Genomic DNA, 65921 nt, shown 5'->3' with positions numbered 1-65921 from the left:
ATTTCCATTATGTCTCAGTTTTTCCTTTTCTAAAAATTCAGACGACCAAACACACAGTCTTAAGGTTTTAAAAAAGCTACAATCAAGTCCCGAGCTCGCCATTAGTGTCTATCAAGCGTCATACATAACGCGTGAAAATGACCAAATAGTAGACGTGGGAGCCACGTAGGATTTCTGAAACCTCACTACCACCAACGGCGGGCTCGTGGCATTTTCCTAAACCTTAAGTCCTTAATTGATCAAAACAAAAGCAAGTTCTCGATTAACCAACGGCCAAAACATTAAGTGCAATGTTTCCTTTACCATACAAAGTCATCATAAGAAAGTTCATTTCTATTATGTCTCAAATTTTTCGTTTTCTTTTCTTTTTCTGGACGAGCAACTTCATCCTTCATCAGTAATTTGGTTTTCCATGGCTACCCAAGCAAAAAGCAGCCATAAAAACAAACGAATTGTTCTAACATTTAAAGTTAGAGGAAGAGGACATTATTGAGCATTAACAACATGGATTCTCAGCCAACATGCTTCTTCCATTTGCAGCTAAATCTCCTATTGATCTAACAATCTGTCACCTCTTCTTAATAATGAGAAACAATTTGAAACAAGCGAGCCAACCCACGTCGGAGACACTAGTCTCATGACCATTAGCTTATAAATGAAGTGCTGGTCACTTTACTCCTCGATGGAATCATGACAGTAGGTGCCGTTTTCAATTGCAAAGAGCAAAGGAAGCTTTTGAGCAAGAAAGCAAGATCGATGGTTCAAAAGAAAAGACCCATTTGGTCAATCGTCTTGGCAACAGAATGATAACAATCCCTCGTCAAAACCACCTTTTCACACTGCAAAAATCTCAATAAAAGAGTGCTTGTCCGAATTAAAGCTACATTACATAAATGCTAGGGTTAGGGTTAGGGTTCTACCTTTATGACTCTGAAGGAAGATCTTTTCTGTCAGTTGAGCCATTACTTTTTTTCACAGATTTTTTGCTGAGAAAAAGATGCTAAGCCTAATTTTTGTAGGTGGCTGCTTTTTGGGCAGTAAATGAGAATCTACTTTGAGTTTTAGACCAAATCCAATAAATTTAAAGAATCAAGTAGAAAAGAAAAAAAGAGGAAATATTTGAATCTTTTTTTTTTGCTAGAAATATTTGAATCTATTAGTAACCCATCTGCTCAAGATTTGGCTATAGGTTTTCTCTACAAGAGCTTTCCTTTCCAAAAGCATTCTAATTTTTTTTTCTCACTAATTTTTTTCAGAAAATGCATAAAAATTGAAAATTTCCAGAAAAATTCATAAAAATTTCTAGAAAATAAAAAAATCAAATTTCGAGAAAATAGGAAATTTGCAGCTTTTAAAATTAGAAAATCTGTTCGATATTTATTGTCTTTTTCATTCACAAAAACCGCTGAATGTGAGAAAATCTTGAATCACTCCAAGCTCAAAACCCGATTGGAGCATTTTTAAAATCTTAAATCCTTGATCGACCAAACTAAAACCTTAAATCGTCGGTCGACCAACGATGAAAACCTCAAGTCTTGTTTCTGCAACGTGTCCCGATTAAAGCCGACACAGTATATAGTTAAATCTGTTTGATATTTATTATCTTTGTCTTTCACAAAAACCGATGAATATGAGAAAATCTTGAATCACTCCAAAGCTCAAAACCCGATTGGAGCATTTTTAAAATCTTAAATCCTTGATCGACCAAACTAAAACCTTAAATCGTCGGTCGACCAACGAAGAAAACCTCAAGTCTTGTTTCTGCAACGTGTCCCGATTAAAGCCGACACAGTAGCATTCATAACTATTTGGCATACGAATATGTTGCACAGACATCATGACCAAATACACATTATATATAATGTCAAATATTTCATGATAAATCTGTTTCTATACTTCCTGTACAGGTACTGTGGAAATGATTAAACTGTGTATATGCATTTTGCATGAAGAGTTTTTTCTTCCCTTGTACCGCCCCTCCCCTAGCCAAATGTCATGCGAAAATTTCTTCTCATTAGAAAAAAAAATCATTTTTCAAGACATGAAATAAACAAAAGAAGCGAGGTTAATACCACGACAAACCCTAAACCAGTACACTTATGAAAAATTTACCATAAATTAATTTTTTGATCACAAAAAATTCCTAACTAGTACATTTGTGATAAATTTATCCTCCGTTAATTTCCTTTAATTGAATTAATACCACAAAAAATTACAAACCAATACATCAGCGACAAACAAAGAGTAAAATGCCAAATTGATATACCTTCCGACTAACTCAACAATTTGACGATAAAATTTAACGAAATTTAAAAATTTTCATGGTACTAACCCTAAAATGTACATACTCATTTCACAAATAACTACGCCATTTCCCTAATTGATTGCTTAACAAAATGTACATTTGACGTGTGTTCGATACCTAGCTAAATCCCTGCCCGTAATAAAGATATAAGCCATGAAAACATTGGAAATGACAAAAAGAAAAAGACCTGTCCAACAGCACATAACAGATGCTTCACACTCCCAACAAAGCCATCATTCCATTTTTCCATGCCGGGCAAAGCAGGAACAAAAGCTGAGCCATTTTTTTTTTATATCATCGCGCGGACAAGTCTCTGCTAGAAAATAGACAAAAAGGTTCAGCAGTGAAGCAAATCAGTGCACACTTCTAAAGAGAACAAAGGTGAACTTTGACTCGATCCATCTTTATCCACAGTCAAGTTGGCCTCATTGCCAATCCTCCAGAAACAGATGATAGCGCACACATCAACACCTCCATGCGCGAGTAAGCTTCGTATTGTTGCACGCGTCTCCATATCGCCCGATACAAGCAATTTTCTCCACACACAACTCGTGAAATACAAGGATAATAATAATAATAACATGATCTGGTGTCATGAGTACATTCAAATGTAAGGTCATAAAGTTCTAGCAGTCGATACTCGAAACATGTTCTATATAATTTAAAGCGTGCATATAAAAAGCCAAAGATGAGACCGGTGAATATACTTTGTTCATTCTACACAAAAGACCAGTTCATGAACATGAAGGCCAGACAGTGGTGGGAATCATCGTCGTTGAGAACTTTCCATGCGACGGCTTGCTCATAAGCCACCGGCCTTCCCATGCTAGAAATGCACACTCCGGCAGGCAGATAGGCGATACCCTGGCAAACAACGAATTAATGTCAGCCTAACTGACTTGTACCACAGCTCTGCAAAAGTCGATCGATTTACACTTTCTTTCCCGCATTCTAATAAGCGAATGATCAAGTCTATTCAAGTCAGGGAGATGATTCATTTTGGAGAAATCACTTTTTCCAGATGAAACCTGCCTATCTGCTTTAATTTTTTCCCAGGTGTCATATTATAAAGTCAAGTCTGAGCCTGCAGCTTGATTACAGTTTGGAGCTTCTCAAATTAGGATGAAGGGTTAAACTAATTGTACCTGCTGCATGATCTTCGAGAACTCCGAGGAAAGAACTTTCCTGCCACCTTCATCAAGAACCTTTTCCAGCATAATATCCTGGAGGGCCACCAGAGTAGTTTCGAGCATGTCAAGTCCAGCTTGGTTGGCAAAGGTGAAGACGGGAGAGGCCTGTGATCCATTTTCTTTAGGTCAGTAAAAAAAGCAATAAGGCAATAAAAATACTCAGAAGTCAGATATAGCTTTAATTGGAAAGGCATGAATAAGTTGATAAATGTACATAATTAAAGAGGAAAAAATGGTGGCGTACCACATTTGTATTCACAGAGCAGCACATAATTGCATCAGAATGGTGCCAAAATTGCTTCAAAACAGCATCACCAGCTTGGGAGTCCCCTCTTAACAGTTCAGCTCCGGTACAAATTCTATAAACAAAAAAAATTGGTTGGTGGCTACTAGCAGGGCGGAGAAAAGAGTTCAAGGATACAATTGACGCAAAATTATGCCTATAAAAGTGAAAACATCAATGCGTATTCTCAAGCAGCAGCACAATGTAAAAAACATCATCAGACATATCAAGTATACCTAAGCTGATAATAGCTTACACAAAGTGCAATATCAACACATTTACAGCTAAGCCACTTTAGAATAAACCCCATGAAAATCAGAGGAAAATTTTTCAAATTCTAAGGTAATATTGTCCACACTACCAAATTCTTACAGGGATATATATATCTTAAAGTATATTATTCAACCCCCTAAAATCCAATAATACGTCTACCAATGCCTTTTCTCCAAAGCTCCCAGTTATTTAGCAACACGCTATGGATAATTTAGCTCTCTTTTTTGGCCAGAGCTGGAATAACTAAGCTTGGTGAACGTATTACCTGGAAAAAGTGGAATGTTAATTTTCAGGAAAGTGTAATATTACTCCTCTCTAACTCAGCTCTCACTGGTACAGCAACTAGAGAGCCCAGAATTCCAGTCACATTTAACAAAAACATTGCTAAGAGTCAAACCTGTAGCTTCGGCAGATCCACTGTGCCAGCGTAAGAGCTTCAGGAGAACCAGATAGAGATTTTGGCCCCAGATGGCCACTTAGCCTGGAAGGTGCAATTGCCATGGCAACCCTTTGGACAGATCCCACAACACTACGCACATATTGACGGGCCATGATGGCAACAGTGTCCCGTAAATGGTTCTCAAACACAAATTGGAATGCGATGGTCAGGACGGATCGCAGGTTGTAGTTGCTAGCATCAGCTTCACAAGTAGGACGAGCACCACCAGATCCCACCTCCAGTGTAGAGGCCAGGTCCAACGTCCGAGTAGGGGCAGGTCCATCCTGAATGAGGAAAGCACAGACAATAAAAGATCAGATAAATGGCATGCTCGGAGTTTCAAGTAATTTTAGTAAACTGCTCAAACAGGCTTCTTGGCAGCCATTCATTCTTCGGAGCCTATCTATTTCACAATATTTTAAGTCTCTGAAAGATGCATGAGTACTTCATATAAACCGATACCCAGTGAGATAAAATAGTTTGTGCAGTAAAGGTTGCTTTCTAGCTTGTATCGTATAGCAAGTGGTATAAAAGAGCAAACAAGAAGTAGATTGGAAGCATCATCAGGCAAGGTCGCAGCCAAACATACCCCAACAGTAGGACTTTATGAAAGAAGGCAGTATCTAGGATGCTTAACTGTTTTAGGATCCAATTGTATGACACGAAACCCGGAAGGCAACAAAGGAGCATCATCTGCGAAAGATTCATCAATAGGAGCAAAGACAAGCTGCGCACAGGCACCAACTGCATTTTCATCTACCCCACTGCACAACTGCACCGATGATTTCAGAAAGCAACATCAGTGGCAAAGAGCTTCCTAACATGTAAGGTAGAAAAATGACAAGCACTTCCATGTAAAAAGCCAATAGAATGTGCAAACCTGAAGTAAATACATGTCATGCGCCAAAGGTATATCTTCAGGTGAGAATGCATGACCCTCTAGCCGAACCACCTCCAAGAACTATATATGAGACATTGTGAGCAGTGACGTAAAATAACAGAGAATTCATTGAAAGCAATTAAAGAAAGATCAGATTGCATAGACAGAGCTATCACCTCCTCCTGCTCTACAGTATGGGCAAGAGGCAAAATGACGTGGCTACTAGGGAAGCCACCAGGTCTCACACATGGAATGGCGTAAGGACTAGTTTTCAGAGATGCAGCTGAGTATGCATCAATTCCATGGTCAGCCCACTCAGAGCGGTGCTCCCTCAGAAAGCGTACAAGCACAGCAGGCGGAACATTCTGTAAAGTGCATTAAGAGAGGCACAGACGAAGTTAATCAGGAAAGTAAGTTCAGAGCAACAACCAAGAAACTATAAAGCAACAGCTGGTGGAAGAAAAAGGGCCTTCAGCCACCGTTACTGCAAACAGGCAACTCTTGTCATGCCATTGTGAACACACCTGAAGAAGCATGGATGCCTTGGCACAGAGCACCCCTCTTCCGAAATTTGGAAACATGGATGCATTGTATTGGGAACCAAGAAATTTATTTGGAGATGAGTTGACAGCGATGGTGACATCTTCTACCCCATCGCTACTTAGAACAGACCAACCGTCATCCACAAATCCATTCACAGCATCATTGAACCCCCTAGAATACATGTTTCCAAGCTGTAAGACACCATTTCAAATTCATGAAGAACCTAGCTTTTGCATCTTCGAAGGAGCAAAAGACCTAACGGAGGAGGCAGGCTGATAATACATTTCAACGTCAATGAGCACTGCTCATGTTAAATACCTGCACAGTTTCTGACTAAACGTCCTCAAGACTGCAGGTTGTCGGCTACCTCCATACTGAATCTCGCCACTAGTTTCTTGGGCTAATTGTCTAATATGGCGCAAAGCCTGCATATCACAATTTAAATGGTTAAGCATAAGATAAATAAATACTCAATGAGAAAGGATACATGGAACCATTTTTACAGCAACAGTCATCTTCTGTGCAAGAATTTTGGATGATTCATAGAGTGGTCTGAGAACTTCAGGAACACTCCAAGCCTAACAAGAGCATGAACATGAAAGAAATCCACATAAATATCATAATACAGTTAATAGAACCATAAGTAGCATATGAATAGCTAAAATGAATTACGCACTCACATCTAGATCAACATGATCCACAATATGAATGATTGCACCACCTCCCTCACAAGGTCGGATGAGATAACCACTTGGAAGAACTTCAGCTCTCACAAAATTTGAAGACGACGGCCCTGCTGGGCCGCTGGTACTCGTAGTCAATGACCTCTCACATATCTGCAAAAAGAATTTTCAGACAACAAACAAAATCACAAGCACACTAAATGATTTTTAAACGCCGAATATTTCACATATTACCACCTCTAAATCAAGTCTCATTAGAAACAAAAGCATACCACATGTACAGTTAGGCCCCTCAAGAAAATTAAATGGGGAAAGGAAACTAGTTACAATCTGATTACAGTTCATCGGAAATGAGGAAAACTTATAGTAGCATAATGAAAGAACACACTTATTCAAAATTAGTTTGTAATAATTTTACCATGAGTTCACACGATTCTAAATAAGAACAAGGTCAAGACAAAGATTAAAGGGGTTAGTTACCACAAGACTGCCATCTTCCAGAGTAGAGGTATATCGAAGTGTCCAAAAATCACGTGCTGCTGCCAGAGTTGTGGGTGCATAGGTCTAACCAGTAGCATATAAATAGTCAGGAACAGAAAAAACAAGTATTCTTCTAGGCACCACTGCCAAAATTCTGAGGCTGCTACCAACCTGCATGTATACAAGCTCTATCGTCCCTCCATTCCCTGTAGGAATCACATTAAGAACCTCAAGGCATCGACAGTCGCGAAACCAAGATGGACGATCTTTGAGAATTTCGGCGACCTGTGAGTGGTTCATCACAAATATTAATTGCCATAATCAGGTTAATTGAAGCCAATTAGGATACACATACCTTCATGGGCTCTAGACTCACAAGACCGCAGACTCGCGCTGCTACCCCATTACAATTGCGGGATACAGCAACGATTCCAATAGAATCCGGACCAGGCTACAAATCACCGTGTGAATTATGAGTATAATGCATGTCTCTGAAACCAAGGTCTCTAAAAGAGTCGACCAGCTATACCTTCATCCCAATCATCTGTACCCAGTCAACAGCAGTTCCAGTAGCCTTGGCGAGGAACTGTGTGAGGGTCTCCGCAGCAATCGCAAGAAGACTAAGAGAGCAATACATTGAAATAAAGTGCATTAGACCAGCAAAATCATTTGCCGCATGAAACATTCACATGCACAGAATATTTTTCCAAGTAAAGCAATTGCTTACCCAGCTGGGCTGCTGGCATCCTTCTCCGGATGCTGAGGTGTTGGGTTATGCTGCTGTTGGTGCTGACCGCTCATGACCACAGACTCACAGCTATTGTCTGTGGTCGCCGTTGACGCCTGCTAAGAATGAATGAAATGAGCCATCCCCAAAGATAGCTAAATATACAAAATTTGAAATGAGAGTGAAACCAAGATCCGTGACAAATAACGGCCCAATCATATTGACAAGCAGAGCATTAGAATTAACAGGAACCTGATTCACTAGTCTATTTTCAGTGACTAGATTACAACTTGTGAGTTTTCCACCTCACATATTTACTCAAGAGGTAAAATTATAAGGAAATAAAATATGCTTATATTATGGACAAAATTTGAAATTCTGACCGAGTTCCAGGTATGCATAATCTATAGCATAGGAAGATTAAGGAAAAAGCAATCATCAATGGACAAATTGTGTGTCATGCCATTTGCACCAAAGATCTATGTAGAAGACTCAACAGCCTCTATAATCAGACACATTGTGGTTATAAATGGGAAGCGCTTACACTATGCAGCTGCTGCCGCATGTAGCCGTTCTCATAAACCAACTGTGAAACTTGTTTCTGGAGGCGATCATTCTCTTCCATTAACAGTTTGTTCATGGCTGACAGCTTTCTGTTAACTGTTGTGAGTCGGAATGATTCCTTCCTCTGCTTTTCCCGACATCTGCATGGAAAGGTTAATTCATCAGTGAGGGATGGACAGACACGGTATAAAATTTACATATACACTCAAACTTATCACTTAAAACAAACCACCAGAGCAAAATATACAGCACAATAGAAGAATACCTAAGAGCACCCCTATAGATTGTACTTAATCTGACGTGCTAACAGAAAAAAGTAGTTTTTATATTAGAGTAGATAATGTGTTTGCATAAGGATAGCACAGCCAATTTTCGGTATGTGTGAACTCCAACGCAAAGAGAGGAAAGATGGGCAAAGGTGGCATCTCTAGTAATTTGAGTCACAAGTGAAACAAAATATATACATTAGCAACCTAACTTTTCTATGAAACATCACAAGCAAACAACATTAGACAATCAGCGAGTCTCTAGGTAATCCTAGTCCTAACAAGCTTTATGAAAAAAATAGCTTTGTTCTACATTATTACATCAAAAACCTTACGGACTAGACCAAAAGAATCTCACTTGCTCACTCAGGAAACAGAAATCAAAACATGATCTGACAACTTCCCTCCGCAAATTGTCTATAATCATTAAATTGATCAGACAAAAATAAAAACCCAATTCTGCTACAACAGTAGATACGTGTTTGGTTAGAGATGCCCAAAATAGAGTTTTCATAACATTGCATTGCCCAGCGGACAAAATCACAGCCTGGAAGACATCAAATTGATCCCATTCTAGTGCCACAAAACGAAAGATGCTAATGAGAAGATTTCAACCACTTCCAGATGAAGAACAGCTTTTCAATGAACAATGTAACATGTCTTTTACTTGGGTAATTAACCAAGGCAACAATAGAGCAAGAAATTATCTGGTTTTTGTCTCTTTCCTTCAATGGCAAAACATCCCAAAGAAGGGAAAAAGAGATCCAGAGCAACAGAGTGATGATATGGCCGTGAAGGAAAGCACAAATAAACGAGGATTTACCAAAAGCTCCAACGGAAACCATCAATGTACAGAAAGAATTGCAACGAGGGCCACCCAGAGAATATTTAGGATTTTCAAAGCCGTCGTTATCTTCTTTTTTACAGTTTTCACAACATATGGAACCAGAGAAAAAGCAAGAACCAACTTGAACATGAACATTGCCCGACCAAAAAACACCACGTTTCTGGACAAACTTTCAACTTCACCAAAAAAATTTCAAATTTTTATCTTATCGCGACAAGGAGAATGAAACCCCAGAAAAGTTTCGAAAGAAACACACTTCCCTACTCGTGCAAATATTATCTTTCGTGACGAAAGATAAGAGGAAACGAAAACACGCGCTCTGAATCATCGGAAGCTTCCCAAATGACGAAATGTATCGAGATTAACGAAGAAAGAAGAAGAAAAGGAAGGAGAGAAAACAATGTGTAAGCATTTTTGGTTTTAACACCTGCGATTCTGGAACCAGACTTTGATCTGCTTGGGCTCGATGTTGGAGAGGATGGGGCACTCTCTGATCAGCTGTTGCCGCCTCAGCGAGCTGGGCTTGGGGCACTCGTTGTAGACCCTCTCCAGCGCCTCCACCTGCTCGGGCGTGTACCGCACGTACTTGCTCGCGTCCATCTGCTTGCTCGAGCACTCCTTGTGCATCACCAACGCCATCGCAGTCCCCGTTCGCTCTGCTTTTCTCTCTAAAGGGTTCTTCCGAGCGGCAGAAGAAGATGACGGGTCCGGCTGAATTCACGAAATGCGAACGTCCGGGTCAGTCGGGCAGGCTCTCTCCGGTGGCAGGCTCTCTCGGCCGAAGAGAGCCTCCTATCTCCTTCATGACAATAATGTCCAGAGCTCCCTCTCTCCCCCACGCACTTCCTCCGCGACCAAAACAGAGCTCTCTTGTTCTTGTTGGGAACAGAGAGAGAAAGAGAATGAGGGATGAAGAAGATGGTCCCTGTGCTGTTGGTCTTTATCTCGAGACGCCAATCTCGAGAATTTCTCTCTCTGCTTTCTGTAGAGAGCGAGAGAGAGAGAGAGAGAGACTGTTCAAAGGAAGGACCCCCTATAAACCACAGCCAAACCCACAGACTTTCAGAGAGAGAGAGAGCAGAGGAAGAATACAAAAGGAAGAGCCAATGGCAGGAGGGAGAAAGAGACGGCCAGATGTGAGGTGTCCCCCCTCTCTCTCTCTCTCTCTCTTCTGGGTCTTCCTGCAAATCTTCACCCCCCCTTCTCTCTCTCTCTCTAGCTTTCTCTCTCTACTGCAACAGTTCTCTGCGGGGTGATGACATGAAATGGCAACTCTGTGGAAGGAAAAAAAAGGCGCATTTACTCTTCCTTTCCTCGTTTCTGTTCTCACATTCGAGCAAAAAACACAGAGAAACGGTACACAAAACATGGGCATGAGCGAGGATGCCATGCGGATGCGCATGCGAATGCGCATGGTGATGATGCATGCATAATTATGCATGATGCATGCATACATGGTGCATGCGCATGTCATGTATGTGAGAGTGCAAGCACGCATGTATGGGGCGGGAGGAGAGAGAGAGAGAGAGAGAGAGAGGCCAAGACAACATCATCGGGTGACGGCATTCTAGAATGTCTTGTCTGATTGATTTCCTTCGGTATTTTTTTTTTCTAATTTGGTCCGTTAAGTCTTTTTTAATTTAATCTCGATTTTGGTCAAATTTGGAGCCGTGAAAACTTGCTGATGATGGAATTTTGAAGATTGATAAGTCTGCCCCCAACCGATCTTGCAAACTAAGTCAAGATTGCTTTTTTTTTGGACTGAAATTGATACTTAGTCAAGACCCACATGACATGACGAAAATTAATATCAATGACTCGAACGGCGGATATGTTATCGCACTTATCCGGGCGATAATTAGTAATTCGTAGCGCGATCTGCCTTTGTTTACTCGACGCATACCCCATTTGACACGGGTACTCAAAATAAATGTGGTTAAAGAGCTAACTTGGAAATTGGCTAAGTTCGTACATGACTAGAATTCCCATGTAGGAAATAGATATGATTTTAAATTAAACATTTCATAATTCCCATGGGAAATAGATATGATTTTAAATTAAACATTTCATAACGAGCGGAAGACCTTATGGTAGCACTCAAAGGAGGTAGCTACTCCAGCCCTGTCCTTCTTATCCTTAAAAGAAAAAAATTGCAAGAGAAAGCAGGAGTAATATCCACAAATTGTGCTAGTACCTTTACTAAATCCAAAGAAAGAAGCCTTAGCAGACGAAAGAAAATTTCAAGATATTCAGCCTTTTTAGTTCTCATTACTAAATAAAAAAGAAAATAACTATCGATAGCCCTCTTTTGGCGAAAGTATTTGCCGGTTAAACGGATGACGTGATACGACCGACAAATCACATTATCCATGTCATATGTTTATTATTCTACGTTATATATAAATTTTGAAATTACTCATCTTTACTGGCTAATTACACCATAATACTGACATTTACTATAATCGTTACGGGAAATATCCTCTCATTCTTTTGAATGTGCTCGCAGGAGCCATTCAGAACCACTTTTACGAAAACATCATTTTATACCATATTGAATTCACACGCTCCCAACAACATTCTTAAGAAGCCTCCACGTGATTATAGAGAAAATTGGATTAGGATTAATTTATTTTATTGATAATTTCTTTTTTGTTTCAAATATGTATACAAAATACAATCTTACTTCTTACAAGAATTACACAAATTTAGAATGCCAATTTAAAGAGGCTTGGACTTTAGAGTAATCTATTCAAAGAAGTGGGCGATAGTGGAATTATTAGAAGTCGGGGGGCAGGTACCGGGTTTTTTTTTGGTCAAAAATACCTTCTCATTCCATAAACCAAGACTTTTAGAATAAAGTTGATAAGCTCCTTACCATAAAATCCCATAGGGGTAGAGGGGTTTAAACAACCAATTAGAAGGAAGGACCTGTTTACAACGGGTTTTGATAAGCTAGTCCGCCAGTCGATTGGCTTTGTGGGGACAACGGGCCATACGATTTTTACGGTCATCAATCAAGATCTGCAAATCTCAGGGGATTTGGTCAGCACTCGAGACATAAAGAAGCAAAGATAAGTTATCAGTTTTAATTACTGTGACATCCATGGATTAACTCACTCAAAGTATTGTCCTCTTTGGCTCGTCCTATATCGAACTTCACAGTTTTATCCTTTGACGTACATATAGACACTTTTTCAGGAGATCACTCATCCTAATGGTGCTCTAACCTGAGCACGCTTAACTTTGGAGTTCCAAAGAAAATCTTAATATTATGTCAAAAAGCGCTTCCATGAGTTAATTTCAATTTTCACATAAATATCTCAGGCACACTCTCCCGTTGTTTGGTGTGTAATTCGGGTCATGTATGCCCCCTTTGCCATCCTAGAAACCTATCAGGAGCAGCTCCTTGTCAAGCTCTTTAGCCTCAGCAACCACTCTCAGCCCTTGTTGGATCGGGTTGTTACAGGCCCACCAGCTTCCGTGTGGTTCATTCGATTTCACTCGTCTTATACCGAGCCTCACAATTTTGTCATTTGGCATATAGGTATACACTTTCCCCTAAGGCCACTCATCTTGGCGATGTTGTAGCCTAAGCATGATTAACTTTGGAGCTCTAAAGAAAAAACTTGATGTTATGTCAAAAGGCTCATCTGTGAGTTCATTCTAATTTTCACATATATATCTTAGGTACGCTCTCCCTATATTCGGTGTGTAATTCGGCTCATTCATACCCCATTCGCCATTCTAGAAGCTTGCCATGAGTCGCTTCTTGTCTGAGCCCTCTAGCCTCGACGGCCACTCCTCGCCCTCATCGGACCGAGTCATTTGCAAATTAGTTCTACTTCTCGTAGCACTTCTTTCCTCCAAGTACAAAAGTGTTGCCTTTAGAGTTAGGGCATGGAAACAAATTGTTGAAGAAGCTCCATCCGATTTTGCAAACCCATCAACGAGAACTCCATTTGAATCTTGACATGCACATGCAATCATACCTTCGGAAGATCCTTCCAACAGAGATCCATCGATGTTGAACTTCTAAGAGCCCTTCACTGGGGGATTCCAATGTAGAGGCTGGTTTACTTGCCTTCTATCTTGCTTCGTAGTTCTTGGATTCCATATTGTAAAGATCTTATTAACTGCAAGAGCTGCATCAACAATTGAGCTTAGATGTGGTAGGCAGGATTGAAAGATGAAAGCATCTCGTGCTTTCCCAAGATGCCACAAAACTCCGGCGATCGCCACCCAGGTGGTAAGTTAGGGCACGTATGATAACCATTTTGTTTCTCTATTTTTTTATTTTTCTGTTCCTGGGAATAGCTTTGGAACAAAAATCCATTTGGTAACGTAATTTCATATATTTTTTTTTATTTTTGGAACAAATTTTTAGTCTAGAAATAGGTTTGGAACAGAAATGAAAAATAAAATTTGTTTACTTTTCTAATTTTGGAACAAAAAAAGAAATAAAAACTCTTCTCATCGCTCGCTCTCGCCTCTTGCCGCCCCCCATCAGCCACTGCCGCCAACTGCCGCTTCCCGCTCGCCGCCGTCCGTTGATGAGTGGAAAAGAGCGTAAGAGGAAGAAATTTTGTGTCACTATCAAACGAATTTATGTTACAAGAAGAGAAGTTTTGTATTATAAGAAAACACGTATCTCTGTTCAGAAACTCGTCCAAGGACTATTTCTGGCAAAAAAATATATTCCCGGAACAGAATGTATCATTCGCACACTTAGTATTAGAGTCAAAAGATTGCAACACACACTTGGCCATTCTCCTCATATGCAGGTGCAAGAATTTGATATTCAGTCTTGGGTCAGACAAATTGCTTTTGTCCTATGGCATTAGAAGGAAGAGGTGCTCTGTTGTTTCCGGAAATTGTTGACACAAAGGACAAAGCCAGTCAAGTGAGGCTTTTCTTTTGAATAAATTCTCTTGCTAGGTAGTGTATTCTAACACGCTCCACTTAAAGAGTCGGATTTTTTGGTAAGAGTTCAACTGTAGATCTTCATCCATAGAGCCCTGGTGTCTGAACCACATCATTTTCATAGACAAATTCCACAAAATTCCAATTTGGTGTGCAAATGTGTCATCATGGAGTGATCTAAACCTTCTCATGATTTGTTTCCTCATCTACGATCCAAATGGCACAACCAAGATTCATGAATGTCGATGCGTCTTTCCCTTAAAGCACACCCTTCTTGGTCACCACGGCTAATTACGGTATGTGTCCACTAAACTAAGATCCTATTTTTACTTTAATTAGGGCTAAAGTTTGGCATGGGAATCGATTTTTCTCGTGTCTTTTTAATACATTGATCATTGAATTCTTTGTTGAAAGGATTTGAATTAAATTACACGCTTAAAGTACCACGAGTCGTGTTCTTTTTCACTCATGAAAAGTCCAAAAGAAGAGAGAGTGCGACCCAACACGAATTTAGAACATCCTCGCAGTCTTCTCTTTTCTCTGTAGCAAATGCCTTGGATGCTTTCGACGCTGCTTTCCTCTTCAAAAAGGGGGAAAAAAGTCAAACCTTGTGCGTCCAAAAAAGTCAATCTCTCTCTCTCTCTCTCATGCATATGTTTGTAATCAATTAGGTTTTCATGATGGAGCACAAGGGCAAGTCAATGCCCACACAGACTCACTTGGTGGTTCCTCCTGTCTGCCTTGGCTATGTTATTATCATGACTCTCTCTCTCTCTCTCTCTCTCTCTCTCTCAAAAGGTGCTATCACTAGCATGCACAGGAAATTCTTATCGACAATCAACAATCAAGTTTTGATAAATTTGACAGTCACAATGAGCACGGAGTCTTTGGAAATACTAAAGTATTGTACTCGGAAAGAAGCTCCCGAGCGACCACCACGTAGCGCCGTGCGTTGAGTAGAGATTGATAATCCAGCCCACTAATTTATACTAATTGGCCTAATTCTCTAAAAAAAGCCTTAAATTTAGGTCCGATCCCAGTTTTGCCCCCAACTTTCTTCTGTCAAAAAAAAAAAAATCACAAACTTTCACTTTAGTCCCAAATCTCCCGTGCATTCAAAAACCGCTATTGGTTTCTTGAAAGTTATCAGCACCAGGAGGTTACTGTTGTTCCATACGAAGATGAGAGTGTTAATAAAGACATTGGTTCTGATAATGATAGTGTTTTTAGACAAAATACGTTCATGATGAAATTGGGATTGGGCCTAAAGTTGAAATTTTTTTTAGGGAATTAAATCAATTTTCTATATGTCAGGTTGATGGCTTGACTCCAAACTCTAGCGCCTCCACTGTTTCTTTCTTATTTTTCGTTGGTCATTTTTTAATTTAATTCTGTCCTTCATTTTATTCCCAAACAAACATAAGATTTTATATAGCTTAATTTTTTTTCCCTTTTTTCCTCTTTATTTCTTTGTTCTTAATCTAATTATGAATTTCTTTTTCATTTTCAACTCATATTTTAAGCATAGAAGTGTCCTTCAAATTTATTTTTTTCTTCAAATCAATCAACTAACGTACCATTGGAATACTATTATTTCATCGTCAAATGGTATGATTGATTCTAACTTTATAAATGTAAGATTAAATTTTAATGAAAATATTCTTTTTTAGAAGAAATATAATGATGTTCAAATAATCTGTTAGCTGGAAAATGTATTATATACAATTTTTTTTCCGCAGCATTGCTGGGGCTACGTTGTAGTTAAACTATGTCATAGAGTAAGAAATTTTTTGCAAAAAATAAAAAACAAAGTGAATGAAAATTTTCTTAACACGGGTAACATCTTGATAGTTAAAGCATACCTTGTGTCATTTCTCCACGAATAAAAAAGCATAACCAAGTGGAACTAGGTTTCGATATTACAATGGAAAGTCTAGCAAAAAAAGTTTTTAGACTACATATGTATACATGGTCGATTTCATATCGTGTATTAGTGATTTAACACTTACCATGGCACATGCATCTTACCAAGTTAGAGAAGTACTTATATTCACCCTTGCCTTGATCAACAAGTCATAAAGAGAAGTACTTATGATTGGAAAGTCACAATAATCGATCTTGAATTACATAGCCTGCGGACTATATCCTACAACTAGTACATGAACCTCGAATGTGTCCGATATTGTCATTTATTATGTCTATCATATAGCCAATATCCTATTACATTAGGGTCTTTTTTTATGATTGGGAGCATCTAAGTTTAAGGAGGTAAGTCCACGTCGTTGGTTTACTTTCTTAAATAATCGCCACGTCAGCACACTCTAGATTGCTAAAATGCGTGGCCTCCAGCCTATGTATAAAACCCCAAGTTCAATATCGGATGGATGAGACCTTATGATGTTATTCGTAAGTAAGATTCATTCTCAAATTGTCATCAACTATGTGGTTTTTTCGGGTGCGTTTGGTAACCATTCTATTCCTGAAAATAATTTCTGCTCGGAAATAATTTTTTTTATTCCATTCCTGGAAACAATTTCTAAGCATTTTGAAAGTGTTTAGTAACTGCCAAAAATTTCTATTCTAGGAAAAGAATAGAAATGCATTTGGTAACTGCATAAAATTTCTTTTTATTAATAATATTTTAATAATATTTTGAATTTTTTAATAGTTTTTTCTTTTTTTTCCTTTTTTTTTTGTTCTTCTCCTCCTTCCTTGGCCCATGGTCGGCAACTGGCCACAAGCCAGGGTCGGCGAGGGCCACCCTAGCCTAGGCCGTGAGGGTCCAGCCCTCGCTAGATTCGGGAAGGGTGGCCCTTGCCCATGCCATAAGGGTCTAGCCCTCGCCCTCGCCAGCTGCCGGCCACAAGCTAGGAAAGAAGAAGAAGAAAAAAAAATTCTTTTGCATTTATGATTCTTGTTCCTAGAATCAAGAATCAACTTTTTTTATTCTTGATGTTCCAAAATTGATTCTAGGAACAAATTTGTACCCGGGAACAAAAAATTTATCAAACGGATTTATATTTTTTTTTTGTTCCCAAGAACAAAAGAATAAAATTAGGCACTGCTTGACCGGTTACCAAACATGCCTTCAAGTACTCCTTTTGGAGACTTAACCTATGTGAAACGAGCTGGACTACATAATGTTATCAGAACAAGCTCCCTTTAGTAGGTGTATGGTTCGTGGAAAGACCTAGGTCCTTACCCAATTTGATGAGGGTAAGGAGTAATTATTGAGGCGTGAGAGCTTGGACAAACTGCAGCTCTAAGATGACGAGGTGACGGGAGGGCAGGAATGGATTGGACCATACATTGAATAGGGCGAGTATTGTTGAGCGGTATGACCACGTTGGAGAGAGTAAATAGTAGAAGGGCAGCGGCCATGAGTGGCAAATGTGATGGATTGGGGCATGCGAGTGCACCAATACACGGAGAGAGGGAGAGAGAATTTAGAAAATATATATACCCTTCTAAATTTAGAGGACACATGCCCTACGTAAGTCCACGAGGAATGATGCTAAGAGTCTTACATCTTTCTCACACATCTATCTATGCTTTGACTCTATTTAATAGTTGAAACACCTTTTCCTAGTAGAGTTCCCCACCATGCATAGGCACAGGCCAAACTTAATAAGTGTGCAATGTGCATGCTCCCTTCCAATATCACATTGCGTGATCTTGCGAAAATAAAACAGAAAATGTGGGAGTCCTTTTCAAAGAGAAGGGACCCAAACAGGCCCCTTTGGGTGGAGAATTGAGATCGAGACCCCATTGTTTTTTTTCCTTCTTGTCATGCACCAAAAGATGAACTCCCACATCTCTCCCAATTCAAAAAATTAAGTGAACCCCACCCTCCACTTTTGTCACCCTTGATTACGTTGCCTTTGCTTCCATTTTACATCTCTCTCTCTCTCTCTCTCTCATGCATGATAGGAGGTGTAAAGGTGGCCATTAATAAGGAAAAGAACAAAAACCCTAGCCTTCTAAACACTATTGACACTCAAGCAAAGGGAGAGACACTAGCTATTGATGCCCTTTCATGGGATGCTCATTCATGCCCAAGGCAAATCTTGGTCTCTTTTGGCACCAATGATGGCACTCTATATCATATATCCTACCTACAACATTGAGGAGTCGCACTAAAGTATGCGAATTCCATTGGTCTAAGCCTTAGGGAAAAAAAAGCAAAAGGGGAGAAAAGAAAAGAAGGGGAGATTTTATTGGTGAGTGAGACTTTTTTGAGACTAATGTCGTCGAGTCAACGTCAACTTGACAACATCAACCATTGCATGCATATTCCTAGTGATTAGTCGGTCAACATGCATGTGTAATGTATGTGTGGAAACGATGTTCATGCTAATTGGAATCATGAACATGTTTAGCATGAACATGTTTATGTTCATGCTAATTGGAATCATGAACATGTTTATAGTGGTGTGTGTGTGTGTGTGTGTGTGTGTGTGTGGGTGTGTGTGTGTCCACATCATGAAGCAGCTTTCTGAAGTTAAATTAAGCTTTTTGGAGTAATTAACGTCCAAAAGCTTCAAAGCTCTCTTGTTTATTCTTCTGCTTGCGGCTGCTAATTATCATCCTCTGGCTCCCCGATTAGAAGAATGGGGATCCAAACCAATGATCCGTATGAAGTGATGAAATTTATGATGGACGTAACAACGGTTGAGATTTTGTTGATGTACGAATAGAGGCACCGGACGGAATAAATGATCCTTTACTTATGAGGATCTCGTACCAAAAGCTATAACTGATAGTAGAGGAGAGTCTCGTAGCTAATATTCAAGCCTAGAATGCCTTGATCTGGTGATGTAGGACTCTTGCTCCACCACGATCCACTAGCATGATTGATGCCCGGTACTCCACACCGGGGTCCTTGGGGATTGCCTAGCCACCGGGGGGCAAAGGGTGGAGAGAGTGACCCCGACAATGTCGACCGAACGCCGGACTCTGATACCAACTTACAAGAGTCTCGTACCAAAAGCTTTGATATGGTTTTTACTGACCTCTCGTTTTTCACGTGTAAGCCAACGTTTTTTAAGTGAAGACAAGTGGGACGAATAACGTTATGTATAAATCTGAAGTCCAGAAGATCTAACTTGGGAGCTCTTATAAAACCAGAATTTGTAAGCTGATTGAATGAAGTAATCAACTTTACTATAAATTCGTCGGTGCATCAATAGTGGCCCACCATTTGATTGCAATTAATTAGGATCGAGATCCTCTAAAGTTAGCACTCTTTTACTAGCTAAATGTACCCCCTTAAGATCTAGACACATCAGCAACAAGCAAGTTGGACGGTTCAAATCAGTTACATTTTTTTTCCTTTTCCTTTCTCTTTTCCCTTTCCTCTTCCCATTTTCCCATTCTTTCTTCTTTGCCATTTTTGCTCCTGGGACCATCTCCACAAGTGCACAATTACTCCAACCATTTGTTGTGCGCTAGGTAAATATCACCACCGACCACGATCGAGACTCCCGTGCCTTTGCCGTCCGCCACCCCGCCGTCGCTGCACAATGACGCCTCCCTCTCTATTGCTGGTCCCCGAGCTCCCTTAACCGCTATCTCTCGCTTTGCATGGTCTCTTTGTTGCCGGATCACGACCTTGGTTGTCGCGAGGTTGGGACCACCGAGCCCCGATAGTGGATGGGAGCGAGAGGGGACGGGGGATCACGAGCTAGATGGCGATGGCGGGAAGTTCGGGCTGCAAGAGGCGCGGGGCTGGAGGCGCCGGTGCGTCAATGGCGGCTGAGTGTGCATCAGGGACTGGCGAGGCTCGTCAATGCAACTAACGTTATGACCATCGCTTCTTCTGCGGTTTACGACCTAAAAGCACGAGAATATTTTTAGTGTAAGAGGTAATGTTGTCAAGTAAAGTTACCCACTAGCTTTAGAGGATCCTATCCAATTAATTATAGCAAAAATAGTTGCATTTGACGATTAAGGTTTCATAATTTCGTAAAAAAATTGATATTTTTAGAAATTATCTTTTAAGAAATTATTTTTCAAAAAAATAATTATATTTTTTAGTGCTTGATTGAAATATGAAAAATGAATTGGAAATTATTTCTGTTATTTGGAAAGGAAAACTTAATTATATTTTCTTAAAGAGACATGCGCCATTCATGTGATATACAGGATACTCAGCTGTCGGGATTTCTTGGACCCAGGCACCAGGAACCCGGCCATGGGTGACAGGGACCTGAGCCTGGCTTTGATGGACTCGGGCCCGGTTGCCAGTGACTTAGGCATAGGAGCCGGGTACCCGGACACAGGCACAGAGGTCTTGGGGCCTCGAGGGACCTGGGCTCATCCTTCGTGGACTTGGGCGCGATAGTTAGTGACATGAGCGTGAGAGCTGGTTACCCGAGCACGGCCGCCGAGAACAGAGGCACAGGCATTGGAATCTCGGACATGACCACCGAGGAATTTGGCATGGGCATTGAGGTCTCCCAACCTTTGTGGACCCAGCCTTCGGTAGTGGAGACTTAGGCGCAGGAGGTGGGTACCCGGACACAGGTGTTACGGACCTGAGCACGGGGCACCTAGGCTTGGGTCTAGCCATAAGGGAGGGACCCGAGCCCAACCTCAACGGATTTGGGCCCGAGCATAAGTGACTCGGGCACGGGAGTCGAGTATCCAGGTATTGGCTGGCAAGGACCCGGGCACGGGAGCCGGGTATCCGCACTACTATCACAAGAGAGTTCGACTTTGTCACCTCGGGTTTTTGGAATGACAGCCCGTTAACACTAAACCACCACCACCGATGATTTCGAGTCTTATGTTTTACAATGAAAAAGAGAGCATAATGTGTGATTGACTAACTGATCACAACCGCCATTTTGCATAGCCCCTATGCTTCCGTAAAATGAAGCCGAGGCAAATTGCATACTCATTGCTTGAAACTCGAGTCAAACTTAATTTAGAAATGGAAAAATGATACAAACAGTCCCTGAACTTTGATCTAATATACAATTTGGTCCCTGAACTTTAGCTTAACGTTCAATGTGGTTCCTAAACTTTTAATTTGTTCAATGTAGTCCTTGGACTTTCGGTACGTGTTCAATTTAGTCCTTGAACTATATGAAAATATTCAGTGCAGCCTATAAACTCAACTCGACTATAATTAAACTAAAATAAACTCAAGGTCGAGTTTAATGAGCTCAATTATGTAATTCTAAGGATTTTTATGTATTTTTTTAATTATTAAATAATTTCGTAAAAATAATAGAAACTTAATCAAACTCGTGAGCTTGTCGAGCTTCGAATTGACAAGCTCCAGCTCAATTATACACTTTATTCAAGTATCTTAAGCTCAAGTTCAACTTGACAAGATACTTGAGTAGCTCGACGTTGAACTTGACTTGAAATTATGCGAATCGATCTTGATTAATCACCCGAGTAATCACCCGATCAAGCCCCAGCTACTCGCAAGTAACTTGACTTTATCGTGCCCCAGAAAAACACCCATTTATTTATTTGGCTCCTCATCTAAAGTGCTTACTCACATTTCTTTTGTCTCTTAATGCAATTTCTGTCGAGATATATCCAACCAATTGAGTTACATGATGCTTATGATTAGGCAACTGGACTTAACCAACAAACCGGATAAAAATATTTACAAGTTGTGAAGGAAAAAAATGTCTAGGTTCGAAGTGAATTTATTTCGTTTATTTCTTTTTTCGTACATTAGTCTTTTCACTTTAAAGAAATCCTAATCACTAACAAGCAAATTTTGTCTAGGTTACAAGTGAATTTAGTTTATTGAACTAACTACAAGTCCTTGTGCCTAATGTCAAGTTATATAATCCTGGTTCATGTTGAATTTAACTATGTTGATAGTAATTCGAGCACTTTTAATGTCAATCAACATCGTCGAATGTTTAACATAATTATCTCATGAAGCAGCCTCTTAGGGTGTCACGTCAAATTTTTTTTCGAAAAGGTTGGATAGAAATTTTCTAATAATAATTCAAGGTACGAGGGCAAAAACCCCGGCCATCTTCAATACAGGTGTAATTATATCCACGATAAGTTAATTATGAATTATTTCCCAAACATTTATTAAAGAACAATATATTGAATCATCAATCTCATAAATTTTAATCTTAATATTTTCAAGATCTATTTAAATCTACGCATGATTTTTTTTTGACTTTGATGAACCCTTTTCCGGTTTCGACTGTTTTACTTCTCATACTAAACCATGCATCTCATAAGACCCAACATGAAAAACCCTTTTGACTTTCTCTTATCCTAATCCCTTTAGGAAGATTTCAATCTATTATTTCTAAAGAGAACCGAGCGATCTTGTGTGGTCAAATACCTATCGGTACTTAAGAGCGACATAAGGAGAAAATGAAAATCTCTTAAAATTGCACCAACTGTACGAACGACCCAAATTCTCATGTTGTAGAGGATTAAATAACATCTTGCAAAGTCCTTAGAAAGACAAATGTTTAAGTTTTTGGCAGAAGAAACAAGAGTCCTGAAAACAGACAAATTTATAGTGTCAACAAATGATTAAGCGGTTGAAATTGGAGAGCGAAAGGATAAAAACAAAAGAGAGCAACAGCAATTCCGTTGAAATTTCTTAAATTGCTTAGACGGACATTCTTGATCTCTGAGGCAATGTTTTTTGTCATCTCTTGCATGTCTTGTTCTTTGAACCAGTGTCTTTTCCTCTGAATAATTCAAAGTAGTCAACGAAATAAGTGCACCCTTTTGACCTTTTTTTCTCTTATTCCTTTCATTTTCCTCCATCCACTGATAAGACGATGAGTCTCTCTTTTTTTTGGATTCCTTGACGAATTTGATGACCAGATGATGTTCTTCTGGTAGAAGATGACAAGATGATCAGATATGTGGAAAACGTGAGTCAAATAAGTCATGGAAATACAAGTGTGGGATTGACTGTTGGCTAGTCTTTGGCCCCTATGATTACTACTTAGAAAATTTGAGTCATGAGACTATTGCCCCAATGACATTGAAGTTTATTTGTTGGGCTTGGGACCTATGAAAAGTCAACAATAATTCCCTTTTTATTTCAAATTTAAAGAGATTGGAAAACTTTCCCAGAGATCTATCTGTCGGTATTTTTAGGGTTAATATCACTAAAAATTTCAAACAAGTACATCCATGCCTCATATATCCCAAACTAATTCTCGTGTTTAGAAAAACCCCAAGCCAATATACATATATCTCATTTATCCCAAATTAATTTTTGATTGACAAAGAACTTCAAAGTGGGATATCCGTGCCATATTTATCTCAAATTAATTTTCACGTCACAAAATATCCAAAATCCCTAATTTTCGTGATTTGAGATTCTTTGTGACATGACAATTAGCCTAGGGCAAGCGTAGCTCAAATGTACTAATCTAGGATTTTTTTATGACACGAAAATTAGTTGGAACAAAATGTGGCATGAACGTATTAGTTTGAGATCTTTTGTGATGCAAAAATTAGATTGGGATAAACGTGGCACGGATGTACCAGTTTGAAATTTTTTTGTAGCATTCACGATTTTTATGTTGAGAAAATTTTACACATTGAAGATTAAAGAAATGGCTATAGTGCCTCTGCGACATGTTCAAAAAAAGAAACAAAAAGTTAAAAGTAAAAGTCTCTCTAGACATGATGATACATGTGATGGTTTTATTAATGCGTATATTTGTCCTTCATTTTCACGAAACATAAATATATTATTTCATTAACAATTTCCTGAATTTACTTATAAATGCCATTGATTGATTTACTTATAAAAGTTATTTTATTTATTTGGGATAATGACACAAATAGTCCCTTGACTTTGGCTTAATGTACAATGTGGTTTATGAACTTTAAATTTATTTAATGTAGTCCATGAACTTTAGCCTAATGTTCAATATAGTCCTTGCATTTTTAACTTGTTCAATGTGGTCTCTAAACTTTTTGTAGATGTTTAATGTAGTCTTCGAACTATATTGAACTATATGAAAATGTTCAATATATTCCCTGAATTTGAATTAATAGAAGGACTTATATTGAACAAATTTAATATAGTTTAAGGACTAAATTAAACATGTACTAAAAGATCAGGAACGAAATTGAACAAATTAAAAGTTTTTTGCATATCGGGTTAAAGCTCATGGATCACATTAAACAAATTAAAAGTTTATGGACCACATTACATATTAGATCAAAGTTCATGGACTGTTTATGTCATTTTCCCTATTTATTTCTCGATGCATTCTTGTCGATGAATTGTCTTCTATATGTATACCTCAAAGAATTGTCGTGTAGGGGGCAAAGTGTTGAAGTGTAAATTTGTCATTTCATATTTATGAACATTAAATATACGTTTTTTTTCTTTATATCATTTCCTGAGTTTACTAAGAAATGCCATTTTAAGGGATTTATTGTCGATTTACTTCATGTGTGCATTGTTAGCATGCAAGAATTACGGGGATTGAGAGCAAGATTCTTGGTTATTATGTCCGTTTGGAATGTTTTAAAGAGAGTTTTGAGTTAGCGAACTCGGCGCGGGGCTCGTTACAACCTGACCTAGTCCCTATCCCTTTCTAGTGGCCTTAATATGGATTAGTGTCCTCCTGTACACGTGGCAGCTCGTGATTGACTTGTTTTCACTACGACGAACCGAGGCAAAACCCTCCGCGACAAATGACTCGGCACTCCTCGCCTGTCACTTGGCATTCAGCACTAGAATCCCTCGCCCTTCCTCTCGTGTCGGGAAAAGTGCCAAAAAAGTCCTAAACCTTTTTTTAGTGCCAATTTAGTCCTAAACCTTTTGCATTGGTGCCAATTTAGTCCTAAACATTTTTTTGGTGCCAATTCAGTCCTAAACCTTTTTAATTGGTGCCAATTCAGTCCTAAACCTTTAGGACTGAATTGACACCAATTTAAAAGGTTTAGGACTGAATTGGCACTAATGTAAAAAGGTTTATGACTTTTTTGGCACTTTTCCCCTCTCGCGTCCTCTACTTAATTCCATTTTTTGTGTTATTGCTGCACGATGCTAAACCTTTTTCAAGGCTCGGAGACCTCAAGCGAAGACCTTTTCGATATAGTGATTGGACTACGAAAATTTCTTTGGTGATGCTAACAATATGCGATATCTCGACATATGCTACCGTCTTTTGGTCAAACATTTGACTATTTCTTTTATTTTCGGTGGTTGCTTTGGTTGATGATTTGCTGTACTACAAGGAAATATTTGCTCTCAATTTTAATGTTGGCAAGTGATCCGAAGAGGCACGCCCATTCTCGAAGGGAATTCTGCAATTTTTGTTCTCCATTGGCCCGGTCCGACTTTGCCTGAAAATCCAAAGCGCAATGTTTTCGGCCGATGCGTACTAAGGTGAACTGCACTTACGATTATGACGCGCAATGTGTATATTGGAAGAATAACGACACAAATGATCCATGAATTTTGGTCAAATATGCAATGTGATCATTGAACTCTAACCCAATATGTAATGTCATCCCTAAACTTTTAATTTGTTCGACACGGTCTTTAGATTTTTGGTACATGTTCAATTTCGTCTTCGAATTGTACCAAAATGTTCAATGCTATCCTTCATTTAATTTGAGTTTAGGAGCAACATCGAACATTTTCATACCGTCCGAAGAACTAAATTGAACATGTACCAAAACTCCATGGACCACTTTGAATAAATTAAATGTTGAGGAATAATATTATATATTGGGTTAAAGTTTAGGGGATAATTGAAGAATCATATTATATATCGGGCCAAAGTTTAGGGATCAATTTACGTTCCTTATCCTATTTTGAAAACGCCTTTTAAAGTCACGGGCTGGTTTGGGCTCCGACCCGGAGCAATCCATCTGGGCCTTAAAAGGAAAAGCTCTCGCTTCTCCATGTTTCACTTGGGGGGCAACTAGCAGAAGAAGAAGAAGAAGAAGAAAAGCTTCGTCGATGGCGCTGCACAGGGCGGTTCAGAGGGTCGCCGCCGGCCGCGGCGCCGCCGCGTCGATGCCGGGGCTCCGCCGCGGGTTCCAGGCGGTGGCCCGGCCCGCGCCCTTGGATGACCTCGTCGCCGCCGCCCCCCCCGCCGTCGCGTCTCCGCCGTTGGTCTTGCCCGAGCACGAGGACGGCCGCGCCGGAATCGATTTCCCGAGCTTCGGCGGGGTAGGAGGGCCCATGGAGCTCATGGCCGTTCCGAAGAAGAAGGTATCACCATTTTCTGGTGACGAAGTTTTGTTGGGTCGATGCCGTCGTGGGTTTTGAGGGGGCGTTTTGTGTATTGGTAGTGTTTCTTGATTCTTGACTCTAATTTTGCTGTCTGCGTATTTCGCTCTCTTTCAATGTGAAAAAAGATTTCTTGGTTACTAAAGTTTGGCGGGTCGCTTGAATTTGGGGACCTTTTGTTCGAATCGAGGTTCTTTACTTATGCATTTCGACATTGTTATGTTGCTTAAGCTTGTGAAAATTGTTCTTCATGAAGTAGAGATTTTTATGATCCATAGATACATGTGTCTCACAGATATATGCAGTCATTTTTCCGATAAGTAGAGGTGTGTAGTCATGATGATTAAAAGCTTGAGCTCCTTAGGGAATAATTGTTCTCGAGCCCTCGGGGCTATTGTCATCGGTTTTGCGTGTACAGTAGTTATCAGATTTGTTTTGGCCTTTGAGATGGGAACTTCGATAAATTCGCATTAGTAATGTTAGATCGGCGATAGGAAAAGCGGATGTGACATGGGCTGATTGATAAGTAGGCACATAAACCGATGAAGTTTGCAAGAATGCTTTTTGGATCAAAAACATTCTCTCATAGGCATTTTCTTTTGCTTTTTGGTGGATGTTTCATGACCATTTGGCTTTTCTTGCCAGAGATAAGTTGTCAATAGACAGCGGAAAAGGAGACATGGGAATTTTCTTTTTAGTACTAGGTGCGGCAAGATTACATTGGATGCCAAGAAAGATGTAGACGGATAATGGTTGTCTTTGATGGCTTGAGGTTTAATTGATAGTTGTTTTCTTGTCATTGATTATTCTTACTATAGATGGTCAATTTGTTTATATTGTAATCACAAGATGGACAATGGACCTTCATTGTGTTCCCATTATCCACAATGTTACTTTGATTGTGGGCACCATCTATGTCCCACGATGTTTTGGAAGTGATCCCAATCCGACTTCTCAAAGGGGCTTTCATATTGGAGGTAAACAACCTATTGTGAGGATCCACTATGCGGACCATCAAGAATAGAAAAAGAAAGGTAGCTTAGAGATTGCATTGTCTTCATATGGTACTTATCATTGCCAGTACAAAGCCAATGGCTTGGATTGAGTTCGATTAAATTGGTTAAAGTTTGTTGATATTGTATACTGTGTCACTTGTTAACCCTTTGGAATCTTTTCCACGCATTCTCCTTATTTTGAAGGTGTGGCTTGAACTTTAATATAGTCTGTGTAGGGAAAGTTCTGTTGGATATAATCTCCAGTTGTGATCAACTGAAAATATAACTTTCTGTGGTTCAGTTTATCTCCTATACTGCTTAGATTAATTTGATGTCCTACACCTCATTGTGCCTTAGGATAAATATTTTTAGCCCACATACAAGCTCCTTTGGTTTACATTAGGTTCATTCTTGTCCATAATGCAAATCCGTGCATGATTGTCTTACCAAAGATCATAGATTTGGAGATACTAGTTCTGACAGTGTCTGGGTTATCACTGGCTTCTATCCATTAATGCAGGTTTCCCGCCACAAGAAAGGTATTAGGAATGGGCCCAAGGCTCTGAAACCCGTTCCAGTGATAGTTCGGTGCACGTAAGTATCTTCACATTATTATTTATATCTCATTTTGATAAAGACCTATATCTAATTAAGTGTGACAATTTGAGCTAAGTCATTAAATGAAGGAATGATGGGAAAATATTCAAGAAAAACAGTGGCATTTTCCTTTGTCAATGTCATTTTTGTGACTTTGATGCGTTTTCTGTATCACATTCATAAAGACTGAACTGCTGAAACAGGGTCTTATGGATATAATATCTGAGCTTTTTAATTCTCTAGCACTCTATGTCTTCAACATTGTTCCAGAATTGTTTTGCTGTCTCGTATGGTTTATTAAGTTTCACGCCCTTAGATTACTTCGATGTTCTTAGAACCGCACCGACTGGTTCCACCGGTTGAATCAGTAACCTGCTTCAGACAAGTCTTTATTTCTTCCTTGACCTATTGTTGTGTAAGAGTGGTAAGGATTGAGTTCAACCTGGTTCAATCGGTAAAACCAGTTTGGTCGGATCTGAACCTTTATAAGATTGTCTGTTGGGAGCTGTAGGGAGTTGAACTCTTGGCCTTGGAAAACATCCGGCTGTCTCATTGCCTGAGCCAAATATCTTTTCAGTTTAGTTTATTAGATACAAAACAATTTGTTTCGAGTTTGCTTTTATTTTTAGCTGTGATAGACTGCTGGTGAGGGAGACTTTGAACACTAATCATGACCTCACAGAGCATATCCCATGCCTTCATTGTATTTTTGACTTCTTATTTACCAAACTCTTTACTTGTTCTATTTGTAATACAATTCGCGCTGGGGTAAAAGTCAAACGTGCAAGTCCATATATTACTAAACTTGGGATATACCTTGATATTTATCTTCAATTGCATAATCTACTTCTTTTTGTTCTAGGGTATGTGGTCGTGTCAAGCTGCCCCATTTTTATTGCTGCAGTGGGGTTAGAGGAGGGACAGATGAGCAAAACTCGTGAACCATCTCGCCAGGTGTACTATGTTAATTATCGTCAGTGGTATACTCGCAAAGCAATATGTTGCCCCATTTTCTTTCCTGATGTTTTTTCAATTTGATTTTAAAAGAGCCTGTAGTACAAGTGTTCTTTTTTGTGCGTAGTACAAGTTGTAGTTGGCTTGATGCTTTTTGATTCTTAATACAGAATCATAAGGCAACATCACTGGTGAATGGGGTTTTTCTTTGGCCAAATGCGTTGAATGCGTTGGATCAGCCATCTGCAAACTGATAACCTAGTTGCCATGGATAAATAATTGCATGCACTCAGATATCTGTGGGTAATTCAGGGCAAAAATTGGCATGCCAACCCAGCTCTTGTTAAAACCTCTTTCATGTTTAAAGTAAGTGAATGGGTCAGAGGCGCAAGTAGTACCGGTAAAGGCTGATGCCGTGAAGGATGATGCATAAAGTCCTTGGTTGATATCTTTCTTTTAATATGGCATAAACATGCCCTCCATTCTTGGGTTGGTTGCAATGTGTATTCTGGATCAGAGACTGTTACACTTCCTTCTTAAGCTTTCTGATATGTTTAAGATACTATCATCGTATGGAATTAAGTTTTAATAGTCAAGTAGGAGTTCGGCAGGTTGGGGACCATCGAGACAATGTACATGTCTTTTAAGCATGACTTTACCCATCACAGTGTACTGGACGAATGCATATGTTAAAGTATATGGGAAGGTTAAACTTAAGTTTTTGAGTTGAGGACAAGATGATTCTTGAGCCAGCACTTGGAGAAGCACTCCAACTTCTAAAGCCTCAAGTTATATGAAGATTCTATGTTTGGACATGGCTTCAATGTTGTTGTCTCATACCATTTCCTGCTTCAGCTCAATGTACTTGTGAAGATACCTGTGAGTCAGTGATCAAAATTCAGAAGAAAATCGTCATCTTAATTGTGTGCTGAATGATCACATGTCCTGGTCTTTCTGTGGCTTTCGGACCGGATACAGCGACAGCCAGTGAGTTGGTTCGACTAGTCAGCACAAATCAGTCTGAGTTTGGCATAATTTATCAGCTACTGTCATCACCTATTGCCGAGACCTGTTTTTTCAGAAGATAAATTCAAGCATCTGGTAACTCCATGCTGCTTTGTGTACATCGAGACCCCTATCTGGTGAAAACGATGCCCCGTTCATCTTTTTCTTGATTCTTGAGTAAAAGACGTGAGGTTACTCCTGGATTAAAACTTTGTGGTGCCAGACTCTTGAAACGAGCAAATGGTGGGAAGTTCATTTCTGGGTTAAAAGCTCCGGTGAGATTACTCGCGGACGAGATCCTCCTTCCCTATTCGTAGTCCCTATTCGTATTTCGATCATTACAGTATTGATCCATGAGTATGTTGTTCATTCTAAAATTTGTGACAGAATCAGCGAGATAGATGAAGGCATGGAATGGAAATAAAGGATCTTCATCTCCGATCGAAATGCCCTTTCTGAACTTTTAATTATATTATGAGCTTCAATGCAACCTTTTTTTCGCTGCGACGCAAGTAATTGTTTGGTGCAATTAAAGCCTCCTCATTCTCTGTGTGTTCAATCAACTAGCCAAAATAACAATCTCAAACATTTCGTTGCCCTCCTAATGTCCTCCCAAAGGTGTGAAGCAGTGATCCTTATCGTAATTTCTATACAAAATATTGTAACGAGCAAAAACTTAAAGATTCTCCGATTAACGGGCGAGGATTACTCTTTTTTTTTTTATCCGACAGTCATCGAGGGGTTGGGGATCCGTTCCCGAAGAATCTTTAGAAACACCCCTCTCAATTGGTCTCTTAAATCCGTACTATTAATGAATTAAACGTGACTAAGCAGTTCAATGGACTTATAAACAGTGGAATCATGAAGATCTGCTGCGAGCTTAAGATTATACTAGACATTGTAAAACTGAAATGAGCTCATGAAATTCAATTGCATAAAGGTTAATCTTTTGAGATCATGCAAGTTCATCATACTGACTCGTGAACTCCTATACGAAACACCATTTTGCAAAATATGCAGAGATGCAACCAATTTAGGGAGATCCGAGTTGTCTATAAGAATGTGTACCGATTTTTGAACCACCACGCATCGCACGGGTTTTCACTAGTTGTACAAGAAGTCTGAAGAAGCCAATTCACAAATTTAATGATGTCTTGAACTTTCCTTCTTTGGATGGGAAAATTGCCCAAAAAGTCTTAAACCTATTGTACTTTTACTAATTCAGTCTTAAACCTTTTTTAATTATGACGATTGAGTCATAAATTTTTTCACATTTTGTCAATTGAGTATATCTTGCTGACATCAATACCGGTTGTCCCACGTGGCACGGCCGGCTTGGACCTGGACATTTTTAATAATATTTTAATATTTTTCGAATATTTTTATTAATTTTTTCTTTTCTTCTCTTTTCCTTCTTAACCTTTTTTTTTTTTCCTTTTCTCTTCTTTTCTTTTTCATTTTTGTCTTTTTCCTCATTGCCGCCCTCTCCCGATTTTGGTGAGGGCGAGCAGGCCCTCACCTCTGGTCAGCAAAGGTCATCGGACCACGCCGAGGCACCAGCGACCTCGCTGGCATCTCCACCGCCCCATCGACGATGGGGCAACAACCACAGGCTCTGCCTGTGTCCTTCCTTTTTTTTTTTTTTTTTTAAACTTTAGCCTCTTTTTTTTTCTTTTTTGATTTTTTTTACGGAAAGAAAAAAACACAAAAGGAAAAAAGAAAGAAAAAAAATTAAGATGAAAATGCCTTTGACCAAGTAAGGTCAAACCCTTCTTTGAGACTAAATGCCCATTCAAACTCTTATTTAAAACAAAGTTCATTTTAGGCCTTTATTTGAGAAACTAAAAGCATTTCATATCATTATTTGAAATAAAGTTCATTTTAGGTCTTCATTTGAGAAAATGATGACATTCGAGCCCTTATTTGGAATTTCCCCAAATCGAAAAGGAAGGAGAGAAATATCATGCCTTATTTCTTGATTTAGTTATTTTCTTGCTGCAAGCATTCCATGTATTGAATTGCTTTTTTACTGAATCATACCCATTCCTTGTTCATTCCCACCTCTCCCTACGCTAATGAAGCCACGACACTAAGGTCTCATCCTCATTCCACTCTTCCATTCTCAATAAACACACACAGCCTTAGTCAGCTGAAGATTTTGAAGTCTTGAAAAAGCAACAATGTGATTCAGACATCACTAATAAACACGGCGAATGACCAAATAGTCGACGTGAGAGCCATGCCGAATTTCCGACACTTGGCTTCTACCCACGGCGGGCTCGAGGCCAATTGGGGCATTTTTAAGCCTGCGGTCCTCCATTGATCGGAAAAAATAAAATAAAAATAAAACCACAAGCCCTCGATTAAGCAACTGTCAAACCATTAAGTCCTATTTTTGCACTTATATCCGGACTCTCCTTTTCATATAATGTGGTTCAAGAGAACTTCATTTTCTGTCATGTCTCAATATATCCTTTTCCTTTTCCGGATGAGCACCTTCATCCTTCATCAGTATCCTGTTTCTCCATCCATACATGACCAACCCCCCCAGAAAAAAACAGTAGCCATCAAGACAAACGAACTGTTCTAACAATTAAAGTAGGGGAAGACGACACTATCGAGCATCAACAGCATAAATTCTTCACAAACATGCTTCTTCGATTTCCAGTTAAATCTCCCATCTACCGATTAATAACAATCTGTTACCAATTCTTAATAACGAGAAACAATTTGAAAGAAGCGAATTGACCATTGGAGGTACCAATCTTAGATCCACAAATGTACAAATAGGTGCCGTTTTCAATTAAAAAGAGCGAGGAAGCTTTTGAGCACGATAGAAAATCCCAAAAATGATTGCCTAAAAGAAAAATCATATTTCAGTCAACGTCTTTTAAGTGATGCTTGCCAACAAAATGATAACAATCCCTCATCAAACCATCATTTCCCACTCCAAGAAAACCTTGCACATTGCTCAGACGCAAAATATATAAATTGATGTCCAAAAGTGCTGAGTCATGATGATGGTTTAAGCCTTTTACTCCCATGTCCCCTAATAAACATCCAATTCTAAATCTGGCATGGCATGTCCTTACATAGCTTAACGAGGCTGCTCATGAGAAGAGGAAAATGCTACCTGTTAGAAACCGGGAATTTCACCTGGCATAGGAGCCAATTCGTTCTTACTGAACCGTTCTTCGTCATAAAAGGTTGCCTGAACCACTCGTCCCCCAAAGTACCGACCACCGAGATCGATAAGTGCCTTGGTTGTTTGTTCGGATCTCTCGAATTGCACGAATATTCGGACTGCTTCATCAGCTGGAAAATTCGGTTCTGTTATCTCGAATATAAGAACCCTGGTAACGGTTCCATACTTTGCACACTCTGATGCGACTTCATCTTCTAGCTCATCATCTACCTCACCAGGGCCCACCTTTAAGACGAAAACAACATTAGGGTAAGCCATTTTCTCCTTTAAAAAAGTCAGAGAAAACCTATTACATGCCAACACATGTATCAGTCAAAGCAACAAATCAGAGGGCACACGCAAAGCACTCCAACAGAAGAGCACAATAAAATAGGACTTGATTTCCTGCCCAACATTGCTGGGAACCATCAACAACAATACTCGATTTCCTAATCATCAATCAACCAGATTGGTAGACTAAAATACAAAAGCCAATAAGCAGTTCTTGAATCCAACTTCCGGGTCTCTCACACCTTTTAGACTGCAATGGACCTAAAGTGAGCATAAATATTGCTCTGCTATGATAACATTAATCATCAGAAGGCAAAACTTGGTAACTTGTGATTAGCTAATACACATGCTACTGAAAATAAAGGAGTTCAACTGGGAAACAGGGTGAGTTGGACCCAGTTATCTTGTGTCTGTTCACAATATAAATGAAAAAGTTACTACACTTTTCTGGTTTCTGTCCACAATATGATTAAGAAAGTTGCTGTCTAATGTATATAGCCTCTCCAGATAGAATTGAGTTTGGCAATGCTTCTAACTCAAACTTTTTCAGAAATGTGACGCACGGATCATTGGTTCACAGAGCATATAATCAGATAACCATGGAGAACCCTTAGAGAGATAAAAGTTTAATACCATCATTCTAATAAGTCCTGCAAACTTCTTGCTATTAAAATTGGAACTTTATTATTGGATTTCTCACTTGGTAAACAAATGTTTTTGTATCTTTCCAGAATAGTCAGGCTATTCCTTTAATTTGATCAAAATAAATACTACCGTCGGGAACTTATCCAACATGTTTCAATTGAATTAGTGTTTTCCCAAATCAAAAACCTTCCCTCGTAAATAATATCAAACGTCCCCTACTCTTCATACTATCTAGCTTGTTTCATATTTACAAAACACAGATCCTCACTATCTAATATTTGAAAGCGCACCAAAGCAATCTTCTAATGCAAGACTAAAACTACTTGTATAAATGGTGGTGAATGCAAAAGAGAGTAGACGTAAGAACAATCATAAGAGACTACTCGATTTTCCCACCATATTTTGTACTATTTCACATTAGAAGAGAAGGGAGAATGCAGTTCAGAATCCGACCGAAGAAAAATGGCCAAACAAGTACAATAAATTGATCAGGGGGAGCCACTAGAAAATGAAACAGGAGGCAAGCTACTACAGAAACACAAATCTAACAAGTGCAATAAGGTGATGGAAACCTTTATGTATAAGAAATTTTTTGTTAAATGCACATCAAGAGTACCAGCACAAAACCAATCCTTACAGAAAAAAAGAAAGGTCCACCTTCTCTACTAAGAAACAAGTATATATCTTGCCCTAAGCGATAAACATTCTGATTCTAAACACAGTAGCAGGACCTCCTGCGCTATTCCCACAACAAATACAAGACATATCAAAGATGACAAGTCAAACCAAGACGCAATAAGATAACAAAGAGTCAAAACCAAATTGGGCCTGTGAAGGACCTTCCACAAGATTTATTAATTCTGAAAACTTCTGAGAAGCTCTACCATGCCGACAAACATTCACCAATTTCAAATAAGCTCGCTCAATGAAAGTCTAAGCTTTCAATCATCTTGAAATAACGTCCATTAAATAATATAAAAGACTCAATCTTCTCTATTTTCTGCCCCTTCCTTCTAAACAATTGGCTAAGGACTCTTGCTTACAAGAAAATACCAGAAAATTGTAAGCATTTGCCCGCAACACCACCTACTCCAATTTATCAGAACAAGGAAAATCATTGTGATCTTTTGTATTTGCTATGAGTAAACCCCAAGGCTGCATTGAATCGTATCAGGTTTGATAAAATTCTCTTATATCCTTCTTTTTGTTTAGAAAATAAACGTAAATATTGCCAAATATGGGCATATACTATCAGATTGATAATTCACGGGCATTGGGAACACAGTTAACATAATATACTCAGGATTCAAACAACACAATTGCACGAATTGGAAATCAAGCAATCTCAACAGGTAACCACTATAAATATCATGAATCCATTTTGCAAAAAGATGAAGAAATTGATGCATATCTCACTTATCAAGTATAAGTATAATGGATGAAGCAGAGAAGTGTATTTTGAGTCTTGTGTGAATGTCAAATGCCACTAAAGCTCAAGGGCAAATTCTATTAGGGGCAACAAGGCTAGCAATGCTTCATGGCACAAAATGTTGGGCAATCAAACACCAACACGTGCACAAAATAACAAAATGTTTGATTTGCCACAGGTTATGCATGCTCTTTTTCAGCAATAGAGACTTCAGCCCGTTAAGAAAATCAAAGGAGCGGCAAGTTCCTATCACAATTGCAGTATCTAGGCATAAAAACAAACAAGGTGGAACTTAAGAAGGAGTTCAAAGTCTGGTTTTTAGGCAAAGATTGTGGTACCCATTTGCTTTATTGTTTCATTAAAAAAACTGTTTGTTCCCCCACTTCTGATGCACCTGCTTCAGTTTCGAATTTTTCTACACTCAAACAAATCGCAACCACAGCACAATGTACTTTGATACTAAACTATGTCATGGTCTACTTAACTTAGAAGAAAGCATAAATTTCTAGTAAGTGCCATTATAATTTCAACGCGACTCCATTGGGCACTGAAACCTTTGTGATAAATTGTACAAGAGCCTCCTAATAGGCCTAAACTGCAAACGGACTAGTAAACAAGTTCGTTCATTTGAATAATACAAAAGTAGATGCAGAGTAAAGTTCACATTACTGATCATGGCAAGCGGATATCAAAATAAGCGAGGACAACTACAGAAATCTACAATCATAAACCAAGAGGGAAGGATAGCAACTGTGGGAAATGATTCTAAATCATGATCTTTCTCAAGAAGCAATCAAAGTGAAATATTGATGCTGATATAACAATCAGGTAGAAGCACTAACCATGTTTCTGAGCAACAAAACCCGAGTCGGCTGGCCATTGATATTGACACTCTTCACCTTCTTCTCCGGCTTCGTTTCACTTGCATTTACAATCACTCCAGCTCTCCTATCCGTCTTCTTGGCCATCAGCGGCGTCGTGATCCCCTGCTCCTGCTTCCCGAGCCCCTGCCCCTCCTTCCAACCCATCTTCGCCATCATCCTCTGCGCAGCCGTCATCTGACCACCCGCGCCAACACCCAAGCCCGGCGTCTCCGACTTCCCAATGGTGAACCCGTCCCCATTCCCCGGAGGAGACGGCGACCTCGGAGCCGCCCCACTCATCGCGGCACGCCGTTTCCATGCCTCCTCCCCGGAGATGTTCCGGTCCCTCTCCCTCTCCCTTTCCCTCTCCTCCCTCTCCCTCTTCTCCCTCTCCTCCTCCTCCTGCCTCCTCCTCTCCAGCTCCCTCCTCCGCTCCGCCTCCGCCGCCTTCTTCTTCCTCTCCCTCCTGTACTCCTCGTAGTCGTTCGGCCTCGCGGGGTCGTACTCCTCCACGATCGTCGACGTCACCCCCACCAGCGCGGGCTGCGGCGTCGCGTCGTCCGCCAGCTGCGGCGCCGCGACCGCTTGCGGCACCGCCGGCTTCGGCGACGGGGGGGCCGAGCCGGGGGGCTTCGGCTTGGCCTGGGGGCGGAGGATCGTCTGGGGGGCGACGGAGGGCTTGCGGAGCGCGGGCGGGGCGAACTTCGCGCTGCTGGACCAGACGGTGGAGGCGGGGTTGGCGCCGCTAGGGTTCTCGTCGTCGGCGGACGACGGCGGAGGGAGGTCTCCGTACAGTCCACCCAACATCTTCTTCTTCTTCTCTCTCTCTCTCTCTCTCTCTTCTTTCTCTCTCTAGAGCGGCAGAACCCGCGAGGTCGGAGGAGGGTCGTCAAGAAGAGGGGCGTTGCAGCGAAGGGGACGCCATCGACGGCGGGGAGGAGAAGATGGAGGGGATGTCTGCCGCCGCCGCCGGCGACGACGGAGAGGACGAGATGATTGATTCGGGGTCGTGGGGGGAAGAATTTGAGGGGCTTATCGTCGGAGGTTTCTTCTGCTACGAAGAGAGATGGATGGATGGAGAGATCTGTCTGTCGAATCCCTCTGTTCGTTTTGCTTCGCGATTTAGCACTTGGTGTTCGATTTAATCCTTGAATTCCTCGGAATTTCAACCCCCCAAATTATAGTACACCGTGGCGCCTACGTGTCGGCCACGTCGGCTCCCCCATCTCTCTTTCCATCCCCCCGAGAAAAATATTAGGTGGGCCGGTCAGTCCACGTCCCCTCCCCTCCCTCTCGATCGGGAGAGGAGAAATATTGGGTGCGGCTGTGATTCCATGTTGGCAAAATCGGTTCAAAGGATTGATGCATGAACGTGGAAAATCGATTAAATTTAGATAAACCCGATGCCATTTCATGAGATTCATCATTCACGATCCCTTATTTGTCACCATTAGTCAATATTCGACTTGTCAAAATGGGTCATAAACCTATTTCTTAATCCATATATCAGTAATTGGATCATAAATGGATTTGTTATATTTATTAAATGTGTTATAAATGATATAAACATAATATGAGTGTTAAATGAGTCATAAATGGATTTACAACTTATTTAAATTCAATTCACTACTCTCGTGGTCACTCACTTAGTACTCTCATATTAGTTTGGATTCGAGTTTTCCTAAATTGAGTTAAATATGAAAGTGTTTTAGCAATATGGGTCAGGTTAGGTCGGGTATAAGTCATTAGATTTGCATTAAATGGAAATGGGTTAACACAGGTTAAATGGGTCTATTTGGGGTCAAATCATTTTCAAAATATAGGTAGATGGAATACTCGTAACCGATGATTTGTCACTCGACACTTTCAAGGCATGGTGACACAATCGCCATTTTAATTCAAATAATTTGGCGAGATATTCCGGCCAAAATTAATACGTGGCTTTTTAAATTAAATCTTATAAATGACTTGGCAAATTTTTATAAAAATAATTCCACGTGGACTTCAAAAACGACGTCGCATCGCCTAATCACGTCATTTCTAATTCAAATAATTTGCAGGTTCTAGTCAACGAAATTGAAGGAAGTTTACCGTTGCCGTCATCGCTGCTCCCGGTCATGTGCTCCATCGCCAACATATTCACTTCCGTTGTCATTGGCCGCCCTTTGAGTCTCTTATCCTAAGTCATTTGGTTTGTCATATTCTCTTCATGGCTCAATTGGATGAAAGGGTTCCGAGGGCAAAACTAAGGCTTGGGGGAGAGATAAATTAGGCATGACAGTAATAGAAAAGGAATTGCGACATAGTGATTGTGGGGACCTCAAGTTCTGATTGTGGGGACACCGGTGCTGGCTATGTTGCTTCATTTCTACTAAACAACAGATACTGAAGTTATTTTATTTCGACAATGGCAATTTGTTTAATCGTTTGAGTTCACGATTGTGGGATCACTCCAGTGTGAACACTTGTTGGCTTTTTGTGTATTGTGAGTCGGATTAGTTTGTTTTCTTTAGGTGCAGCATGGGCATAGGGATAATGTTGTCGCTATCATTGTTTGTTATGGTGGGGAATTTGTCATTGGCACCGAGGAATGGAAATATGCCGGTGGAAATGAACGTACTATCTTTTTCGATGTAAAGAGGCCATCATATATTGAATTGATGGGGACATAGTGCATTATTTACAATGCAAAGTACATAAATTGCATTATTGTGTTCCTGAGAAGAGCTTGAAGGACGGCTTGAGATTCTTTAGTGATGATAATGGTGTTAAGGACATTATTTACCATTATCTTCATGGCGAGGAAGTTAAAGTTTATGTTGAGTATTATAGTGACTGTGAAGATGATGAAAATGGTGAGAGCACCAAAATAGGAGAATGTACTTAGGTTGGGGACGAAGGGCAATAGCTGAGGCCGGAGACGGAGGCAAGTCATATAGAGAGAATTGAGAGAACGGGAAGATGTCCCCAAGTTTCTAGTGAAGACATTCTTGATGAAGAATTAATCGGATTAAATTGGGAAGTTGCTCAATCTAGTAAATCGGATGATGATGTTTTGGCAAATGTAAATTTCCTAAGTGATGACGATGACAATGAAGAACTTACACAATCAAGGCAAAAGCAGAGAGACTTTCTGAGAAATAAATTTGCATCATTTAGAGAATCGCATGAACCACAATCAATGAATAGGAACAAAGAAGCTCCAGCTGATGGTAATTAAAATGAATATGAACAGAGTGGTGGTGAAGATGAGAGCGCTAGTTTCGAGAACGAGCTTGAAGATGATGAAATACTTGTCCGTAGAAGGAAAAGTAAGTATCCTTCCTATGATCCGGCTGTTGTATGTTCTGTTTTGTCCGTAGGAATGAAATTTGACAATGCGAAACTATTTAAAGAAGCTATTGTCAAGAACTCCATTGCTGAATAAAGGAGTGTCGAATTTATTAGAAATACAAAAGAATTTGTGAGAGCTAAGTGTTCACAACCAAATTGTTCATGGAAGATCTATGATGCCCTGAATAGGAAAAGCGAGTCATTCCAGATTAGGTCATTGCAGGAGGAACATACTTGTCCATTATATTTGACAATAAAAGAGTAACAAATGTATGGTTGTGGAAGCACTTCTTTAATACTATCAAGGCAATGCCCGAGATTAAGAGTCCTCAGTTGAAGCAATTGGTGAAGAAGCAGGCAGGGGTTAATGTATCGAGGAATCAGTGCAAAAGAGCCAAGCAGAAGGTGATGAGTACACTGATGGGTCGGTACAAGAAAGAATATGGCCAGGTTTGGGATTATGCTTGTGAATATATGTTTCAAAATCTATCTTTTAGAGTATATGTAGAGGTTATTGAGAGGCTATTACCTGAATGTGGGAGTAAGTTTGATAGGTTTTATGTTTGCTTTGATGCATGCAAACGGAGATTTTTGGTTGGTTGTAGAAAAGTTGTAAGATTGGATGGATGTTTCTTGAAGGGTTTATGCAAGGGAGAGTTGTTGTCTGCCGTTGGGAGAGATGTCATTAATCAAATGTTTCCAATAGCTTGGGTTGTTGTCAAAATAGAGACCAAAGACACTTGGTCCTGGTTTCTAAAAAATACAATGGCTGACCTTGAGATAACCAATGGGGAAGATTGGGCATTCATGAGCGACCAACAAAAGGTAATACCATTTAAAACTGTTGGCTTTTTAATATTAATCGCATATTTTTTTTTACAAGTATTTTCTGGTTTGAATTATTATAGGGACTTATTCCTGCATTAACTGAGTTGATGCCACATGCTGAACATAGAATGTGTGCGTGGCACATATATGCAAACTGGGCAAAGAATTATAAAGGGAAAAGCCGTTAGAAGCAATTTTGGCATATAATAAAGAGCGCAAACATGGCTGATTTTAGAATAGCTAAATAGGAGTTGTTTCAGCTTGTCAAATGAAGGTTTTGAAGCATTGTTCCAAACGGAACCTAAGCATTGGTGTAGGCCTTTTTCAGCTGAAGAATTTAAGTGCTATATCATTGGCAACAACCTCAAGTGAAGTTTTCAATGACAGAGTACTAGAGGCTAGGTGCAAACCCATCATTAGCATGCTTGAAGACATACGAGTTATGGTCATTACTCGCCTCATAGACAAAGAGATAAGGCTACAAAGTGGACTAAACAATGTGGTCTCAGGATTGCAAAGAGATTGGATGATAACACAACCGGCTAGTAGGTTGCCCTTTACGCGGCACGCCATCCGACCACCACAACGACAACCAAGCACGGCTCCGACTTCCCAATTGTGAACTCGTCTTCGTCGACATACGTTGTAAGACATTATTAGTGTCCCTCTCCTTCTCCTTCTCTCCTCTCCTCTCTCCCTAGTCATGGCCCGCGTCCTCTTTCTCTCTCCTCCCGACTCCTCGTAGTCTTCGTACTCCTCCACGATCGTCGACGCCACCCCGACTAGCGCGGGCCCGGTCAAACCCGGGCCTAGCCCATTGACCGGGCCCGCGGTTCGGCCGGGGCACGGAAGCCGGAGCGCCCGTGGCCTACAGGGCCGCGGGGTTGCCGAGTTCTCTTAACAATTTTGGAAACCGGCCCCAACATCCCTTCTTCTTGGCTATCTCTCTCTCTTCTTTCTCTCCAAATTATTTAAAAAAATAAATGAATAATAACGATGATTTTTTTTTCTAAAAATTTAATTATTTAATTCCTTGAATTTTAACCCCATAAAAGTACAATTTGAACTCTAATTGCCATGCATCTGTAAAAGTGCATTGATCTCTAATTACAATGAAAATTAGGTTGTGATTCCTTGTTGGCAAAATCTCAAAGTGTATTGAAACTCAATTAAATTTAGATAAACCTAGTGTCATTTCATGAGATTCATCGTGCACAATCCCTTATTTGGCACCATTAGTCAATCTTAGACCTGTCAAAATGGGTCATGGACCTATTTCTTAACTCATATATCAGTAATTTGATCATAAATGGGCTGGTTATATTCATTAAATGTGTTATAAATGAATATAAACATAATATGAATGTTAAATGGGTCGTAAATGAGTTTACAACTATTTAAACTCAATTCATCACTCTCGCGCTCACTTCGCACTCTCATATCAGTTTGGGTTCAAGTTTTCATAAATTGAGTTAAATATGAAAGTGTTTTAACAATATAGGTCGAGTCAGGCATAAGTCATTAGATTTGTATTACATGAAAATGGGTTAAAACGGATTAAATGGGTCTATTTGGATTGGACCATTTTCGATCCGACCCACCCATTTGACAGGTCTAGTCGATCTTTTCAAAATATAGACAGATGGAATACTCGTAATCGATGATTTGTCACTCGACACTGTCAAGGCATGGTGCCATTTTAATTCAAATACTTTGCATTCACAAGAAATTGAAGAGTTTATATTGACATATTTAAACATAATCCTTCATTTATAATTTATTATTTATTATTTCAATAATTTATTTTTTGAACCTTTTAAAAATGGTTTAGGTATACACTGAAACAGCATGCGCTAAGATGTCATTATCTCAAATCACCAATTTGGGATTCCCTCTAGAACTGTAATTCTCTCATATGCTTCACTTGTTCTTCCAAAAGGTGGACAACTCTATAAGAGTCAATGTCTTCGTCGACATACGTTGAAAGACATTATTGATGCTCTCACTCCTTTGGCCAGATCTTATACCACATGTACAAGTATCATGATCAAAAGCTGAACTCCATTTATGTCTAATGTTGTATAATCTCCGAAGATAATTGTTATCCGCAGTACCCCGCCCCTCTTCCATTTCCCTCCAAGTAGATTCAAATTCTTCCTCTGATTTACATCTATAAATAAGCGCTAAGAAATATTTATCCTTAAAGTCCAACTTGTGGTAAAGATGTAGAATGTTTCGATTGGCATTTTTCCCGATGTGCCAAGTGCGTAAACGGTGCTCTAATGGCTTTTGCCATGGCTTGGTCTTAATGAGAGACATGGTTTTTGGAGCCTAATTTCCCATAGATTTCAAAAAGGCCTCAAATAAAGCAATAAATGATTCTACAGTCTCGTCCAACAAAAATGCACAGTCGAACAAAACATTCTTCCAATAATGATTAATCCCAACAAAAGGTACATGATACATGTATCATGTTATATTTGTTAGTACGATACATGATATTAAACACTAGCACATCACCGAACTAGCACATCACCAAAATAGTTGCAATCAAAGTTCGACAAGTTATCTCTTCAAAATAAATTTGTCATTCTACCATCTTAATTTACATGTAGAGTGTATGAAAACATTGGATTTTGCATTTGCATTGAATGCAAATGATTTAGAACACTTTGACAATCTCCTCCACTTACACCATCGAATCTTTTTGTCTGCAAATAATTTTGACAATCAAGCAGGTTGAAACCCAAGGTTTTACTTCCTCCTGCTTCATTTGCTAAAAACTTATATGCCATAGTTCCTCAATGTCGGCTTTACTCATGTCAACTGAAACACCCTTGCAAATATCAGATATTATTCTTCCACATCTAATCAAATCTTTTGATCTTCCGGAATAAATGCATGATTATGCTCAGAAATATACTCCAATGACCATTGCCAACAATAAATTTGATACTAGCAAGACAGTCACACCTAACTTCATACCTCACATATTTCTTTTCTTGATCAGATGAGCTGACATAATGCCCCTCACAATTACACACAAAAGTCTATCGGGTTAATTCTCCTTTACTATTTCTAAACATATTACCCTTCCTCACTCAAAATCCTTTGCCGATTGCATAGGCTGGATACTTATGGTATGCTTCAAGTTCATTTGAACAAACCATTCCTACTGCAAACTCATAATCTTTTTCAATATCACGCATTACATGCGCAAGATGAGAAGTTTCATGTTGCTACTAAAAGAACAAAAAGTAATCAATGTGGTGTTTTTACAAGCAAAATAACATCTCGTCTATTACTTACATAGTATAAGTAAAGAACTACCTCTAATTCATCCATCTGATAAATTTGCACACAAATTGATACCAAATTGGGATTAATATGACACCAAAACAGTTCCAACCAACAAGCTTCAAAGATAATTCTAGCAGGTTTAAGTTCAGTAACGACCCTACTTGATGAGAAATAGATGTATATCAATTGTTACGGATGGTCATACTCATGTATATGCTCACAAAACTATAATGTGGAGTTTAGTATCAGAAAAGACATCCAAAACAGATCGAAGCATTTGTAATTGCTTTGTACAATGTAACTCTTTTATGGTTTAGCCAGTATTCGTGGACTGATTCAACCGCAAGTATCTACACTTCAAAGACACAATTAAGACAAGGTCAAATTTCTATTTACCGTCACATCTATTGCTAAGTCGCTAACAATTAAGACACAATTAAGTCGCTAACCTTTGTATACTTATATCTATTGCTAAGCAACAAAATGACGACTAAAATAAAATTATGAAGCATGTAGCTATGAAGGCGTGCTTGCTTGTAGGCACTAAAAATTTATACGACAATGTAGTTAGTTCATATTAACCCTTCAAAAATTACACTAAATTTGGAGTAAATATGTATCTCACGAGGCTTCGTCAGAGACGCACAGCTTCATCGGAAGCAGTGACACAGTTCGTCGACGACCGAGATAGCGAGAACTACTGAGCGTCGAGGCGAAGGCATCGGCATCGACTAGGACGGAGGCGTCGAGCGATAAAGAGTGAGTCGAAGCATTGACTAGGGCGGAGGCAGAGACGTTGAGAACAACAGAGCGAGTCGAGGAGGAGTTGGAGGCATCAGCGTTGGCTACGGCTAGGTCAACGGCGTCGGCTAGGGCGGAGGCGTTGGCGTTGAGATGTATAGAGAGTCAAGGCGGAGGCATCAACTAGGGCAGAGGCGGAGGCGTCGACTAGGGTGGAGGCAGAGGCATTGGCGTTGGCTAGGGTGTGGTTCGTTAGAGGCGTGAGTTAGTTTGGAGCGTGAGTGCAGAGAGAGAGTGCATATTTGGAAGTGGAGGAGGCGTCGATGTCGTCTACTTGTTGGAGGTGTGAGTTAGTGTCGACATCGGCGTCGGAGGCGCGAGTCGGGAAGGAGCGTGAGTGTAGATCTAGATGCCGAAGCTTGGGAGAGCAAAGTAGAGAGAGGAGAGAGACAGAGAGTCTTGCTTTTTATTCAAAATTTCAGCTTTGACGTGGTAGGCTCCAGGCGACACGTGCCACCCGGTGAGCGACTTGGATTTTGCCGGCGTGGAGTATTTCGTCGAACAGCAAAGATGGCAAGAACTCGTAGAGTGTCAAGGCGGTGGCGAAGACGGCCGGACCAACTGAGCAAGTCGAAGCGGAGGCGGAGGCGTTGGCGTCGGCTAGGGAGGAGGCGTCAAGAGGTACAGAGTGAGTTGAGGCGGAGGCATTGAGACATATAGAGAATCGAGGCAGAGGTGGAGGCGTCGGATACAGCTAGAGCAACGGCGTTGCTGTCGGCTAAGACGGAGGCGTCGGCATCGAGACATATAGAGAATCGAGGCGCGGTAGAGCAAAGCGTCGGCGTCGGCAACGATGTAAGCGTCGGTGTCATCGGCAACGGAATCCACTCGTCGGAGGCGTGAGTCGGGAGGGAGCATGAGTACAGAGAGAGAGAGAGTGCAAATCTAGATGCTGAAGTTTGGGAGTGTGAAGTAGAGAGAGGAGAGAGAGAGTCTTGCTTGTTTTCAAAATTTCAGCTTTGATGCGGTAGGGCCCGGCAACACGTGTTGCCCAATGAGTGACTCGGATTTTGCCAACGTGGAATTACAGTTGCACCCAAAATTTCGTTATACAATGGCGACAGCGAGAACTGCAGAGCGTCAAGGCGGAGGCGTCGCGTCGACTAGGGCGGAGGTGGAGACTACGGGAACATCAGAGCGAGTCGAGGTGGAGGCGTTAGCGTTGGCTATGGCTAGGTTGACGGCATCAGCTTTGAGACATACAAAGAGTCATGGTGGAGGCGTCGGCTAGGGCGTGGCGGAGGTGTCGGCATGGTTTGTCGGAGGCGACGGAGTCCACTCATCGGAGGTGTGAGTTAGGAGGGAGCGTGAGTGCAAATCTGGAAGTGGCGGGGGTGTTGGCGTCGTCCACTCGTTGGAGGCATGAGTCAGCGTCGGAGGCGACAGAGTCCACTCATTCAAGGTGTGAGTCGGGAGGGAGCGTGAGTGTAGATCTAGACGCCAAAACTTGGGAGCGCAAAATAGAGAGAGTCTTGTTTTGTTTCAAAATTTCAGCTCTGACGCGGTAGGGTTCAGACGACACGTGTCGCCCAAAGAGTGACTCTAATTTTGCTAGCGTGGAATCACAGCTGCACCCAATATTTTCTCGTCGGGAGAGAACAAAGAGCAAGCGTCGTGACGCTTACGTAAAAGCTCATATTGCTGACTCGTCGTCCATCCGTACACCGTGGCGCCCACTTACTGTCCACTTCACCTCTTTTGTGTGTCTCTCTCCATCAAAGAAGGAGCAAGCACCATTCCACCCGCCGCCGGCCGCTGCCCCAGCTCACCTATGCCCGTTGCTCCGCAAGTCCTCCCACTTGCTAACACTTGTCGGCCCCCCGCCGCAGCAGTCACCCATTGCCGCCAAATTCGAACACCGCCACCAACCTAACCACTAGCCATCGCCAATAGCCCACTCGGCAACCACCAACAAGCTCAGCCCTCCACCACCATTAGCGCCTTCCAAAGAAAATTCTATGATAGCCCTCCATAACACAATTGGCCATTATATACAATACAATACAAAAATCTCAATCTCACGCAGATTTCCCTCTTCCCTCGTTTTTCTAGCGTCTTCAACCTGGACGTCCTTGTATCTGAAATTAAAGAAATATGAAGCATACACCGTCAGCATAAAAGAAATTCTACACAAGTGACCTCATATGTTCTTAATTCGAGGATTTTAACCATCAACTCTTTCGAATCAATAGTGTAAAAAACCACTTGTGTATATCTTTTTCACACCGTCGAGAGTATGCTATAAATTAATGAATTTGTTTTCCATTTTGCATATTTGCTAAACTAAAGTTGACCAAAGGCCGGATGCACCGTTTATCACAATGAAACCATCAAGAAAATCCATTTCGGAATTCTACATTTCAGCTCACCTAAGCAAGTGCCTAATACATAATAATTCTCAGGAGGGAAGCAATGTCACTGATCATCTCAATGCACAGCATTTAGCACAAGGTTTTACTTGGTGCATTGCCTTGATCTAGCAGATCCCTTCAAGGTTCTTCTGCTAAAGATGGCCCTCCAGTATGATGCTCTGATTGTAGATCTTGGGTTGCAGGTTCTTCATTTTGCGTGCTTCTGCCATGTTCAATGGGAAACATGCATTTCCGTTGTCCCTTTCGCACTATACATGCAATACTTCGACCACAATCTTTCGCAGCATATTCTGCTCAACACTCTCCTTGACAAGCTCTTCTAAGTCATCTGTATTCCCCAAAAAGTCTAACAAAACGCTGCACAGCCCTCGATGTTTACAATAGTCCAAGATGGCCTTCGTATGGATCTGATTTGACTTAACTGTCTCGACTCCTTCCAGTGATGCAATCGATTCCACACCGTTCTCTTTGCCTGTAAAGATTATAAGCTTGGAATTGACTCCTGCAGTTAGACCTGGGACTTCGAGCGTGGCATTGGAATTTCTTGTAACGTTTTCCTAATGTGGGTTACATTAATTAAGATTGTTATTACCCGCTTACGGGTCTGGTCTAATAAGTTTGGATGTAAGGTTTCTTAATTGATTAGATATGGGCCCGGCTTGTGTGGGACGAGTTCGGCCCGGCCCATTATGAGAGGGCCTGGCTGGAAACTCTATAAATAGAGCTGCGGGTCCCTCCTCCGCACCTAACTCTCTCCAATCTCTCTCAAATGCTCTCAAACTCACACTAAGGCTTAGTGAGTTGGTGAGAGGCGGTCTCATAGCGCCGGGACTTCGGGGGGTGACATGGGAGAAGACCTACGGCACCGGTTCATCGTCATTTCTGCATCCAGGCCGATGGAATCCAAATCAGGTGCACAAATTCTATCCATCCTTTTACCGTACCGTTGATATCTCGCTATGGTGATTCTAGGGCGCTCAGCCGAGCCATACGGGCCGGCCAACATGTGGTATCAGAGTCGCCATAGTCGAGAAACGGGCCGGTACTGTTCGTATGTGGTTTTGATTTTTTCATCCGTTGAATGTTAGAATAAATCACATAGATGGATAGATCGTCGCGAGACGAGAAAAATGAGTGGTCGCCGGTCACCAGGGGCCGCCGGGAGTGGTCGCACGCGACGCCACGCGCCAGGGCGTCGGAGAGCCCCGGCGGCACACGCGCGGGTGTTCCCAGGTGCGTGCAACACACGCTGTGACATCCCCGATTTCGGGCCTAGGAAGTCGAGGGCTGGAAATAAGTGGATTAGCGGGTAAGTCGAGTTGAGGGTCGGTATTGGAATGGACAGCATGATCGGAATGAGTGTACTGAGGGTTGGTCGTGGTTCGATCGAAAGATCGTCCATGAGTTGGCCTAGGGATCGACAGTGGAATGACCCCTGACTACGCAAATGATTAGAGTGATATGACCATGGAGTGATCCTTCGACCATAAGGGCCGTTAGTGGAGAGGTCCGGGATAACTGTGGATCAGTCCGGTGACGGCATACGTCGGTCGCGGGTGATACCGCACGGCCATGCCTTAGTCCGGGTGACCACGAGTTAATTCGAGTACTGGATTTCCACGAGGCTACATGACAACCGGAGGGTCGACCATGGATCGTTGATACTCGAACGTGGCCCGGTCGCAAATCGGCCACGGATCGTTGTGCCAAGTCAGGAAGGCCATGGACGAGACGTGTACCAGGCTATGTGCCTAATGGCTTAGTCGCGGCCCGAGCAAAATTGCCGGTCGCGGCGGCCAAGGCCATGTGCCCGGCCATGACCGGCCATTGTGCCGTCGCCCAGGCCACGGGCCGGCTACGTGCCTGGTCGTGCGCCTGCCATTATGCCGACCTCGTGCCACACGTCGTACCGTAAGATCCGGTCCCGATCTTGTCCCGTGTCCAAGAAATGTGGCCATGAGTCGTGCGTCGTGCCATTCCCGGGCCGATGTGCGTGTTTGGCGATGGCCAGCCGACCTCTCGCCCGTATGACTCGGTATGGTGCCCATGCGGCCGGCCAAGCACTAGGCACTTCGGCTCGTGCGGCCGGGCATCTTCTTCGGCCAGCGTCGCCGTGCGGCCGGCACGTCCCTGGCACATTGCCCGTTCGGCCCGGCCACGCGCCCGGCCATGCGCTGTACGGTCGGCCACTCGCCCGACCACGCTTGGCCCGGTCGAGACCGGCCAATTTGCCCGATGGCCCGGCCGTGTGCCCAGTTCACCCGAGAAGGCCAATTTGGGTCATTTTGGCTTGGATTGTTGTAGGACCAAGGTTGGACATTTGTGAGGGCCTTTTTACATTAAATTACATTGTAAAAGGGTATTATTGGAATTATTTTATGAGAAAACCCTCGGGAAAAGTTTGGAAATAATTATGGTGTGGGGTTCGTTTTGGACGTTATGTGCGTATTTTCGCAAGGTCCGTTTGGTTCGAACAAATTGGGATCAAATTCAACCAATTAGAGAGAACCCTAGAAGGTTTGACCTAGTCAAATCTTATCTTCATCATCATGACCTTCATTTATTGCTTGGCCTCCATTTTCAACTCACCATTATGGTCATTTATGAAGCTATTATGACCTTGCTCTTCAATAATTGATCAAAGGAGAGGGAGAGGGGACTCACGGCCAGCAAGGGAGAGGAGAGAGAAAGGAAGACTTTTTGGCCATTTTCATCATTTTCTTGACTTTGGACTTAGGTCATTAATGAAGGGATGAGGCGTGCGCTTACCTCATCGCTCCGATGACACGTGCGCATACCTCATACCCCCTGTGACATATGCGCACGCATCATCCAAAATTCCTCTATAAATAGAACCTTGTAGGAGAGATTTGGCTCACTTTTTCCCACGTGCACCAACCGGTCAAGAAATAGAGAGAGAGAGAGAGTGCCGAGATTTAGAGAGAGAGAGAAAATAAGCCGAAAGCCAAAAGAGAGAAAGAAAATCCGAGAGTTGTTCGAAACCGAGACCGTCGCCTCTCCGTTCTCTACTCTTTAGTTCTTCTTTTATCAAGTGTAAGTGAGATTTTACTACCGGGAAATGACGTTGAAATACGTTGTATCACGAGCTTTCCCCCGTTCTCGGTTCTTGGTGTTCCGATGTTGTGTTCTCTATAACAAGTTTGCCTTGTTTCGTGTTTTTGCATGTTACCTAACACGAATTAGAAACCGAGGCGCGACACATGAGGTAAACCGTGACTTAGCCATGGCCGGAATCCTTGTTTTATGCTTGCTATGCACGTTGTTGTTTGATCGGCCACGGAGGCCGGTACGGTAAGATTGTTTTGTGCAATGGCGATTGATATGTCATCGCCTGTTAGTAAAATTTTACTTGCTGAGTCTCCTCGACTCACTCCCCGTTGTTTCCTCTTTTTCAGGTCCGTAAGAATGGCGTCACCCCCTGCCCTGTTTGGCAATCTGGTCGAGATGAGAGCCGAGCTCCTGATGGTGATCGATGCCCGTGAGAACCGCGCCTACCGCAGGATTACAACCTACGTGATGGTTGACGAAGGTCGGGTAGACCTTGTCCCGCACCGGTACGTGGCTTGGTATCGCTTAGCCGACGGGGATTGGGTCGGCCCTCTTCGTGGATTTAATAGTCCTTTCAGTGGCATGGGCGGTTCGACTCCGGGATCGGCCATGGGCAGGGCGTGAGGACGGCCGTACGGACGAGGGCGGGGAGGAGCAAGCGAGGACGAGGAGATAGTAGCTGTAGAGAAGCTAAGGACCCAAGCCAAAATTTTGTTGTGCATATGGCTTGTTTGTTTTCGGAAGTGCCTTTGAAATAGGCATGTGAAAAATATCGTTTAAGGCTTGTTTGCCCGAAGTAGGGCATGTAAATAAGCACGAGAACATCATGTAAATACAACGTGCACCGTTTGCCTTTATTGCTTGGTTTTGTCTCGTTGAATTGCTTCCGCATGCTTTTGATATTTAAAATCAACGGGACGTTCTAACAATGATTTATGCTTCACGGGCTCGTTCCAATCATGGTCGGTCAACAAGTATCGATCGTAAGTGGTTCGGGACGTGACAGCAGGGTTGGTTTTGGTATCAGAGCAGGTTTTCCCTTCAGTAGGTGCAGTTCGTGACGACTTGCAATTGGACGATCCGATGAGGGCGGGGAGTAACGCCGAGGTCCTAAGACCTGATCATTGAGCGGTCTCTTAGGAGGTGGCGCTGGGGTCACGAATACCTGATCATTATGCGGCTTCTGACCGAGGTGGCGCCGGGGCAGGTAGCCTGATCATTGTGCGGCCTTTGGAAAGAAGTGGCGCCGGGGTACAAAAATATACCACCTGATCATTGAGCGGCTTCTGAAAGGAAGTGGCGCCGGGGTGAAGGGCCTGATCTTTGAGCAACTCCTGGCAGGCTTCTAGGACGGCTAAAGAACAAGAATTTCCGAACTGTGCACCGAAAAGTGGAAAACGGTTCTGAACACCAAGCGGTAAGAAATGCCTAGAGTGTTAAGGTGCGCTGAAGTGGGGTAGTTAGCCAGGAAACACCCCATGCATGTGATTGTATGACTGTGCACCTGATTGATTGGTAAGTAGGCCTTTGATTGCTGAAATTTGATTGCTGACACGTTCTTGCGCTGTAGAAAAGCCTTAGTCGCTTACCAAAGGCAGTATGAGTGCTCCGGACTCGACCTCGACCTCAAAAGGAAAGTCTAAGCAAGATCCCCGAATAGACGGAATTTTGCAGGCTCTTGCGACCGTAGGAGAATTGCTGGGGCAGCAAGTACAACAAGCACAGCAACGACTGCCTATTGCTGAGAATGCAGCGGCGGCGAATGGAAATGGGAATGGTGACCGAACAATGCATGGATTGGTCGAGCAGTTTTTGAAGCTGCGACCCCCGAAATTTGCTGGAACTGGAGATCCCGAAGAGGCAGAATCCTGGATCGATGAGTTACAGAAAGCGTTTGAACTACTGCGATGTTCTGAGGAAGACAAAGTCACCTTAGCAGCCTATCAACTGCAAGGGAACGCCAGTTATTGGTGGAAAGCAACTAAGGAAACTGTATTCCCCGAAAATACTGCGGTAAACTGGAATGCTTTCATTGAGGCATTCAACGGAAAGTATTTTCCGAGTGTGCTCGTGATCGTAAAATGAAAGAATTCCTACAACTCCAGCACGGAAATATGACGGTGGACCAGTATGAAGCAAGGTTCGCCCAGTTGTCAAGGTACGCTCCTAGACTTATCGAAAATCCCGTCGACAAGGCGAAACGATTCCGTGATGGTCTCAAACCTGACATCCGGAGTCAGTTAGTGCCTCTGAACCTGAAAGATTATAATGAATTATATGAACGAGCTCAACTGATCGAGAAGGATTTGCTGGAAAGGGTCCCTTCGACGCGACCCTATTATTCTACTCCCCGAATAGATCAATGTTCGGGCAAGAGGCCAGTGATAAGGGGGAAACGTCCTTTTGTTTCCACCAAGAAGCGGAATTTCCAGCAACCAGCCAATGTTTCTGGAAATACTTGTTCTGTTTGTGGACGACAGCATGGCGATGCCCCGTGCCCCGTTCGTACGGGAGCGTGCTTCGGGTGTGGCCAACAAGGTCACATGGTTAGGGGCCGGCCCACAACGGCGACGTGAATATACCTATGCGGCAAAGACAAGCGACAACACCAACCGGAGTTCAACCTCGTGCTAACAAGCGGTGATCGTCCTCCGGCTCAAGGACGAATATATGCACTTACTCAAGAGGACGCGGAAAACTCCGACGCAGTGATCACAGGTACGGTTTTCCTCAATAACCGTGCTGCATATGCGTTAATTGATACAGGAGCTACACATTCATTCGTATCTAGCCAATTTGTGCGTTTGGCCAAACTTGAGGTGAAACCGTTAGAAAATGCACTTAGTATTTCTACTCCAATGAAAAATGAAGTAAAGGCTACCCTAGGATGTCAAGGGTGTAAAATGATTATAGGCGGACTTGTGGATGTTATAAATCTTGCAGTACTGTCCATGTATGATTTTGATATTATCGTTGGTATGGATTGGCTTAGTAGACAACGAGCCAATATAGACTGTTATAGTAAAGTAATTCAGTTTCATCCCCCTGATCGCCCCTGCTATACATTCGTGGGAAATGGAGGAGGACCTTCTGCTCTTCTAATTTCTGCTGTAGAAGCAACCCGACTATTGCAGAAAGGTTGTCAAGGATTTCTGGCAACAGTAGAGAATATAGTAAAGGAAGACCAATTAAAGCTGGAAGATATCCTAGTGGTACAGGAATTTCTGGATATTTTTCCAAAAGAATTGCCAGGCTTACCTCCAGAACGTGAGATTGAGTTTACTATCGAAGTCGCCCGACAGACGAGAACTTTTTCCAAGGCTCCTACGAATATCTTTGGCCCGAGTTAAAAGAGCTCAAGGTACAACTGCAGGAATTACTTGATAAAGGCTTCGTCGGTCCAAGTGCATCCCCCTGGGGTGCACCCATATTGTTCGTGAAAAAGAAAGACATTCATTGCGATTATGTATCGATTATCGACAATTAAATCGGGTTACTATCAAAAATAAGTATCCATTACCGAGAATTGATGATTTATTTGATCAACTCCAAGGAGCATCTGTGTTTTCGAAGATCGATCTAAGGTCGGGATATCATCAACTGAGAATCAAGAGGGAGATATTCCAAAGACGGCGTTCCGAACCCAATACGGCCATTATGAATTCACAGTTATGCCATTCGGTTTGACGAATGCTCCAGCTGCCTTTATGGATCTAATGAACCGAGTGTTCAAGCCATACTTGGACCGTTTCGTCATAGTTTTTATCGACGACATCCTCATATACTCGAAGAATTCGACTGAACATGAGCAACATCTGAGACTCGTACTTCAGACGCTCAGGGAACACTCACTCTATGCAAAATTTAGCAAATGCGAGTTCTGGTTATCTCGCGTGGTATTTCTTGGCCATGTGATTTCGGGAGATGGCATATCAGTGGATCCATCCAAAATTGAAGCGGTAGTTAATTGGCCAAGACCAACGGCCCATCCTTGAAGTTCGAAGTTTCTTGGGTTTGGCGGGATACTACGGAAGGTTAGGTGGAACGATTCTCTAGCATCGCTATTCCCTTATACGCGATTGCTAAAGAAAGAAATGAAGTTCGAATGGAATGACAAATGCGAGCGAAGCTTCCAAGAATTGAAGCAAAGGCTGACGACTGCTCCTATTTTGACTATACCTAAAGGACCAGGAGGGTTTGAAATATACAGCGACGCCTCTCACAAGGGGCTAGGCTATGTATTGATGCAGGATGGCAAAGTGGTGGCTTATGCGTCAAGACAACTAAGGCCACACGAGTTGAATTATCCCACTCATGACTTAGAACTTGCTGCAATCGTGTTTGCTTTGAAAATATGGCGACACCATCTATACGGAGAAAAGTTTGCGATTTATACGAACCATCAGAGTCTGAAATATTTATTTTCGCAGAAGGAGCTGAACATGAGACAAAGGCGATGGATGGAACTTCTCAAAGATTATGACTGCGAGATATTGTACCATCCTGGCAAAGCAAACAAAGTTGCCGATGCCCTTAGCCGAAAATCGGCCATCGCTCATTTGATGGTCAAGGAATGGACCTTACTAGAGGAAGCTCGGGACTTAGATTTCAAACTGGAAGTTGGATGTCATCAGAATTTACTAGCTGCTCTTAGAATCGAGCCGGACATCGTGGTGAAAATCAAGGCGTTACAACAAATGGACCCGGATATTCATAAGGTCCGAAAGGAAGTAGCAGAAAGGAAGAAATCCAATTTCCATGTGACGGACGACGAAATCTTGAAGTTTAACGGACGTCTATGCGTGCCAAAGGATGAACAACTCAAGGAAGAGATCTTAACCGAAGCTCACAAAAGCAGTTACAGTATCCATCCGGGCAGTACTAAAATGTACCAGAATTTGCGACAACATTTCTGATGGAACGGCATAAAGACGGACATAGCCAAACATGTGGCTAAATGCTTGACGTGTCAACAAATCAAGGCTCAACATTGCAAGCCAGGCGGATTATTACAACCATTAGAAATTCCTGAATGGAAATGGGAGCACATCACGATGGAATTCGTAATGGGATTACCGAGAAGTCAAAGAGGAAACGATTCAATATGGGTGATCGTTGATCGACTGACAAAATCGGCTCATTTTCTTCCCGTGAGAAAGGATCTTCCATTGGAAGACCATGCCGAGTTATATGTTCGACATATTGTGCGATTACACGGAGTTCCAATAACAATCACATCGGATCGAGATCCAAAGTTTACTTCAAGTTTTTAGCGAAGTCTCCAAACTGCTATGGGAACCAAACTACAATACAGTACAGCTTATCATCCGCAAACGGATGGCCAAACAGAAAGAACGATCCAGACCCTTGAGGATATGTTGCGAGCATGCGTCATGGATTTCAAGGGAAGTTGGGATGAGCATTTACATCTCATTGGATTTGCATACAACAACAGCTACCAGCAAAGTATCGGGATGGCACCATTCGCGGCATTATACGGTCGAGCTTGCAGAACTCCAGTATGTTGGGATGAGGTCGGGGAAAAGAAGGTCACGGGTCCAGAGCTAGTACAACTCACCAATGAGATCGTGCAAGTGGTTAGGGATAAATTGCAAACTGCCCAAAGCCGACAGAAAAGTTACGCTGACAGGCGTAGGAAGCCTCTAGAGTTTCAAGTAGGTGACCATGTATTTCTCAAAGTATCACCCATGAGGGGTGTGTCGCGTTTTGGGAAGAAAGGTAAGTTAAGCCCCAGGTACGTCGGACCTTTTGAAATTCTAGAAAGAATAGGGAATTTGGCTTATCGGTTGGCACTGCCACCAAAACTTGCTCAGGTGCATGACGTGTTCCATGTATCTATGTTGAGAAAGTATGAACCCGATCCGGCACATGTGCTGAATTTCAACGAGGTCGAATTGGACAGCAGAGTGTCCTATGTTGAGGAGCCGGTGCAGATCGTGGATCGTAAAGAGCAAATGTTGAGGAATAAAACTGTTCCCGTAGTAAAGGTCCTATGGCGACACCAGGGCGTAGAAGAAGCTACCTGGGAAGGTGAGGAAATCATGAAGCGGCAGTATCCGCACTTATTTGAGGAACCAGGTACGTGTCTAAATTTCGAGGACGAAATTTTATTAGAGGGGAGAATTGTGACATCCCCGATTTCGGGCCTAGGAAGTCGAGGGCTGGAAATAAGTGGATTAGCGGGTAAGTCGAGTTGAAGGTCGGTATTGGAATGGACAGCATGATCGGAATGAGTGTACTGAGGGTTGGTCGTGGTTCGATCGAAAGATCGTCCATGAGTTGGCCTAGGGATCGACAGTGGAATGACCCCTGACTACGCAAATGATTAGAGTGATATGACCATGGGGTGATCCTTCGACCATAAGGGCCGTTAGTGGAGCGGTCCGGGATAACTGTGGATCAGTCCGGTGACGGCATATGTCGGTCGCGGGTGATACCGCACGGCCATTCCTTAGTCCCGGGTGACCACGAGTTAATTCCGGCGAGTTAATTCCGGGGTACCGGATTTCCACGAGGCTACATGACAACCGAGGGTCGACCATGGATCGTTGATACTCGAACGTGGCCCGATCGCAAATCGGCCACGGATCGTTGTGCCAAGTCAGGAAGGCCATGGACGAGACGTGTACCAGGCTATGTGCATAATGGCTTAGTCGCGGCCCGAGCAAAATTGCCGGTTGCGGCGGCCAAGGCCATGTGCCCGGCCATGACCGGCCATTGTGCCCGTCAGCCAGGCCACGGACCGGCTACGTGCTCGGTCGTGCGCCTGCCATTGTGCCCGACCCTCGTGCCACACGTCGTACCCGTAAGATCCGGTCCCGATCTTGTCCCGTGTCCAAGAAATGTGGCCATGAGTCGTGCGTCGTGCCATTCCCGGGCCGATGTGCGTGTTTGGCCGTGAACCGACCTCTCGCCCGTATGACTCGGTATGGTGCCCATGCGGCCGGCCAAGCACTAGGCACGTCGCTCGTGCGGCCAGGCATGCCGCTCGGCGCGTCGCCCGGCACGTCGCCTGGCACATTGCCCGTTCGGCCCGGCCACGCGCCCGGCCATGCGCCTGTACGGTCGGCCACTCGCCCGGCCACTGGCCCGGTCAGACCGGCCAATTTGCCCGATGGCCCGGCCGTGTGCCCAGTTCACCCGAGAAGGCCAATTTGGGTCATTTTGGCTTGGATTGTTGTAGGACCAAGGTTGGACATTTGTGAGGGCCTTTTTACATTAAATTACATTGTAAAAGGGTATTATTGGAATTATTTTATGAGAAAACCCTCGGGAAAAGTTTGGAAATAATTATGGTGCGGGGTTCGTTTTGGACGTTATGTGCATATTTTCGCAAGGTCCGTTTGGTCCGAACAAATTGGGATCAAATTCAGCCAATTAGAGAGAGCCTTTGAAGGTTTGACCTAGTCAAATCTTATCTTCATCATCATGACCTTCATTTATTGCATGGCCTCCATTTTCAACTCACCATTATGGCCATTTATGAAGCTATTATGACCTTACTCTTCAATAATTGATCAAAGGAGAGGGAGAGGGGACTCACGGCCAGCAAGGGAGAGGAGAGAGAAAGGAAGACTTTTTGGCCATTTTCATCATTTTCTTGACTTTGGACTTAGGTCATTAATGAAGGGATGAGGCGTGCGCTTACCTCATCGCTCCGATGACACGTGCGCATACCTCATACCCCCTGTGACATATGCGCACGCATCATCCAAAATTCCTCTATAAATAGAACCTTGTAGGAGAGATTTGGCTCACTTTTTCCCACGTGCACCAACCGGTCAAGAAATAGAGAGAGAGAGAGAGTGCCGATATTTAGAGAGAGAGAAAATAAGCCGAAAGCCAAAAGAGAGAAAGAAAATCCGAGAGTTGTTCGAAACCAAGACCGTCGCCTCTCCGTTCTCTACTCTTTAGTTCTTGTTTTATCAAGTGTAAGTGAGATTTTACTACCGGGAAATGATGTTGAAATACGTTGTATCACGAGCTTTCCCCGTTCTCGGTTCTTGGTGTTCCGATGTTGTGTTCTCTATAACAAGTTTGCCTTGTTTCGTGTTTTTGCATGTTACCTAACACGAATTAGAAACCGAGGCGCGACACATGAGGTAAACCGTGACTTAGCCATGGCCGGAATCCTTGTTTTATGCTTGCTATGCACGTCGTTGTTTGATCGGCCACGGAGGCCGGTACGGTAAGATTGTTTCATGCAATGGCGATTGATATGTCCTCGCCTGTTAGTAAAATTTTACTTGCTGAGTCTCCTCGACTCACTCCTCGTGGTTTCCTCTTTTTCAGGTCCGTAAGAATGGCGTCACCCCCGGCCCTGTTTGGCAATCCGGTCGAGATGAGAGCCGAGCTCCTGACGGTGATCGATGCCCGTGAGAATCGCGCCTACCGCAGGATTACAACCTACGTGATGGTTGACGAAGGTCGGGTAGACCTTGTCCCGCACCCGTACGTGGCTTGGTATCGCTTAGCCGACGGGGATTGGGTCGGCCCTCTTCGTGGATTTAATAGTCCTTTCAGTGGCATGGGCGGTTCGACTCCGGGATCGGCCATGGGCAGGGCGTGAGGACGGCCGTACGGACGAGGGCGGGGAGGAGCGAGCGAGGACGAGGAGATAGTAGCTGTAGAGAAGCTAAGGACCCAAGCCAAAATTTTGTTGTGCATATGGCTTGTTTGTTTTCGGAAGTGCCTTTGAAATAGGCATGTGAAAAATATCGTTTAAGGCTTGTTTGCCCGAAGTAGGGTATGTAAATAAGCACGAGAACATCATGTAAATACAATGTGCACCGTTTGCCTTTATTGCTTGGTTTTGTCTCGTTGAATTGCTTCCGCATGCTTTTCATATTTAAAATCAACGGGACGTTCTAACAATGATTTATGCTTCACGGGCTCGTTCTAATCATGGTCGGTCAACAAGTATCGACCGTAAGTGGTTCGGGACTTGACACATGCGCTAGGGTTTCCGCGAGCAGGGTCGATCCGGCTGACCCGACCCGACTCCGGACCCGACCCGTTGACCGAACCGGTCAACCGATCAGACCGGTAAGCGGTCAGACTGGTCGGACTGGCCTTTTTGGCCGGCTTAGGTGCCGGCGCGTGAGGCCAATGCGCCGCACCTTCAGGAGGCGCGTGAGGGCGCGATCGGCCTCTATTTGGAGCGTGCAAGGTACCGGCGTGCTCGTATAAAGATTCTCTACACTATGGTATATTTATTTTGCATGTTTGATACTTTTAAGGATGTGAAAATACATACGAAACCCTATATACGTGTATTTTTAGGGTATATTTTCGTATTTTCCTGTATTTCTCTATGGTTTAAGAGATACAGATTAAATCTTATACGTATATGATGACATAAGGACGTGTAGATCATGTTTCATTGATAGTATGTATAAGGTTCGGCATATATCAATGTATAAAGCAATGTAATTAGCATGGTATGTAATTTTAGAGACATTGCCCATGTCTTCCAGTCTAGAATTACATCTATATAGTATATGTGAGACATAAAGTTTATATTCTTAGTATGAGAGAGTTTCAATGATTCAATTTGGTAGTGACCGCCAAAGTGGCACACTTGATTGAGTTTGAGAAATATCAGTCTCGTATTGTTAGGATGTCTCCTGTTCTAATGTGTTATTATACTTCCAAAGGAGGTAATTATGTATTGGTTCTTGGAGGGATGCATATATAGCATGCGTGAGAAATGACTGATCCTAGTGGTTCATACGCCCAAAGGTGGTGAATTCATAAAAGATTGGAATATATTCTCATGGCCGTTGTAATGTAGAGGGTATACAATTGCATATCATGTATTCTGCCCAAAGGTGATTATATGATGATGTGTGTAACTCTCAGGAAAGTACTCACATGATGCTGATTATAGATATTGCTTGTTTTTAACAGTCACCTTCTCCCTGAACGGCAACTCCATAAGTATTGAGGTTCTCACTGATTCAAACTTTAAGAAATGGAAAGAGGATTTTCTGTTTGGTATGGAGCTGGCAGATATTCATATTGCTATTGCTGAGGATAAGCCAGCAGATGTCACTGCTGATCTAGTAACTCATTCATATGTAATTTCTTGTCCTCAATCAGATATGTGGGTGGATGCAATGAAAGACGAGATTTAGTCTATGAGATATAATGGTGTTTGGGAGCTTGTTGAATTACCTAAAGATTTCAAGCCCATTAGTTGCAAATGGGTATACAAGACTCAAAAGAGACTCCAAAGGAAAGATTGAGAAATTCAAAGCCAGACTGGTAGCCAAGGGTTTCACTCAAAGAGAAGGAGTAAACTATGAGGCGACTTTTTCACCAGTATCTTCTAAGTATTCTTTCAGAGTGATCATGGCATTGGTAGCTCATTTTGATATGGAATTACACCAGATGGATGTTAAGACTGCCTTTTTAAATGGAGACCTTGATGAGGAAGTCTATATGGTGTAACCCGAAGGTTTTGTAGCTGATGATTCAGGTGAGCTTGTGTGTAGATTGAAGAAATCTATTTATGGCCTTAAGCAAGCTTCTAGACAATGGTATTTGAAGTTTCATAATGTTGTCACTTCATTAGGTTTTGTTGAGAACAAATTGGATCAGTGTATATACAACAAGGTCAGTGGGAGGAAATTTATTTTTCTCATACTCTATGTAGATGACATCTTGCTTGCGAGTAGTGATATTGGATTACTACATGAGACAAAGCGAATGTTGTCGAAGGATTTTGACATGAAGGACCTTGATAAGGCGTCTTTTGTCCTAGGCATTGAGATCCATAGGGATCGTTCTCGCCAAGTATTGGGTTTATCTCAGAGAACATATGTTAATCGTATTCTGGAAAGATTCAGTATGCAGGACTGCAAGTCAGGAATTGCTCCTATCATAAAGGGTGATAAACTGAGTCTGGCACAGTGTTCTCATACGGATGTTGAGAAAACCCAAATGAAGGATGTACCTTATGCTAGTGCACTTGGAAGTATCATGTATGCTCAAGTTTGCACTAGGCCAGACATTGCTTTTGCAACAGGACTTCTAGGCAGATATCAGTCAAATCCAGGACACGATCACTGGGTTGCTACCAAGAAGGTTTTGAGGTACTTAAAGAGGACAAAAGACTATATGCTGATCTACAGACATGTTCAAGACCTACAGCTGGTAGGGTATTCGGATTCAGACTTTGCTAGCTGTCAGGATGAAAGGAAGTCGAGAACGAGTTACATCTTTAAGTTAGCAGGAGGTGCAGTATCATGGAAAAGTGAGAAACAGAAATCAATGACATCCTCTACCATGCAAGCGGAGTTTGTAGCATGCTTTTTGGCCGCTACTCAGGCAATTGGCTCCGAAACCTCATTAGGGAGTTGACCGTATTTGATTTTGTGGATCGGCCCATATAGTTGTATTGTGACAATAACTCTGCAGTGTTGTTTGTTAACAACAACAGAGGACTCAAGGGGTCTAAGCATATGGAGGTCAAGTACTTACCATAAAGGAAAAAGTTAGGGATGGTGACATTTCAGTAGAGCACATTTCCACAGATGATATGGTAGTAGATCCACTAATTAAAGGCCTTCGCCCTTATATTTTTGAACGACATGTCGTTAGCATGGGCTTAGGAGTATCATGGGATACTGTTGTTTAGTGGGAGCTGTTTTTTAATTTATGCTCTAATAAAGTTTACATCTGTGTTCTGTTACTCTTTGTAACATTTTGGATGTGTATCAACTCATTTGCATTCAATAAGGTGTTTCTAAATGCATTATTGTCATGTTAAATACACATATAAGGTGAAAATCTTAAGGTACTGTGTAAACCTTGAGTAAAGGCTATGGGCATTCAGTTATTGGCCTTAAGGATATGTCTTATTACACATAAAGTAATGTTAACAATAAGGATAAGACATATGTAGGTTCATTGGAACCATAAAGATATTCTCTAGTGACACATCAGGTTTTTGTGACACTTAAGGAAAGAGAATGAGGACTGACAAAGGGGATGACACATGAGGTATCACTCTTTATGAGGTGTCATCCGTTTGCCACTACAACCATATCGAATCCATATCGATAAAGTCTAAGACACTTGTGACCATGGAAGGCTCTGGCGTGATTACATGTACGATTACCGCCATGTGATTACGATATTTGAAACTTTGTAAAAAAAAAAAAAAAAAAAAATTTTATAAAAAAAAAAAATTAAATTTTTTTATTTTAATTTTATTTTTTTTTTTTTTTTTATTTTTATATAATTGCTACTATCCGAAGAGGTTGATTAGCACCAGGTTCTTGGGAATTGGGAAGTGCCGGCTTATCAGATAATGAGGTTGAAGAGAGTATGACTGCATCATATTCCTGCAGTAACTTGGAGTAGTACCCACCGGAGTCGATGGCTCCTTCACCAAGATGATCTGAGACTTGACCATTAAGGGAGATGGAGTACCTAGAAGTCATAGAAACTATTTTAGTTGCTTGTTTCAAACAGTTCAATTCCAGTATCGATTAAAGATACTTTCTCCCTTGCACGTGCGAATTGGCGCATCTTCAATTCTGATGAATTATATAAAAAAGTATCTATATGTACTGAAGCAACTTTGACCAAAATTTCTGTCACAAGCAGCTGAAAGGTACATTGATAAGCATGAGTTACTTGTATCCATGCACGACCATTTATCTCGACATGAAGATCGACATTTTGCACTTCAAATACAACAGCAAACTGCAGAAAGTTCACCTAAGAGCGATAAGGGCTTTCCAATGAGCATCAGATGGATATAGGCCTCATTGAGCTTCTTGCACAGCGCTTCCTCCACACCGACAGTCACCTCGATCCCCACAGCTCTTAATCTATCAACACCTTTTGAAGCCACAATTGGATTAGGATCTAGCATCCCAATTACCACCTTTCTTACTTTGGCTCTGATCAGGGCTTCCGTACACGGTGGAGTCCTTCCATAATGGTCACATGGTTCCAGGCTCACGTAAGCAGTTGCATTCTCCACCAAATCCCCAGCATCTCTCAAAGCAAACACCTGCATGTGGGTATTGTGATGCGACTAGTTTATAAGGTCAAAAATTCTTAACCTAAATCGCGGTTTCACAAAAGTTTTCATTATTCCATAGAATAAAAGGGAAGGATACAAGACCAACCAAGTGAAGCATTTTCATAACTTAACCAGTTCAATATACTTGGGATATTCTGCAGGGAACTTAATATATTTTCTTTTCAATACTAGCAGGCATCCCGGAACCCTATAATGTTCAACTTTAGAACAGCAAAAGAGAATTCTCATCATCAATTAAAATGTGAACAAGCAGCATCGATATCTCAATTTCCTCGGCTGTGACCTAGGTAAAGTCACGGGAGAGCTAAACTCCGGCCTGAGGGGAACTACCCTGTGTTCCTGTCACCTACTTGGAAGGTGGGGGAATGAAGCTTCAAGCCTAGTGGTCACAATTGGACAGTCCCAACACCATCTTCTCCAGCCACCAAAAGAAAAATACCAGCCAAAACACAATGCAATGTCCTCTAAACGGAGGTAAAGTGAAGTTCCATTCCACCTAGTTATTAGGCAACTAAAGATAGAGGGTGAAACATTAACGTGAGCGAATTGAACTGACCTCAGCATGAGGCTGACCAGCTTTAGGATTGAATCCTTCGCCGACGATCTTTCCATCCTTGACAATTACACATCCCACCATAGGATTGGGGCTTGTACAGCCAAACGCTGTCCTCGCAAGCTCCACGCACCTCCTCATGTAAAAACTGTCATCATGTTCTGCCATTCCACATTGAACTCTAACTGACTGGCTGCTTTTTTCCAAACCCATGAGTGGCCGAGACAACTTTCCGGATGAAGTGTACAATCTAGCAACAGAACCCGAGTTGTATCCAAGTTTAATGGGTGGATGCCACAGTGAAGTAGTACAAGCGAAGAAATGCGCAGAAGGTGGCAAATCAGAAGGAGTGAGAGGATTAGGAAAAGAGAGTTCTAACAACTGCATGTGTTTTACTTCCCCTGAATATGCTGAGATGAGAAAGGCAAAACTTAGAGGCGATCTAAGGGGACTAAAGGTAACATAGTGTCGTCACGGATTGTCTTCTTTGTTGGACTCTTTAAAAGAAGATGTATGCTAATACAGAAGCTTTGGTAGGAAGCAGAAAGCTGATGGTGGTAAGTACACTAATCTTTCTACCATAGAAAATCATCAAGAGTGACCCATTCTTTGTCCACTAGGCATCATCGCGCTGTCAAAGAGAGAGATACGCGCAGAGAAAGCAGAAGCTAATCGGATGAGAAGGGTTTTTAAAAGGGATAAGGCAAGCACTTTTGAAAGGCACGGCCAAAGTAGTCGCAGCTGTGCTCTCTCTCCCAAGCATTTTGCTCAAGTAGTCATAGCCCAGAAATGACATTTTGGCTTTACATGCATTGAATCTTTTAAGTAAGAATGACGCATTGGTTTTACATGCGTTGAATCTGTAGTTAGAGAAATTTAGGGGCTAATCACTGTAATTTTGTTGACTATATATGGTCAAAGATTGGGACAAATTCAAAGCATTTCCTGATCGTGGAAGAGCACTTCTGATATTTATGAAAGTTAGATACATGTCTCCTTCATCTATCTCTTTTTCTTTTGCTTATTTTTTTCTTTTTACTTAATTATATCCATTTTTTATTCCCTTCCATCATTTCTTTAAGTCCCATAGTTTGACCCCATAGAATCTGAACCCAATTTTTCATAGAAACTAAGAGCAATTATTTGTATTTCACCAAATAAAAAATATATAAATAGTCCTTGAATTGTCGTCCCTAAAATTTTAATTTATTTAATTTGATCCCTGAACTATTTATAAAATATTCAATCTAATCCATAGTCTATATAAATATGTTTAATGTCATCATTCCATTAATTTAAGTTAACAAAATATGCTAATGTGGCTTCTAATCCGTTAAATTTGAACGGTAGACCGAAAAAAAATTTATGTGTGGTTTATCCACGTAAGATATTCAAATGGAACATTTACCAATAATTCTACAACCACGTTGAATATATTAAAAGTACAATAATGACATTGCACCAAAGTTCATGATCCATTTTTGTCATTTCCCTGTAATAAAACCTAAGTACAAATGGGAAAAGAATTTAACTCATACTATGAAATTGTATCTTTGAATTATGTTATGATGATTGCATACTTTGTAACGAAATTATTTTACATCAAAATTGTTATTTTCACAATAATATCAAGAGATAAGTGCACTCGAAGTCCTAAAATTTATCACGAAAGTTCAATTAAATCCTAAAACTTGTTAAACTAGTGCAATCAAATCCTTCCATGAACTCCGCCCAATTTGGCTAAATGAAAATGTCGACGTGACTTTTTTATTATCTTCTCTCTCCTATGTGAATAATGCCAAAACGACGTCGTTTTGGTCCAAATATAATTTTTTGGTTTAAATATTATTTATATTAAAACAAAAAATACATTAAATTAAAAAAAAAAAAAGAAGAAGGAAGGAAAGCTAAACCGCAGCCCTTGCCTGGTTTTCTTTCCTTTTTTATATATATTTTTAAAGTCAGCTTATTTTTTAATATAATTTAAATAATTAAAAAATCAAA

At 41.6% G+C, this 65921-nt stretch overlaps 4 protein-coding genes and 1 pseudogene across 5 annotated transcripts; 2 read left to right on the top strand and 3 right to left on the bottom strand.

Annotated features, from left to right (window-relative positions):
- Window positions 1–2862: 2862 nt before the first annotated feature.
- LOC115687258 (homeobox-leucine zipper protein HOX32) lies at window positions 2863–10816 on the bottom strand. 2 transcript variants are annotated; one of them, XM_056319737.1, is made up of 19 exons: window positions 10573–10815; window positions 9908–10462; window positions 8348–8507; window positions 7804–7919; window positions 7606–7696; window positions 7432–7527; window positions 7248–7361; window positions 7077–7160; window positions 6594–6749; window positions 6417–6491; window positions 6232–6338; window positions 5895–6084; window positions 5547–5735; window positions 5371–5451; window positions 5128–5262; window positions 4449–4774; window positions 3740–3854; window positions 3451–3600; window positions 2863–3169 (listed from the first exon to the last, which is right to left on the bottom strand). In XM_056319737.1, the coding sequence occupies exons 2-19, from the start codon at window positions 10117–10119 to the stop codon at window positions 3023–3025; spliced, it is 2544 nt and encodes an 847-aa protein (XP_056175712.1). In that variant the 5' UTR covers window positions 10120–10462; window positions 10573–10815; the 3' UTR covers window positions 2863–3022. The 2 variants fall into 2 exon arrangements, with proteins under 2 accessions (XP_056175712.1, XP_056175713.1); XM_056319738.1 differs by having other exon boundaries at window positions 3743–3854; window positions 9908–10816.
- Window positions 10817–26290: 15474 nt separating this feature from the next.
- On the top strand, window positions 26291–29491 carry LOC115687221 (uncharacterized). The gene is made up of 3 exons (XM_030612702.2): window positions 26291–26599; window positions 28133–28206; window positions 29072–29491. The coding sequence occupies exons 1-3, from the start codon at window positions 26345–26347 to the stop codon at window positions 29148–29150; spliced, it is 408 nt and encodes a 135-aa protein (XP_030468562.2). The 5' UTR covers window positions 26291–26344; the 3' UTR covers window positions 29151–29491.
- A 3527-nt stretch (window positions 29492–33018) lies between these two features.
- LOC115687245 (DNA-damage-repair/toleration protein DRT111, chloroplastic) lies at window positions 33019–37593 on the bottom strand. The gene is made up of 2 exons (XM_030612734.2): window positions 36560–37593; window positions 33019–33598 (listed from the first exon to the last, which is right to left on the bottom strand). The coding sequence occupies exons 1-2, from the start codon at window positions 37385–37387 to the stop codon at window positions 33305–33307; spliced, it is 1122 nt and encodes a 373-aa protein (XP_030468594.2). The 5' UTR covers window positions 37388–37593; the 3' UTR covers window positions 33019–33304.
- Window positions 37594–51882: 14289 nt separating this feature from the next.
- Window positions 51883–58604, top strand: LOC130140450 (uncharacterized; annotated as a pseudogene).
- A 3939-nt stretch (window positions 58605–62543) lies between these two features.
- LOC115662337 (riboflavin biosynthesis protein PYRD, chloroplastic-like) lies at window positions 62544–64622 on the bottom strand. Its single transcript, XM_056319826.1, has 3 exons — window positions 63921–64622; window positions 63034–63331; window positions 62544–62758 (listed from the first exon to the last, which is right to left on the bottom strand). Exons 1-3 carry the CDS (start codon window positions 64302–64304, stop codon window positions 62544–62546), a joined length of 897 nt encoding a protein of 298 aa, XP_056175801.1. The 5' UTR covers window positions 64305–64622.
- Between the last annotated feature and the right edge of the window lie 1299 nt (window positions 64623–65921).

This window comes from Syzygium oleosum, unplaced genomic scaffold (genome assembly GCF_021117445.2).
Source record: "Syzygium oleosum isolate NSW1041296 unplaced genomic scaffold, Sole_v2.1 Sole_v2.18, whole genome shotgun sequence".
In the NCBI taxonomy this organism is placed as follows: domain Eukaryota; kingdom Viridiplantae; phylum Streptophyta; class Magnoliopsida; order Myrtales; family Myrtaceae; genus Syzygium; species Syzygium oleosum.
This window is presented reverse-complemented; position numbering and strand designations above follow the sequence as displayed.

Bases quoted from the DNA above. Each gene is read 5' to 3' on its own strand.
- LOC115687258 (XM_056319737.1), bottom strand. From the start codon at position 10,119: ATGGCGTTGGTGATGCACAAGGAGTGCTCGAGCAAGCAGATGGACGCG. The intron at 6,085-6,231 runs GTATTTAACATG...CATGTATTCTAG, and splicing joins TTTAGTCAGAAACTGTGCAG to GGGGTTCAATGATGCTGTGA. The intron at 3,170-3,450 runs GTACAATTAGTT...GTTGTTTGCCAG, and splicing joins TCTCGAAGATCATGCAGCAG to GGTATCGCCTATCTGCCTGC.
- LOC115687221 (XM_030612702.2), top strand. From the start codon at position 26,345: ATGGCGCTGCACAGGGCGGTTCAGAGGGTCGCCGCCGGCCGCGGCGCC. The intron at 26,600-28,132 runs GTATCACCATTT...CCATTAATGCAG, and splicing joins TGGCCGTTCCGAAGAAGAAG to GTTTCCCGCCACAAGAAAGG. The intron at 28,207-29,071 runs GTAAGTATCTTC...TTTTTGTTCTAG, and splicing joins CCAGTGATAGTTCGGTGCAC to GGTATGTGGTCGTGTCAAGC.
- LOC115687245 (XM_030612734.2), bottom strand. From the start codon at position 37,387: ATGTTGGGTGGACTGTACGGAGACCTCCCTCCGCCGTCGTCCGCCGAC. The intron at 33,599-36,559 runs GTTAGTGCTTCT...TTCGTCTTAAAG, and splicing joins TTTTGTTGCTCAGAAACATG to GTGGGCCCTGGTGAGGTAGA.
- LOC115662337 (XM_056319826.1), bottom strand. From the start codon at position 64,304: ATGCAGTTGTTAGAACTCTCTTTTCCTAATCCTCTCACTCCTTCTGAT. The intron at 63,332-63,920 runs GTCAGTTCAATT...ACCCACATGCAG, and splicing joins CTGGTCAGCCTCATGCTGAG to GTGTTTGCTTTGAGAGATGC. The intron at 62,759-63,033 runs GTGAACTTTCTG...CAACTAAAATAG, and splicing joins AAAGCCCTTATCGCTCTTAG to TTTCTATGACTTCTAGGTAC.